The following is a 72,089-nucleotide window of genomic DNA, read 5'->3' on the forward strand; positions in this document are numbered from 1 at the left end:
CCGACTGGCTCCTCCCCCTGCCGCTGCCACAGCCACTACAGTTGCCGCGGCCGCTGTCTCATCCAGAGCTGCATAGCGCTCATCAAAATACTCAACCATGGCGGTCTTGATCGACCCAAATAGTTCCGGTAACTCGGCCCGGAACATAGCAGCAACCTCCCCATGCAGGATCTCCCGAATCCTAACATCCAACTCATCCGTCCTCATCTGACTAATAACCTCGGGTGGTGCTGATCCATCCTGACCACCCTCTCCCGATCCCGATCCCGATCCCGAACCGGATCCTGACTCGAAACGTCTCGCATCCGACATACTGAAACAAAGAACCTCAGATACCCCGCATAACCGTCGAGAACTAACCTCTAACCAACAACCTAGGGGTTGTGACTTCCTTGACACGCGTATGGGTCCTGTGCTTTCAGTAGTATGGGCCCATACTACCTTCCACACCTACCCATATTTGTCTCAAGTGTCATCACAACACCCTAACAACACAAATAAACATAGCGAGCGCTCAATCCTTACTCCTAGAGGAAAGCTAAATATCTCATACTGACCTATCGGTCCCACAACTCACCCAACCATGAAACTTCCACCAACCTTGCAGCACTAGTGTATGCTAGTCATACATAATGTTGGACCCTATAGACTTTCGAATATCAAATCCTTCCCTAAGCTCCCAATCAGACAAGAACAGAACATAAGGCCAAATCAAACATTCTCAGGCTATAAGATCTTAGTTATGTATAACCGCGATGCGTACACTAGATAACTATAGTAATGATGTCAATTTCATACAAAGAGAACCCTAGGCTAGCAGGCATCATATAATCAGGCAATTCTATTATGCAATTCCTGAAGATCCCTAGCCTAGTACTAGCATGGTGTTCTAACATATCACATAAACAAATAACCTGTATGGTATTTTGGGGTAACTAACTGGCTTCGGCTGATTGTACCCTTTGCGTCCTCCTTTACTTATTTTGAAAACCTTTTGAAAGCTATTTTTGAAAATCTCTCCTTGATTTGAGACTGGATTCACACGAATGTTCTTCCAATTCACTCAAACCAAGGCTCTGATACCAACTTGTAACGACCAAAAATTTCAACCAATTTAAAACATTTTATTTCATTCAAAAACCATTAAGTTCATACATCTTGTTTTCAAAATAGTTTAAACATCAGAGTATCCCCCAAAACCTTATCACATAGATCATAAAACATGAGGAGCGGTACGATCACGCCTTCACCTTTCCATGATCTCCTGAATCACCTGAAACAATAAACCACAACTATAAGCCTGAAAGCTTAGTGAGTTCCCCCAAAGTACCCATACACACATAAATATACGCATACAACAAAGAACATACTACGGGTCCAATCAACCTTCCGGTAGGAATACCCTAGGCCCCTCAACCATCGGGTTGGAATGCCAACCTACTATGAGTCCAATCATCCTATCGGGATGGAATACTCTCGGCCCAAAACCATCGGCTTGGAATGCCCATACACCTATACGTACAACAATAACTACTATCGGTCCAATTATCCCTCATGATGGAATACCCCAGGCCCCTCAACCATCGGTTTGGAATGCCAACATACTATGAGTCTAATCATCCTACCGGGATGGAATACTCCTGGCCCACAACCATCGGGTTGGAATGCCCCACTTCCTATACATACAGTAACTACTACTGCTATGGGTCCAATCATCCCTCAGGATGGAATACCCCAAGCCCCTCAACCATCGGGTTGGAATGTCAACCTACTATGAGTCCAATCATCCTACCGAGATGGAATACTCCTGGCCCACAACCATCGGGTTGGAATGTCGTTCAACACTAGCAAAAATGTATACATAACAAGAAACCACATAACACTCTATAGAATCAAAATACTAGGGCCCTATCATCATACTGGGATGGAATACCCTCTGCTACTGCTCAACATACATATACCACATGTAACCTCCTACCAGCATACATAAGGCAAGACCAACTATAGGTCTATACTCATAACCACTACTCAACTACCAGGGTGCTGACCCAACAGAACTAGCCATTAATAAACTATCCATTCCTCTAGGATACTAAGCTAACAAAGCATATCCTCATATCATCATCCTATCTACCAGGATACTACCAAGCATATCATCGCATAAACATAACAAGCTCTAAAAAACAATTCAAAGGGTCGGACTTGCTGCCTTAGACCCTTGAGTACAGTGAGGATAACTCACCTAAAATGAAGAACCGAACCACGAAAGCTCACACCCGAAACATTGCTCCAGACTCCAATAACTATTGCCATCAATGGACCATTGACATAAATAACCAATTACCATAACACCCTTGAAGGTCAAAGTCAAAGTCCAGGCCAAAGTCAAACGTCATGACTGACTCTACTCGACGAGTCAACACGTTGACTCGTCGAGTCCTTATACTTTGAAAACTCATAGAACACAACTCAACTCGCCGAGTCCCCCCAAGACTCGTCGAGTTCAACGATCTTCGAGTCCCATTCCACTCAACTCACAGAGTCACCTCCCGACTCACTGCTTTGAGGCTTAACCAGAAGAGATTGGGGTTCTGCAACCAGACTCGCCGAGTCCAAAACAGACTCGCCAAGTCCAAGGCAATCTTCAATAGACTCGTCGAGTTGTTCTTCAACTCGTCGAGTCCATGCACATGTTCATACAACTCGTCGAGTACACCCATGTGACTCGTCGAGTCTCTCTAGTTCTCAATCCATATAGTGGCTTTTCGAGCCATGCAGGGGCTCCAAACCATAGATCCATTCTTCTACAGTCTGACCCTCACATAAAGTTGCAAACTTTACGTTAAACCAAGGAGATATAGGCCCAAAACACTTTAGAGCTAGGGTTAAGGACAAGGGGGCTTCACAAACAACTCTTAGACAGAAGCTTTATGACATTTTGGACCATCACAAGCCTAGATCTGAGGTAGCAACCTCATATCTAAGCCTCTAACTCGAAATAGCTCTCAATCATACCCCAAAAATGCCCCAAATCTAAAATGATAATAGATCTAGATGCAAAAGAACCCCAAGAAACAAATTATTACCTCGAATATAAGCTCCAGTTGAAGTAGATCCCGGATCTACACCACCCCTTTGCAGCAAACCTCTTGAGCATCAAGCTCCTTTCCAGGATTTCTTCCTCCAAAACTCTATTCTCTCTATTAATGGAGGCTCACTCGATTCTAGGGTTTCTGGATCTCAAAAGAGTAGTAAAGAGGCTGAGGGTGGGTTATAATGTGCTTTATATAGGGCACAACCCCTAGGATTAGGGTTTTCTCTCTAGAGCACCAACTCGTCGAGTCCAAACCGCCGACTCGGCGAGTTGGCCACTTAAACCCGCAACAGAATCCCGCTCCAACTCGTCGAGTAAGCATGCCTACTCGTCGAGTCCCTTTCCTTAATTTACACTTTAAGTCCATCATTGGTACCTCTGGAATTTGGGGTGTTACAGGTCGTTTGAATCTTAGTTATATACTATGTGTGTATATATAGATATTAAAGTTCTACATTCAAGTTCAATACCTTTGGGTAGCAAAGGTGTACGAACATGTTCATTTATACAAACAACTTTACTAGTAAACTATAATAGGTATAGTTTAGGAAGTCACTACTCACTATTTCTAGTACAATGAAACATACAATAGTCAGTTCATTCATGAGTAAATACGAACATACTATGATGAGATAGTAGGAGAACATACAACACACTACACTATACAAGAGAACATAATATGATGAGAAACTAAGAGAACATACAATACACTACACTATACAGAAAGAACATACTATGATGAGAAACTAAGAGAACATACAATACACTAGACTATAACATACTATGATGAGAAACAAAGAGAACATACACTACACTAGTACAGAGAGAACACACAAACACTAGAACGCTATAACATTAATGTGAGCCACTACTTCATGACACGGCAAGCAATTGCGGTGTCACGTTTTGCAACCAGAGTCTCCTAGAGGGAGAGCGTGAGTTGGTCTAACTGTTGCAAGCATACTTGACATGGACGGCCTCGTAATACGACGTTCTTCAGGCGTCACTGTTAAATGACACTTGTCACCTTACACCTGCCGGTCTAGCTGTTGCAAGCAGCTCAGGTGTGGGTTTGTCAAACCCAATATAGATCTATACACAACTATCACGTTCTCCCTACAAGAGACTCTTGTTACAATTTATAGGACTTTTTGACTTGGTTACTTTGGAAGTAACCCGAAGCGAATGACTCACAAATTTATTCATTAACAAATTTACGTGAACTAAACTGAAAACCTTTGATAAATAAGTTTGAAAGTAAATGATACATAAACTATACCTATTATAGTTTATCCAAAACGTTTCTAATGTATAAGACTCTTTTATGAAAATACATTAGTGCTATGAATCCATAAACTACGCTTATTGTAGCTTCATATATGTGTTCTAAATGAATGAAGAATCTTATCATGAATGACTAAGTTTTAAGCTTATGATGATAAACTAACAAGGAAACACATTCAATATTTAGAGCTTATTGTTATACACTTTGCTCAAAATAATACAAAGTGTTATGAAAGTTATAAGTTGTTACCTAGATTTTAATCTTTCTGCGTTGTATTAGAAAAATCATAGAAAAATCATACAAGGTCGAAAACTGAATCTGTAAACTCTGAGAGTTCCAAAATTTTGTCTAGTTTATTCATAATTTTTATCATGATTTTTGGAAGTCTTAAACTTAGGTTAAAATGTTCATATTCACAAACTGGTCCGGATTTGTTCTTGAAATGATAGGCTATTTTGTAAAAATCACCATAAATCGTAGAAAAATCATATGGAGATGTACAAGTAGTCATTTTAAAGGTACAAACCTGAACTATTTTCATCAAATACAGTTTTGAAAACAAAAATATTTAAGTTGACCAAAACAGTCCGTGAATGGAGTTGAACTTTTCTGATGAAAGCTGTTAAATGAGTTTTGTTGTGTTCTTGGTGTTTTAACTTGTATTCCCCCCCCCCCCCTCCTTAAAACATAAGAAAAACATGAAAAGATAGGGGTATGAACTCACCTTGAGTGTTTTCAGTAGATGAGTGTTGGAGGTGAGAAGTGTTAAACTTAAGAACACTTGAAGATGCCTAGAGATTTTCGAAAATCAAGAGTGTAAGAAAACTTGATGATCAGCCTTGAATCTCGAATTTGAGGGAGAGATTTTGAGAGAAAAGGTGTTTGTTCCTTGGGTGGAAATGAGAGAAATGAAGAGTGAGAGGAGATTTTTCCAGCTCATTGGATATGGATTTGTTGGGGAAAAGAGTAGGAAAGTACCATAAGGTGACTAGGAGTGGTGGGGAGTACAATAGTTGGTCAAAGGAATGGGTATGGGGTGGTTGTTTGTGTCAAATATTATGGCAAGATTCACACTCCACCTCATGATCTCCCTTAATGGATTTTTTCTTAAATAAATATTTCCATAAAAATATGTTTATATTATGAATATTTAGGGTCTTATATGTTAAAATATGATTTTTGGATGAAAATCCCGCTTTAAAATGATGAAAAACGGGCTTAAAACGAAGTCGTGGTTGAAAACCGGGTGAAAAATGAGAAATTCTGAAGTTCTGGGCGAGGGTGCGGTCATCAGCAGCCTTGGAACCGGAGTGGCTCGGGTTCTGAGGCGGATCCGAGGAGAAGGGACTATGGTCCGAAGGCTCGATGCGGTCAGACGGCGAGGCTCGCTGCGACTGGACGGTTGCGGTCTCCTTGGCTATGGCTTCGGATGGCTGCGGTCTCGTTGGTTGCAGCTTTGGATGGCTACCTCGGCCTGACCCCTTTGACCTCGGTTCAAGAAGGACATGGCCCCTATAGAGAGGCTTCGGCCCTAAGGGGCTATTTTCCTATGTATCACTCCTCCTTGAGTGATTTTTCACCAAGATAAGTGTCGGGATGCCCCAAATGATTATAAAACTCGAAAGAGGTTTTTTAGAGAGATTTGGGAGAGATTTGACATACTTGGAGAAATTTCTCATACGGAGAGAGCTTTGGGAGAGATTGAGTGAAAGAGGTTGAGAGAGACTTCTTTCGAGACCTTTTTGAGTGTTTGGATCTGTATTTTAAGGTTCGTAAACCTCGTTAAGTCTTGTTAAGACTGTCATATGCCCCCGAGGGTTAAGGAATAATGTGTTATCGAGTAGTTTCATCACTTGCCCTGATTAGGGTTTAGAGTTTCCGAACACGTGAAAACTCTAAGTGATACTTTGCATTAAGAATGCGAGTTGTTTAATAAGAAACATAATGAAAAACCCTAGTACACAAGGGTTAGATGAGTTGACCGGTTTGACTTGTTGACTTTAGTTGACTTTGACTTGACCGAGAATTGACGGTTGTCACATTATCCCCCCATTAGAGGGAATTTCATCCCGAAATTAGCACTTTGACTGGGACTTCAAGAATTTGGAGAAAAGATGGGGAAACTTTTCGTAGTAAAAGAAATTGATATGGCGGGGACCAATCCGCCTGATGTTAAATGACGACCTTGGAATTTCTTACCATAGCTTGAGCTAGGTCGATTTAAAAGGAGTTTATTGTTTCCGTATGATAGTGTATTCTACGCATGCCTTTATTCTCTCCATTTTATTCTCGTTATTCCCACTATGAATATTTCAGGTTGTAGTTAGTGAGTACTGGTATTACGAAAGCTTTAACAATTTGTGATGAATTTTGTATTATAAGTCCTACCGGCTCTTTTATAATCGCTTGGCGTAAACTAGTCGTATATCATTAAAATTGCAAGGGCATTCGGATGGGTGACCCCGCCTTAAGCCCACAACCAAACAAGGAATAGGAAATGATGCGGAATCACACATTCTAAGTCCATAGAATCTTAATAATATATGACCATAATGTTTACACTAGCCATCATAGATTCACTAGTAAAAACCCGGTGTTTTTATATAGCTGGTAAGACTTATTCGAGTTTTGTTGTGCTCTCGAGATATATGGTCGATAAACCCTAAGTCGACACTAGTCTCAGCAAGGGTTTAAAACCTACATGTGGTGGTTAGAAGCATGTACCGCTATTCACGGGTGGTTTCGGGGGAGTTTCTCCTGCGGTGATCATGAGCACCCTTCCACCGTCACCAGCATTCCTTGTCCTTGGACAGTCTCTCTTAAAGTGTCCTGCTTCACTGCACTCGTAACAAGTTGGGTTGGCTCCAATGCCTAGGACCTGGTTGATGGGTTGTGTCGGTGCTCTACAAAAACGGATAGTGTGCCCCTTCCTATTGCAATTTTTGCAATGCATCTCCCGGCAAACCCTAGTATGATGGAAGTTACACTTGTTGCATTTCGGGAGGGTTCCAACGTATCGATTCATGGGTGCTGGAGTGGCAGGAGTTGTGGCAGCATGAACAGAAACAGTCTATCGCTTCTTGGTGGAGTCCTGGGCTGATTGGTCCTTCTTGTTATTCCAGGAATTCCTTTTGTTGTTTCTCCCACCATCTTGCTTAGGGGTGGTTGCTACAGTGACATGGCTGGCCCTATGGTCGATGAGTTGTTGTGCCAACTCCTTGGCACTGTCAAAGGTAGTTGGTCTTGAGGCCAACATGTTGTCTTGAATTTGGGGAGACAATCCCCAGAGGTATCGTTCCATCTTCTTTTCCTCAGGAGTGACCATCGTGGGACAAAGGAGTGCTAGATCACAAAATTGATCGGTGTAAGTGGCAAGGTCAGAGTCTGTCATTTTGAGATTCCATAGTTCTTGCTCCAGTTTTTGTACTTCGCTCCTTGGTCAGTACTCTTTCAGCATCATCGTCTTCAAGTCTTCCCAGCTTAACGAGTTAGCCACTGCAAGCGTCAGTGACTTAACGTGGCTGTTCCACCAAGTAAGGGCTCGGCCAGAGAAAGTGCAAGCTGCAAATTTGACCTTGCTTGCTTCGGGACATGCATAAATTTCGAAGACCGATTCGGTCTTCTCGAACCATTGCATCAGTGCGATGACTCCCCCACTTCCATTGAAAGAATCGGGTTTGCCATTGGTGAAATCCTTAAAGGAACACTCTCTCGATTGCCCTTGGCTTTCTCCTTGAGTGGAGTTATTAATGCCACTCCCTGTCCTTCTGGTGCCGTCAGGGCTAATTTGGGACATAGCAGCTACCACTGCGGTCGTGACCGCAGCTTGGAACATGACAGGATCATATTGGGGAGGCGGCGGTGGCGGATTTGTTTGCGTTCTGCCAGTGCATCTAGCAGACCTACGAGGCGGCACGTTTCTGCAATAGAATTTAAGAGACGAAATAAGTATAAGTCTTTTAGTAATGGTTATTAGTCGTGCGTCGTAAAACTAGGATATTATTTTTCAAGTATAGCATTTCCATGTTGTTCGAAAGTGGCAATCAATTCATAGTAGAGGTCTATATAAACAAACTTATGAATTTAGTAGTAATGGCTCGAATGAAATCTTGTAATTTGTTCCATGCCTGATCCACTCCTAAGATCACCCGATGTATTCCGGTTGCGTATAATTAAGGTCCAATAGGCCGTTGAACTTAATGAGTCTGCCCTAGGCCCACAACCAAACAAGGAACATGACCCAAGGCGGACTCATCATTTCTAAGTCGATCGTCTCTTAATTATATCTAACCTAGGGGTATACATTAAGCCATCTTAGAGGCACCATAAACGAATCGTCTGTAATACCCAGTTATAAAATATTTGGTAAACTCTCAATGAAATAAAGTGTATGCTAATTTCATTTATATAGTTTAGTACATGAAGTTTTGGAAATTTTGACCTTATAGAAGGTCCACATCACACTATGGTACGGAAAATTTTTGACATTGACACGACTCTCTTGAACGGTGTAGTCTCTAAATTTGAAGGGTCAAATTCATGCATGTGAGGGGTAGTGTTTTAACGTATTCTAGTAGCCTGAGTCTTTATCGATTCGTCAGTAATGTACACACTACTCGCGGTGGGTGATGTTTCGTGGGCTATAGAATGAAGGTATGATAGTCTGCATTGGCCTAATTCCTGCCCTAGTTTCTGTCATTTGGTGTTCTGTCTTAACCACACGTTCTCTCCAACGTTGTTGACGTTCCTCATACCCTTTAGTCTCGGCTCGGGCTGCGATCCCTTTCCTCCGAAAGGTTTGACGTGGTTTCTGATCTCGTTCATGGCCTCTATCTGGATGACAAAGGCGTATTGCGGTGCTCTTGGTGGTAGCGCCGATCTCCATTATTCTGCTTGCCGATGCTTGTGTTGGTACTTTCTCATGAGTGATGTGGCATGCTATGACAAGGAGAATTCTGCCAGCTACTCTTCCCCCGTTGAGGTTGTAAAAACCCCATCCATGCCATAGGGAAGGTGTCGACCTAGTTCCTAACTCCGTTTCTATAAATCTACGGCTCATCGAGGTGTCGGACCATGGAAGTCTCGTCGGGCTCTTCCTTTATTATTTCTTCAGGATCCTCTTCGAGATCCTCTTCGTCGGGGTCTCTTGGTAGTTGAGATAATTAATAGATGTCTAATCCTATAATTACTTATAGGGGTGACCCTTATCAGTCACGTCTATAATCACATAGTGCATACCAATTATACATAATCTGAGATAGAATAGACCTTCGAATAAATGACTCTACTCTAAGTCCACAACCAAACAAGGAACAGGAAGTAGAGCAATAGTCATAGATTCTGAGTCTATAATATCTTTGATTATGTATAACCTTAACGTATGCACTTAGTCATTATAGGCCTACTAATAGGGGTCTTTAGTTTTCACATAAGTTAGTTATAGTATCACCAAATACTCCTATAGTATTTTAATGTTTGACTTATGGTTTCCAATGTTTCCTGGTAAGTTTTTAGACTTGTTGCAACACCACAACCATTCCTGGGCATATGCTAATCACTTCTGGGTCAGACATAGTTGATCAGGATATGTCATTCCCAGACCTGACTATACATCCCCAAGCCTACTTGTGCCATTCAACAATCATTACTTTTGTTTTGTTCTAGTATGATGCTGACCTTAGTATGTGTGCATACATGTATACTTTTAACAAGAAACTATTTATTTCTAAATGTATAGTTGTTTGGAAATGTTTAATCAAAGACTTTAGCCCGAATGTATTTATAGTTTGTGTATCTTATGTGGTTCGATATACTTAGTTCACTATAAACAATGCTCTGATACCAATTTGCCACACCCCCAAACCAAGGATGGCGGAAACGTCCGGGGGTGGAGGACTTCATGTGTAGTATCACAACAACGAGTATAATAGTGCTCAAAGTAAATACAACCATCATAAATATAATTTGAAAAAGTTACACTAAGGTATATGTTTACATGTTTCAAATCAATTACATTATGATGACAAAATGAACTGTTTGACGATTTAACGTCCCATCCTCAAAACGTTGTTGGTTTTCCTATTTCACTAATTTCCTGAGAATACAAGTAGTTTTTGAAAAAGTGTCAACAATTAAGTTGGTGAGTTCATAAGAGTTTTCTTTGAGAAAGAGACCGTTTTCCTTGAAAAAACGACAAAGTATGTTTCCAGAAAATTCAATATTTTCTTTATCACGTGTAAAATGAATGTTTCTATGATATGCGACAATGAACTCTAGAAGAAACCAAAGATTCCTTCTATAATCACTCAGCGTATATAAGTTATATAAAAATTTAGTTAAATAAACCGTTGAATATAATGGGTCCGCCCTAGGTCCACAACCAAACAAGGAACAGGAGATAAGGCAGGCCCACCAATTCTAAGTCGATTATGACTAAATTCTTATATAACTCTAGCATATACACTTAACAATTATAGCTGAAGTCTAACAATTCTAGATGAAATATACTTTTAACAGAGATATGATTCCAAAGAAAATCCTATATTTTCCTTACAAAAGTTATGTGGTCCTAAATCCCAAGACCGAAAGTAAACAAGTATTTGCCATACTCAAAGGTATAAAAGTGGTTTTAAATCGGCATAAAACCCTTTTTGATATGAAAATGTACAAGTGTTTTCCATACTTAAAGTAATTCATGTGAGCTAAATCGACATAACTCGCTAATTTAAAAGTAGAACCCGTAAATCTTATGATTTGTTAATACCACATGTGAGCTATTATAACCATACTTGACATGGACGGCCTCGTAATACGACGTTCTTCAGGCATCTCCGTTAAATGACACTTGTCACCTCATACCTGCCGGTCTAGATGTTGCAAGCAACTCAGGTGTGGGTTTGTCAAACCCAATATAGATCTATAAACAACTATCACGTTCTCCCTACAAGAGACTCTGGTTATAGTTTACTGGACTTTTGACTTGATTACTTTGGAAGTAACTCTGAAAACAAAAATGTTTAAGTTTACCAAAACAGTCCGTGAATGGAGTTGAACTTTTCTGATGAAGGTTGTTAAATGAGTTTAGTTGTGTTCTTGGTGTTGTAACTTGTATTCCCCTCCCCCCCCCCCCCCCCCGGTCCCTTAAAACTTAAGAAAAACATGAAAAGATAGGGGTAAGAACTCACCTTGAGTGGTTTCAGTAGATGAGTGTTGGAGGTGAGAAGTGTTCAACTCAAGAACACTTGAAGATGCCTAGAGATTTTCGAGAATCAAGAGTGTAAGAAAACTTGATGATCAGCCTTGAATCTCGAATTTGAGAGAGATAGAGTTTGAGAGAAAAGGTGTTTGTTCCTTGGGTGGAAATGAGAGAAATGAAGAGTGAGAGGAGATTTTTCCAACTCTTTGGATATGGATTTGCTGGGGAAAAGAGTAGGAAAGTACCATAAGGTGACTAGGAGGGATGGGGAGTACAATAGTTGGTCAAAGGAATGGGTATGGGGTGGTTGTTTGTGTTAAATATTATGGCAAGATTCACACTCCACCTCATGATCTCCCTAAATGGATTTTTTTCTTAAATAAATATTTCTATAAAAATATATTTATATTATGAATATTTATGGTCTTATATGTTAGAAATATGATTTTTGGATGAAAATCCCGCTATAAAATGATGAAAAACGGGCTTAAAACGGAGTCGTGGTTGAAAACCGGGTGGAAAATGAGAAATTCCGAAGTTCTGGGCGAGGGTGCGGTCATCAGCAGCCTTGGAACCGGAGTGGCTCGGGTTCTGAGGCGGATCCGAGGAGAAGGGACTGCGGTCAGAAGGCGAGGCTCGCTGCGGCTGGACGGCTGCAGTCTCCTTGGCTGCGGCTTCGGATGGTTGCAGTCTCCTTGGCTGCGGCTTTGGATGGCTACCTCGGCCTGACCCCTTTGACCTCGGTTCAAGAGGACATGGCCCCTATGGAGAGGCTTCGGCCCTAAGGTGCTATTTTCCTATGTATCACTCCTCCTTGAGTGATTTTTCACCAAGATAAGTGTCGGGATGCCCCAAATGATTATAAAACTCGAAAGAGGTTTTTGAGAGAGATCTGGGAGATATTTGACATACTTGGAGAGATTTCTCATACAGAGAGAGCTTTGGGAGAGATTGAGTGAAAGAGGTTGAGAGAGACTTCTTTCGAGACCTTTTTGAGTTTTTGGCTCTATATTTTAAGGTTCGTAAACCTCGTTAAGTCTTGCTAAGACTGTCATGCGCCCCCGAGGGTTAAGGAATAATGTTTTATCGAGTAGTTTCATCACTTGCCCTGATTAGGGTTTAGAGTTTCCGAACACGTGAAAACTCTAAGTGATACTTTGCATTAAGAATGCGAGTTGTTTAATAAGAAACATAATGAAAACCCTAGTACACAAGGGTTAGATAAGTTGACCGGTTTGACTTGTTGACTTTAGTTGACTTTGACTTGACTGAGAATTGACGGTTGTCAAATTCAAGACTTATCTCTTATTTTGGATTCATATTTTTGGTGTCTTATAAACTATACATAACACACTTGTATTAAATTATACTATTAGTGCAATGGATGATGTTGTTGCTTGTTTTACTATTATGCATTGTTGTGATACTGTACATGACGTCCTCCGCCCCCGAACGTTTCCGCCGTTCAGGTTTTGGGGTGTGACAAAGACCAGATGAACACTACCCGAAATTCTAGCAAAACTAATAACCTTAGCCGCTCTTAATGATATAATACCCAAATCTTGAAGCCTTCCTAACTGATGCTCAAACCAAAACCTCAACAATAGACCACTTCCCTTGGCACCCCCAAGAGCCAACCAAGCACAATTGTTAAAACCATTGAATTCTGACGATACTGGAGAACTATATCGCTGAATCCTGACCATAGACCTTCCACACAATACCCTTGAACCGATATCGACCAAAAAACAGAATAAAAACCGAACACTTTGGTATCTGCTACATGAGATATAACCCCTTACTAACCCACTAACGATTCATGGCATGCAAATTGCATATAACAATTCTTGAAGATATAACCCAAACATAAACGATGAGTTAAACCAAATATACGCTTACCCAAACTGATGCAAGATTTAAATCAACATAAATACCGATAAAAACCGAAAAGAAAGCAAAAGATAACATACCTATAATGTCGCTTGTTGGAGTCCTGACCTCCCCTGTCTGACACTGCAATGCCTGACTCCTCTCGGTTGGGGATCCTGCCTTACCCTCACGTCTATCGGTGATCCTCAAAGTAGCCAGAGCAGGCACACTCACTGCTCCTCCCCTCAACATTGGACAGTCGGCCTTCTTGTGGACCACCTGGTTGTAGTGATACCATAATGGGCTTACCCCCTGAGGACAATACCTATTGACGTGACCAACCCTGCCACACTTGAAGCAGCCCATACCCCTGGAATGACAAATCCATCGTGCAGTTTCCTACACGTGTTGCACTGACTCCGGCCCTACTGGCCTCTCAAATGCTGATCAAAAGTCATGGGTCTCTTCCCAGGACCGTCCACTATATGCACCTGATCTGGCCCTTCTTCCCAAGGTGCTCAAAATCGATCTCCCTATACCACCCAGAATCAGAAAGACCAAGAAAAGAAAGGAAAAGATCTAAGTCAAGAGTCAACTCGTCGAGTCCAGGGAGGAACTCGACGAGTCAGAGCGGGATCCAGGGCATAGAGTAAGTGACCGACTCGGCGAGTCGGCTAGTGGACTCGGTGAGTCTAGTCTGGATGAGAAAAACCCTAATCCCGGGGGTTGTGCCCTATTTAAAGAACATTACATCCCTTCCCCTTCCTCTTTACTCCCCTTTTGAGATCCAAAAACCCTAAACCGTGAGTGAGAGCCCTTGGAAGCAATTTGGAGTTTAGATAAGGGGGTTTTATGAAGAGATATTGAAGATCACGAAGCTTGGAGCAAGGGGCTTTGTAGAGAGTTGGATTATTCTTCAGTGGGAGGTCATCCTTGAGGTAGTAAGATGTTGCTTTGGCTTTAGTGCAATTTGATCTATCTTATGTTTGATATTTGGAGCATTTTCGGCATGATTGAGATCTATTTCGGGTTTAGGGCTTCGATCTGAGGTTGCTACTTCAGATCTAGGATTGTGATGGTCTTGAATGTCTTAAAGCAGCAGTCAAAGAGTTATTCGTGAAGCACCTTTGTCTTAAACCTTAGCCCTAGAGTGTTTTGGGCCTTTAGCTCCTTGGTTTCACGTAAAGTTTGTCACTTTATGTGAGGGATAGATTGTGGAAGAGTGGATCTATGGATTGGAGCCCCTGCATGGCTCGAAAAGCCACTGTATGGATTGAGATCTGAATAGACTCGGCGAGTCACATAGGTGTACTCGGTGAGTTTTATGAACATGTAACGCCCGTAGATCAGGGCTAGTCAATTTAGAGACAATAAGCGTCAAAAATGACTTTTTGAAGGAAGATTATCTAGAAGTATTAATCTCAACCAAGTTGTAGTATATGTCACAAGGTTTCCGTGCATATAAAGAACGCCAAGATCCGAGTTATAACGAAGAAGTTATGACCTGTCGAAGTTTCGCGACAGAACCGGCACGACACAGCGCAACGTAAAAAGTGAATTTACGTTAGAGCAATATTTAGCCTTAGTGATCTAAACAAGAATCGAAGATCTTGTTGTTAGTAGCGAAACGACGAAAAGTTAGGCAAGAACGGACGTCAAACGAAGAAGTTATGAATTTATAACGAAGTTTTTCTGTCGCGGCCTATTAAAAATAAATGATAAAAATAACGTCGAAATTAGCCGACAGAGTCTAAACGAAAGTCGTAGAGCGTAGTCTCACCTTCGCGTGGACATAAAGAACGTCGAAAATGGAGTTCGTATGAAGAAGATATGAATTTCCGAAGTTTATTAAATAATATGTATTTTAATCTTTAATTCGGAAGCATTATCCGAAGGAGTCACCGGTCTGATCCGAGGTACGCGCCGCGTACTCGTGCACTCCCCGCGTACTCCGAAGGTGTCGACATCGCAGAAAGTGGCTTCGGATACGTAAGCAGTGACGTTTCTCGGACCAGTACGCCCCGCGTACGTGCGAGAGTCAGCCCCTATAAAAGGCTTGCGAGGGCAGCCGAGAGTTTTGTTCATTTCTTCTCTTCTTTCTCCCGTTTTGCATCGGTTTGCGTGCCAGAAATACCCCGAAGCCCCGGTATTGTTCTCGAGCCCCGAAGCAAGTCCCGAGATCCCGAAGATCCCGAGAAGTGCGGTTCCCGAGTCGAAGCTCTTCCCGCGAGAAGTTCGATTTTTGTAGAGATCTTCCAGATCTGCTGAGGATTACTACTTCTGCAAGTCGTAGTGTTGTCCGATCATCTTCTGATCAAGTGAGTGTATACTACCTTTCACAAACACGATAATAATACAAGTATGGTTCGAGTGTATTTAGTATATTGCTGTTTATACATGTGAGTGTGTAGTTACTTTCTTCTGACACATAAATATATTAAGTATTTTCTATAAAATACATGCTATGTGTATGAGATAAAGTTGTTTATATGTGTGGGTGTATAGTCCCTTTCATAAACACGGGTATAATATAAGTATTGTTTGAATGTATCACGTATATGTTTAGGAGAGTGAGTGGTTACTTCCTTCCAACACATAAATATGAAGTATTTGTGATAAAATACGTGCTATGTGTTTATATATTGTTGTTTATTTGAGATGAGTATGAAATGAATGTCTTATATAGTTTTTAAATGAGTTAAACTGTATATGTATTCCATATCTACAAATATGTTGGGTAGAACATGGGTAGATGAGATAGTTGGTATGTGATAAAATGATGATGCATGTAAGATGATCAAGAATGATATTGGCAGATGCACCAATTAGAGAATGTCATAATACTAGCAGATGCGCTCAAGCATAGTATTGGTAGATGCACCAAAGAGAAAGTGACATAATACTAGTAGATGTACTTAAGTATAGTATTGGTAGATGCACCAAGTAGTGAATGTCGTGATCTTGGCAGATGCGCCAAATAGAGATTGTCATAACAATAGCAGATGCGCTTATAGGATAATCTTGGCAGATGCGCTTATAAGATAATGTCGGCAGATGTGCCTAAAAGAGAATGTCATAAACCTGGCAGTCGCGCCTCACAGTGTATGACGTAATCCTGGCAGAGGCGCTTAAAGGATAATGTTGGCAGATGCGCCTTATGTAGCAATGGAAGTTTGTGTAAATTCCTTAGGTCAATCCTTAGGAATGAAGGAATGATGAGTAGTTGAATTCCTAGGGTAAACTCCTAAGAAACATAATAGGGATGAGTAATTGAGTTGATTGTTTGATGGTTGAATATAATAATTGTATTATTGTGGGTTGAAAACCCTATATGCTCACCAGGCTCCCAAGCCTGACCCACTCAGTTTTCTTTGCATTACAGGTAATGGCACAAGAGTATAAGTTGGTGGACTTGACGAGAGATTTTGGATTATAGGCCAACAGTTATGAATAACTGTTGTAAGGTCTATTTATTATTGTTTATGCTTTTGGTCTGTATCGGAACATGACATCCCGAGGTTTTATTATATAATGAAAATACATTCTCTTTGAGAAACGTTTTGATAAATGGTTATCATATTTTATTTTGGGAACAAATTCCGCAACCGTTTTCTTTAAACGATCACTCTGATTTATAAAACAAAGCATAAACAAATCGGTCTTTTCTGGCCATGAAAATGGGGATGTCACAGTTGGTATCAGAGCATTAGTTTAAGCGAACTAGGAATTTGTAGGAAATTTCTAGACTTAAACTTAGAATGCTAAGTAATGATTGTGAGGAGTGTGTCTAAAATATGTTAGGTAGTACACCTAAATTGACACAAGCACTAGTTTATTTTAGGAGTGATGCCTAAAAAGCTTTTATGTGCTAAATGTTTTGTGTGATAGCTATATTGATGCTATTATTTGTTCGGATCTATGGTCTGTTGCCGACCGGATCTGGAAACCTTATGTGTTTAGGATTCTAAGCGTTTGATACGATATTAGAACTAGCATGTAAACGTTTCGGGGGTGATAAGGAGATTTATACGTTTATCGTAATTAAAGCTTTCTTATCTTAAAATTCTCGCTTGGTACACCGAATGTCTGCTTGGATGTACAAGGGGTCATGGTGAAGACTCATAGAGAAATTGAGCAAATGGAAGAAATAAAGATGGCTTATGATAGTGAATGACACCTATCGGAAGATATCGTAAGAGTGGTATATCGCCTTTAGAGTATGTCTTATGAAATAAAAGTACGTTTAGAGAAGTACGGTACGTCAAAAGTACACCTTCAATTGGCAGGATGATGGAACAATTGGTGAAATTCTTGAAGTTGTCTCATCGTCTGATATTTTCGTCACTAATCGAGTTGAAGTAGAGTTGATGATTGAAGATTGAGCAATGAAGAAGTCCTAGTAGAGTCTAGGGAAATTGTTTATGATTATTTGGACACATTCTTATGTGTTAAATTGTTTTGTGATTTTCTTGTATGGTGACTTGGTCGACTGTGGGACAATACTTGGGACGAGTATGAGTAGGTGTGAAAGGTAGTAGATGCATATACTACCGGAAGCACAGGACTCACACTTGGATCAGGGAAAGTCACAAGGTTACCAAGAAGCTAGTGATCGATTCCATTTTATTCTGGTATGTCATTACCATTGTTTCGGTAATGACTAGTAAGATGGTTCTTGTTCCGATCCTAGTGGTCATGTTTAAATTGAGTCCGACTACGAGGAGTTTGTTACGTGGTTCATGGAACCAAGTTTGATGTAACATCTGAATTAAGTCAGAAGGTTGAAGTTAATGCGATTGATAGTGTCGCGCTCGTTGTTAAAAGGAGTTTGTAGGTAGAAATGCTACATGCTGAAATGTGATTAAATCACGTTAGAATATGAAGGAAGGTATATTCCATTCTGGAATTTAACTTTATTAAAAACCGAGTCTAAGCGTCGCATCGTGCGATGAGAGCTCAATAGAGCACAACCCATCGGTTTGTTACATTAGATAAAGGAAAGTATTTATCCTGAGAAGAAGAAGGAGTCCACAATGAGGACTTATTTGGTAACTTGAAGGTTACGATTGAAAGTACAACATAGTACGATAAGTAGATGCAAGATTGGGCATCATCTGCGGTCAAGAAAGCCATAGAGTTAAATACTCTTTCGAGGAAACATAGAATTTACGGTTATTACCTAGGATGAAGAGATAACGTGTAGAATCATTATGCAAGTCCTATTTCGTTGATGATTCCGGGACGTAATCATCCTAAGGGGGAGATAATTGTAACGCCCGTAGATCAGGGCTAGTCAATTTAGAGACAATAAGCGTCAAAAATGACTTTTTGAAGGAAGATTATCTAGAAGGATTAATCTCAACCAAGTTGTAGTATATGTCACAAGGTTTCCGTGCATATAAAGAACGCCAAGATCCGAGTTATAACGAAGAAGTTATGACCTGTCGAAGTTTCGCGACAGAACCGGCACGACACAGCGCAACGTAAAAAGTGAATTTACGTTAGAGCGATATTTAGCCTTAGCAATCTAAACAAGAATCGAAGATCTTGTTGTTAGTAGCGAAACGATGAAAAGTTAGGCAAGAACGGACGTCAAACGAAGAAGTTATGAATTTATAACGAAGTTTTTCTGTCGCGGCCTATTAAAAATAAATAATAAAAATAACGTCGAAATTAGCCGACAGAGTCTAAACGAAAGTCGTAGAGCGTAGTCTCACCTTCGCGTGGATATAAAGAACGTCGAAAATGGAGTTCGTATGAAGAAGATATGAATTTCCGAAGTTTATTAAATAATATGTATTTTAATCTTTAATTCGGAAGCATTATCCGAAGGAGTCACCGGTCTGATCCGAGGTACGCCCCGCGTACTCCGAAGGTGTCGACATCGCAGCAAGTGGCTTCGGATACGTAAGCAGTGACGTTTCTCGGACCAGTACGCCCCGCGTACGTGCGAGAGTCAGCCCCTATAAAAGGCTTGCGAGGGCAGCCGAGAGTTTTGTTCATTTCTTCTCTTCTTTCTCCCGTTTTGCATCGGTTTGCGTGCCAGAAATACCCCGAAGCCCCGGTATTGTTCTCGAGCCCCGAAGCAAGTCCCAAGATCCCGAAGATCCCGAGAAGTGCGGTTCCCGAGTCGAAGCTCTTCCCGCGAGAAGTTCGATTTTTGTAGAGATCTTCCAGATCTGCTGAGGATTACTACTTCTGCAAGTCGTAGTGCTGTCCGATCATCTTCTGATCAAGTGAGTGTATACTACCTTTCACAAACACGATAATAATACAAGTATGGTTCGAGTGTATTTAGTATATTGCTGTTTATACATGTGAGTGTGTAGTTACTTTCTTCTGACACATAAATATATTAAGTATTTTCTATAAAATACATGCTATGTGTATGAGATAAAGTTGTTTATATGTGTGGGTGTATAGTCCCTTTCATAAACACGGGTATAATATAAGTATTGTTTGAATGTATCACGTATATGTTTAGGAGAGTGAGTGGTTACTTCCTTCCAACACATAAATATGAAGTATTTGTGATAAAATACGTGCTATGTGTTTATATATTGTTGTTTATTTGAGATGAGTATGAAATGAATGTCTTATATAGTTTTTAAATGAGTTAAACTGTATATGTATTCCATATCTACAAATATGTTGGGTAGAACATGGGTAGATGAGATAGTTGGTATGTGATAAAATGATGATGCATGTAAGATGATCAAGAATGATATTGGCAGATGCACCAATTAGAGAATGTCATAATACTAGCAGATGCGCTCAAGCATAGTATTGGTAGATGCACCAAAGAGAAAGTGACATAATACTAGTAGATGTACTTAAGTATAGTATTGGTAAATGCACCAAGTAGTGAATGTCGTGATCTTGGTAGATGCGCCAAATAGAGATTGTCATAACAATAGCAGATGCGCTTATAGGATAATCTTGGCAGATGCGCTTATAAGATAATGTCGGCAGATGTGCCTAAAAGAGAATGTCATAAACCTGGCAGTCGCGCCTCACAGTGTATGACGTAATCCTGGCAGAGGCGCTTAAAGGATAATGTTGGCAGATGCGCCTTATGTAGCAATGGAAGTTTGTGTAAATTCCTTAGGTCAATCCTTAGGAATGAAGGAATGACGAGTAGTTGAATTCCTAGGGTAAAATCCTAAGAAACATAATAGGGATGAGTAATTGAGTTGATTGTTTGATGGTTGAATATAATAATTGTATTATTGTGGGTTGAAAACCCTATATGCTCACCAGGCTCCCAAGCCTGACCCACTCAGTTTTCTTTGCATTACAGGTAATGGCACAAGAGTATAAGTTGGTGGACTTGACGAGAGATTTTGGATTATAGGCCAGTAGTTATGAATAATTGTTGTAAGGTCTATTTATTATTGTTTATGCTTTTGGTCTGTATCGGAACATGACATCCCGAGGTTTTATTATTTAATGAAAATACATTCTCTTTGAGAAACGTTTTGATAAATGGTTATCATATTTTATTTTGGGAACAAATTCCGCAACCGTTTTCTTTAAACGATCACTCTGATTTATAAAACAAAGCATAAACAAATCGGTATTTTCTGGCCGTGAAAATGGGGATGTCACAGAACATGAGCATGGACTCGGCGAGTTGGAAGAACAACTCGACGAGTTTGTTAAAGATTGCCTTGGACTCGGCGAGTCTGTTCTTGGACTCGGCGAGTCTGGTCGCAGAATCTCAACCTTTTCTGGTTAAGATGTAGATCAGTGAGTTGAGTGGTGACTCAGTGAGTTGGACAGGATGGGACTCAGAGATCGTTGAATTCGATGAGTCTTGGGGTGACTCGACGAGTTGAGTCATATTTTGAGAGTTTCCGAGTTTAAGAACTCGGCGAGTCTATGAGTTGACTCAGCGAGTCGAGTCAACTAGAAGGTTGACTTTGACCAGGACTTTGACTTTAACCAGAGTTGACTTAGTTTGACTTCTAGAGTTCAGTTTGGAACTAAGTGTTATATTGATATTGGTAGCTCGGGGAGCTAGTGGAGCAGCGGTTTAGAAAGTTGTCGGGCAGCAGCCAGAGGGTTATTAGCAAAGTCAGCAGTGCAGGTGAGTTTCCCTTTGTGTGAATGGGTCTACAGCCACAATGCCGGCCCATGTAGTTATGAGTAGGAAGACCCGGGGATTAGCCCTAGGCACAGTATGCTAGTATGCCATTCGGGACTAAGGTCCAATGTTAGCGGGCGGGTGCCCAAGGAATGGTTTGTATGATAGTTATACTTGTTGTCTGTGTGATACATGTATGTGCCTGGTAGGGAGGTGAGTGTGGGCGAGGTCCCGTATCTCACCAATAGCAGAGTGTGGATGGTGTTCCATACCTCATTAGCAATAGAGCAAGGGCGAGGCCCAAGTGAGGAAAAGAGTGAGTGTGGTTTGGGCCGTATCTCACTTTCAGTAGGAGTGTGGACGGGGTTCCATGATTCATCAGTAGTAGGACAGGGGCGGGGCCCAAGATAGGCGAGGCCTTAGTATAGTAATCCATAGAGTATGTTAGCTATGTGTTGTGATATGATTGTATGCTAGCATATGTTAGCGGGCGGGGCCTAAGGAAAACAGATATGTACGCCGAGCGGGGCTTGAAGCCAGGCGGGGACTGGTGACGGATGGGTCCGATAGCGGGGGAGGCCCAATGCAGTGGGCGGGAGCCCAGTATGTGGTTATGCGCTCAGTGTTATGCATGACATGTATGGATCAGTAGACATGTATGGTATGCGGATCAAATTTGGTCCTTGGATCAAAGACAGATGCAATAAAAACCAACAAGTTAAACTTCTTAACTTCACCCCAATACTTGTCAAACTTGGTCTTCATTCTCTCCGACATATCTGTTAAATCATCATCTCCACTTGAATAACATTCTTGTAAAACATTATGAATGCAACTAATTGAATCCAAGTAAGTGTTTGAGGTGATATACTTTGTGCCCGAAACTCTTAAAGTTAATTGATAAAAATGTTGAAGGAAACCTACTAGTCTTTTCACATTGTCCCAATCGACAGAAGACGGTACACCAGGTCCCTCTAAAAGTTCCATCTTGTATGCAAGATCCTCATTGGCCAATCTATCAAAAGCTCTCTCATACATCACTGCTACACTCAACATGTCACCACCATTCATTTGTTCAGACACTGCTAAGTACACACCTGAGATCAGAAAATCACAACATAAATAACATAAACTCTCATCAAATATCAAGAAATTCAAACAAAAGAAACTCCAGCAAATATCGACATAAAATCTCATCCAAAATTGGAATTGTACAACGAAAGCAACCGAAAAAAGAAAAAAAAAACAAAAGTCTAGTATGGAATCCAAAACTAAAACCAACAGAAAAAGAAAAAAATAGAAGTCTAGTATGGAACAGGAACAACATGGTCGTGTATGAAATATCGAGTATGAAACTATCGAGTATTACCTGTTGCTGGAGTATGAAACTATCGATTGTAGGTGGTGTTGCACTATTGTTGGAGTAACGACTTCAAGGTATTGTTGCTGCTGGACTATCGACTTTGTTGCACTGGTGCGTCACTGTCGTCTCGTCGATTATGATTTACATGAGGGTGAAGCTTGAATGAACGAGCGGGAATGGAAATTTAGTAATCGAGTTTTGACTTTTGAGTATTGAACTATTGACGATTGGAATTTGGTAAGGGAAGCTGATAAGTTTAACCCTAAGTAAAATAGTAAATGGGCTAAAAGAATAAATGGGCTAAAATAATTTTTACTTTATAATTAATATTTTTATTTATTATATAAATATATAATATATTTTTAAATTAATTTAATATATGAAATTCGGTTTTTCGGTTTGGTTTGGTTTAAACTTCATGAGACTGAAACTTGAACCAAAAACCAAATTCATAATTCGGTTTGGTCTCAAACCAAACCTAAAACCAAATATTAATATGGTTTGGTCTGAAATCGATTTCGGTTCGATTTGGTTTTCGGGTTTTTTGGTTTCGAACCAAATAACTTCCACCCCTAGGTACTAGTGACGATCGCGGGAAGGTGCCGACATGATCCGTACACATAGACAGGGGATTTTATTTGTGATCTTGGGACATGTTTTGTTTAATGACAATTGTTGAACATGAGATTTGAAAATGTTGAATGAGTTTTTATATTGTTGAAAAATGAAAAATTGTTTTGAAAATTCACGTCGTTACAAGTTGGTATCAGAGCCTTGGTTTGAGGGATTCGGATGCTCCTTCGGGCGTACTCGAACTCAAACTAAGGATTTGAGAAATTTTTTCACAATAAAACAATTTTTTTAAAATAGTAAAAGGTTTTGAAACGAGCAGAACAAAGCAATGTGTACGATCAGCCAGCACCCGGCGGTGATTTCCTAAAATACCCTTACATTATGTGTTATAAGATACGATATGATATGTTATGCATGCTAGAGTAGGCTGGGTATTCATATTAGGACTAGAGTGGCCTGAATTGTGATGCCTTAGCCTAGGAGATTGCTGCTACTGTGAGATGCTTGAAAGTAAGTAGGTAGCAACGAGGAGATTACGAGAGGTCTGCTAGAGAGTAGCCTGTGCATAGCAAGATTAAAGTACTTGTGATCTGGGATCCTAGGAGGAGGACTTGGGGTGAATACTGATGTGGTGTGGTTAATAGTATAGGGCCCGTACTACTGAAGACACCGGATTAGTGCGTAGTCCAAGTAAGAATCCTTAGGGTACTAAGGAGCAAGTAGGGTTGAGTTATCGAGTGCGAGTACACTCGAGCGAGTCTCTGATATCTTTATGTTGTATTTCAGAGGCATCATGGTTGGGACACGCCACACACCTGAGAGCAGCGATGTCAGTGATTAGGAGATCCGCAGGTTAATTCATGAGGAGGTGGCTGCGGCCATCCGAGCTGAGATACCAGAGATGTTTGGGTCTACCAAGACCACGCTGGTCGAGACTTTTGATGAGCGGTACGCTGCTCTTACTGACGCTGTTGTTGCTGCGGCCACTGCATCCGTCGCTGCTGCCAGGCCGCAGGAGGGTGACTTGTTGCCGTTCCAAGAGTTCAGCAACACGAAGCCACCATAGTATGATGGGACACAGGATCCGATAGATGCAATGAGATGGATTTATGACATTAAGGGGTGCTTCTATACGTGTCCATATCCGGAGCATCCGAGGGTACGATTTGCACTGAACCAGCTTCGCTTGGGAGCGAAGGACTGGTGGAAGTTTGTGACAGCGCACTTCACTTCTGCAGAGGTTGCCGCGGTGACCTAGGAGAGGTTCACCGCTATGTTTCGAGATGAGTACGTTCCCCCAGTGGAAAAGGAATGGTTGGCCTAGGAGTTCTTGACCCTCAACAGGGTACTGAGTCTGTTACTACGATTACCAGGATGTTTCACGAGAGGGCGATGTTTTTCCCTGAGCATGTGTCTTCTGAGCAGGAACGCATGAGGCGATATCTGAGCATACTGAGGAGAGACATTCGCGAGTTCGTGGCGAACTCGACGTATCGAACATTCGTTGAGCTCCAGGCGAATGCTCGGAAAAGGGAGATTGAGCTCGAGACTCAGGCTAGGGAGGAGGCGAAGTCTTAGGGGATGGATCGACGACCGACATAGTCTCAGCCGGCATCCAAGCGGGCAAAGCCCGCCGATTCGGCATTAGGGAACTAGAAGAGCCGCACTTGTGGCAAGTGTGGCAAGAGCCACGAGGGGATTTGTCGAGCAGGGTGTTGCTACAAGTGTAGCAAGGAGGGGCACATGGCTAAGGATTGCCCCATGGAATTTGCAGTGTGTTTTCACTGCAACCAGACTGGCCATCGGAAGGCCGAGTGTCACCAGCTATGGGGGTCGGCACAGGGAGCACCACAGGCATCTGCCCCTGCTGCCGTATGGGCTACTGAGAGTCGGCCAGTGAAGGTCGAGGCGCCAAAGGCTCGTGGGAGAGCCTTCCAGTTGACAGCGGAGGAGGTCCGCGCAGTGCTCGATGTTGTGGCTGGTATGTATTCTTTCATCTATTTATTTTGAGTTTGAGATATTGTGCTTATATTATGATATGCGTAGGTACTTTTCTTGTTAGTTCTGTATGTGCTTTGGTGTTATTTGACTCGGGTGCGAGTCGATCTTTTGTCTCTTTAGCATTTAGTCAGCACATCAGTATCTGTCGAGAGGAGTTGAGTTGGCCGCATCGAGTTTCCATAGTTGACGAGCGAGCAGTATGCCACTGAGGTGATTCGAGGATGTGTACTCGAGATCTTCGGTGTCGAGTTCCCGATAGATCTGGTCCCGATTGCGATGAGGTATGTATGTGTCATCGCGGGCATGGACTGGTTGAGTAGATTCGGAGTGGTCATCGACTGCGAGCGACAGTTGGTGACCATACGAGACCCTAGTGGGGGAGTGCTTACGGTGTATGGCGAGGGTACCCATACTGGGTCAGCATTTTGTTCGGCTGCTAGAGCGAGGCAGAGTCTACATCGGGGTTGTAGTGGGTTTGTGGCCTGTGTGATGGACACACGAGTGGCTGCAGAGAGGGCAAGTTCGGTTGGTGATGTACCGATAGTGCGAGAGCTTCCGGACGTTTTCCTCGAGGAGTTGCCGGGTGTGCCTCCCGAGAGGCAGGTGGAGTTTCGTATCGATTTAGTTCCGGGAGCGGCGCCTATTGCCAAGGCACCTTATCGCCTTACGTCGCCAGAGATGCAGGAGTTATCCTTGCAACTTCAGGAGATGCTGGGAAAGGGGTTTATTCGGCCGAGTAGTTCGCCGTGAGGAGCACCGATCCTTTTTGTCAAGAACAAGGATGGTTCACACCAGATGTGCATTGATTACCGGGAGTTGAACATATTGACGGTCAAGAACTGTTACCCCTTACCGAGGAGAGGGTCCGAGCTGACTTGGGAGCTGGAGTCGGAGATGCGGGAGCAGCATCCGGAGCTGTTCGCAGCATGAGACTTCGAGGGCGAAGTCTGGTTCTAGTGGGGGAGAATTATAACATCCCAAATCAGGTATGCTTTATGGACCCTAATCTTTGGGCGATTGTCAATTTTTGGTCCCTAAAGGAAAAGAGTGGATGACGGGTACGGGGGGCGTACTGGGGTGTACGCTCAGCATACTCGTGCGCATATTAATCGCGGAGGATTGCCCGGTACGTGGGGCGTACCAATGTGTACGCGGGGCGTACCTGGCCCAGACATGAAACCCTAATCTTTTGAGAGCCACCTATTTAATGACCATTATGGCCTCTTTTATGGCCACCATTTCCAGAGACTTACCCCCCAAAAACCTAGATCTCGTTCATATAGCAAGAGAGTGACTTGGAGGGCTTGTTGGTGCATTCTTGGACTTTTGAGTGAAGAAAAAGTTTTGGGAAGAGGAGGAGTTAGAGCTCAAGCTTTTAGATCTGAGTTTAGCGGTAGCGAAGACATCTTTTGGAGGTAAAAAGCTCCAAGCTTTCTCTCTTTTCTGTTGTGTTTTGTATGGGGATGTTTTAGGGTTTTTGTCCCCCTGGTTGATAACTTTATGTGTTGATGAGCTACTAGAACCCGAGATCCGTCCCATGTTAGCTCATTAGGGGTTGCTATGTCACAAAAATCCAGTCTTGGTCACTAAGAGCCGACCATGCTTGAGTTATGGCCTTTAAGATGTTGGAAATAGAGTGATTTGGGTGTTGGTGACCTTTACAGCCATGCAAAGGCTTAAATTCACCGACTTTATGGAATAAGAGGCTTAGGGACAGTCAGATCTGAAACTTGGACATGTGTCTTAACCGTTTAAGACCCAAAATCAAAAGGAGTATGAAACTGGGATTTACGCGGGGCGTAATCCTAGTACGCGCAACGTAGGGGGTCGCGTTCCCCGATTCTGTGAAGTCGCCGGGTACGCCCACCGTACAGATTTGGTATGCGCAACATAACCTGGAGGGTTGACTTTTGTTGACTTTTAGGGTTTAGTCAATGATTGGATCTTTGAGCCATAAGAGGGGTAAAATGGTCTTTTACCCTTCTGAGAGAACTTAGAGAGGGATTAGTCTAGCCTTTGAGAGTTGTATTGATTAGAGTAATTATTCCATGTGATTAGGTGGAGGCTAGACTAGTATTACCGAGTTCGAGATTTACCGAGTTACCCGAGGTGAGTCTTCTCACTATACTTTACCTAGAGTGGTAATTAGAGTTATGTGACAGAGTATGTTATATGCTATTTATATGATGAGATATCTATGTGATTATATGTTGTGTTTGATTCAGAGTTTACAAAGTTAGGACCGAAAGGTCTACAGAGTTAGGACCAGAGGGTCCACAGAGTTATGGGATTGGAGGGTCTCACTAAGACACATTGACCAGAGGGTCATACAGAGTTATAGCCTCGAGTGGCTAATATGTGTTGTATGTGGTATTTTGGGGAAACTCACTAAGCATTTATGCTTACAGTGTTATGTATTATGTGTTTCAGGTACTAGTGATGATCGCGGGAAGGTGCCGACATGATCTGTACACACAGACAAAGGATTTTATTTGTGATCTTGGGACATGTTTTGTTTGATGACAATTGTTGAACATGAGATTTGAAAATGTTGAATGAGTTTTTATATTGTTGAAAAATGAATTTTTTTTTTGAAAGTTCACGTCGTTACAAATATAATGTTCTTAGGACTCAGAGAAATCATAAAGTTGCAACCTTTATCTCTTCTACTCATTCCAAATTCACTAATGAGACAAAATTCGACATAAAATCTAAATCCATGAAGCATACAACAATAATATGAGAGTTTGAGGACTTACAAGAAGTCTAAAAGTTGCACACAAGTATGACGAGGGATTGCTTGGAGAAACTAAGCACCGAAACTTCTTCTTCTTCCTTCAAAACCACCAAAATCTTGCAAAAATGGGATCGAAAGCTCCAAGAGGGTTAGGGTTTGGCTAAAGGGTCGTTTGGAGGTAATGGACGATGAGGGTGGAGGAAACCCTAGCCATCACTTCCTTTAAATAGGCCTAAAGCTCGAAAAATTAGGTTTTTGCCTCAAATCAGGTGTCACGTTGGGACACTTAAATGAGACCCCCAACTTTTGCGACCATGTCATGATGTGACGATGCTTCCCTCAAGCCGTGACCCACTTAAAACTCACATTTCATTCAAATTTCATACATCAGGATGTTACATAACACTTCTGATTATGGTTGGGAAAAAGGGTAAAAAGAGATAGGGTAAGGTGCTAGTGGGGGTTAGGCTTGGGATGGACCCATACTTTCATTTTGCTTTTTTTTTAATTATAAAATAATTATATTTAACATTAAAAATGAAAAAATAAATTAAAAGGGTAAAAATAGTATTTTTAGATTTTTAGGGACAAAACGGATCAAAATCACATGAATTTTATAATTTTGGATCTTCCATAGGTGAACTTTTTTAGACCCTATATATCGTTTTTGGTAAATTACGAGGACTAATTTTGCAGTTTTATCAATAATAAAAACTTTCAAAATTAAAAACTATAATATCATGTGTAACATTTAAAAAAAGGATAATGACTTAAAAGGGTAATATACTTTCCGATTTCTATATATCTGGTCATTGAGTTTTTTTTTCATCAACATTTACCCATTCAACTTGTTAAACTGTACACATTCAATCCTTATGACCGACTACTCCAGGTTAGCCATTAAAAATGACTTAATAGGATAATATAATTCTTACTTTGTACATATTTAGTTCTTAATATTTTTGTACACATTTAGTCCTTAATATTTTTTGGTTGCAAAATAAATTATTTTTGTTTTTGTACTCATTCAGTATTTATTAATGATTTCCTTATATTTTTCTCACGACATCTTACGTGGGACAATCATTAATGATGTGTTTGAGGCTTTTGATGCTTATGTCCATCGCGAGCTCGTCTACTTGGTTGCTTAGGTCATGTTTTTTGAACATCATAACTTCTTCATACGATCTTAGATTTTAATGATCTTTATATCAATGCGTTCGTATTTTAGTTTACTATAAGTTTCGTTTAGATTACTCCTGTTAAAAAGTAATATATTTTTACTTATGATATTTATATACATATGTTTTTTATGAATGCATGTATGGATTTTTTTTTTTATAAAATCGTAAGTAAAAATATATTACGTTTTAATGAGAGTAATCTTAATGAAAGTTGTAGTAGACTAAAAAAACCGAGCACATGGATATAAAGATCGTTGAAATTTGATATCATACGAAGAAGTTATGACGTTTAGAATACAAGACCTAAGCTATATTACAAGACCTATACAACCAAGTAGTCGAGGTCGCGATGAACATAAACATCAACAACCCTAAACACCTCATCAATGATTGTCCCACATAAGATGTCGTGAGAAAAAAAAAATCATTCATAAGTACTGAATGAGTAAAAACAAAAAAGACTTATTTTCTAACAAAAAAATATTAATAACTAAGGTAGTATTTGTTTTTTGTCTGCAGATCTGCGTGGCCTCTTCTGTCTGCGCCGCGCAGACATTAGCCTTCGTAGACCGTTTGTTTTTTTGAAGACTGCAGACCTAAAAATGTTTGCGCGTGTAACAACCCAAAATTTCATATCACTTCTTGTACCTCAACTTGTAATCCAATTTGATCAACCAAACGTCATTTTCAAATTTGTTTCCGATTTCGCCATTTTATTAAGTCATTAGTTTATATCAACCTAAAATGACTTAATGGGTGTCCTAATACATTTAGAAATCATTTTAACACCCCACTTTAGTGATCGGAATAATTATAGAGTCGACCATATCGAGTCACGACAATTTGGTCGGGTATGACCAAAAGCCCCACTTAACGTCGGTATCGGGTAGAATTCCGTCGTGTCCAATTCCTGAACACTATATAAAGCGTTTTAAGACTTCATTTGAAGCCTTTGGCCAATTTCCCATTAAACTCTCACAACCTCTCTCCTCAAGCTAGAATTAAGGTCCAAATCTCAAGTTTAAGGCTTCAAATCCTTGAGGTAACCTCCCTAGCATGTTATTCAACATCTTTAGCCTTCAATTTGATGAATTATTTGAGTTTTGGGACCAAGAACATGAGTTTACGGCCAAGGAGCAAGCTTGGGTCGTAAACTCCATTAAATGGGTTTTTTAAGCCAAATTACCCTTCCAAATCAAAGTTGAGACTTAGATATGACTATAAGGCTTGCAAATCTAGACTTAAATCAATTAAAACATGAATTATGAGGGACAAAAGAGAGTTTACGGCCAAGGTATGTTCTTGGGCCGTAAACTCCTCTTTAATGGGGATTTAGTGCTTTTAAACATGTCCAAATGCTTTGAAACTCAACCAATAGCCTTGTGGTAAATCCTAGATTCATCTAAAAATGATTTGGAGACCTTAAACACAACAAATGCCCTACATAAGTGAGTTTACGGCCAAAGAACTCCTCCTAGGCCGTAAACTCCTATAAGTGAGTCAAATGATGTCTTAAACCACCCTAAAGGCTTGGAAAAATTTCTAGAATTACATATGAATGTTTTAAGCATCAAAAACTAATTTTTCAAGAGCATAAGGAGAGTGTACGGCCATAGAACATGCCTCTAGGCCATAAACTCCTAAAAGTTTGTGAAATGGAAACCTAAATTCATAACAATGCTTAGAAAATTAGTTAGAATCACATGTGATTGTCCTTTGTAGTTCAAACTAATCATTCTTGGCCTTGGGTGAGTTTACGGCCGTAAACTCCAAGAGTGTGGCCGTAAACTCCCTTTTTTAAATGATGTTAATTCATTCCAAGTGTTCCAAGGCATTTTAGATATCCATTCTAGCAATCCCCATGTCCATTTAAGCCCTTAAACCCTCAAAATCACACCCACATGAGTTTACGGCCGTAAACTCATGTGTGGGTGTGTTTTGTGGTTGTAAACTCATTTAAATGTTTACTTATGGAGAGTAAACTCAAGTCCCAAGTCCCTAGTGCCATATTTCATCCGTAGATGTCACCCGGGTCACTCCAAACGCTCGTTTTGAGGTGTTTAACCTCGTTGGAGTGTAATGTCCTAAATAAGTAGTGATTGTAAATCTAATTAGTATTATATGGCAATATTACATTTTACATAGGGACATCGCGAGTAAACAATCCCCGAACCAACGTCTAGTATCCAAAACCGACACATTTCCGAGTCCGGTGAGTTCATACCCCTACCTTTTTCACTGTTTTTCACTGTTTTCAGGGGGGAGCACAAGCAAAGTACAAGGGTTTTCTTGTACTCAAAACTTATTTTCATGTGTATGTTTCACATTTCATATGCTTTTAATATTGATTACACAACTGATAACTAGTAGAATATACAGATCATTTAAACATTTATTTGTGAAATGGGTTTTATAAACTGTTATGTTTTATATATTTCACAAATGATTTCCACATTTTATCAGTTAAAAACATGACTTTATAACACATGAACAATATATTTCATACACTGTCTTGTCCTCGGTAACATTCCACAGAGATACGCGAATGGAGGATTATCCTATTATTACTAGTAAATTTGTTATTCCGTATGATTGGAGACACGTCCTCGGCGAACACTCTACAGAGATACGCGAGTGGAGGACTACACCCGTAACCAGAATCTCTGGAATTTAGAGAACGTGACTTGAGTGTATAGATCTATACGGGGCTGACTACCCCACACCTGGCTGCTAGCTACAGCCGAACCGAAATGGTTCAAGGGTGACGAAAGTCATAAGGATTGTGGACTACTTATTGCCACACGGTTGTGGACTACTTATTGCCACAGGTTCAGTCTTTAGTATGGTTATGGAACTCGCAACTAGGATAACAGAGATTTACTTATAATAATAATGAACCACTTACTGCATTTTTCAGATAACTAGGTTTCGGTTTACATCTTTTACATCCTTTACATCTTTTACATAAGATAACCAACATTCAGGAAGGTATGGGACCTTCCTGGGGAAAACTTTGTACATAACCAGGTTTAGCAGAATACATCTTTCACATTAAAAACCAACATATAGGAAAGCATGGGGCATTCCTGGGTAACATATACATAACCAAAAAAGTGTAACCAACTAAATAACATTACATCTTTTACAATAACTAACAATTCAGGAAAGTATGGGACTTTCCTGGGAATACACTGGTACATAAAAGGAATAGAACAATGAAGTGGATAATTAAACTATACTTTACTTTTGTGATACAATAACCAACTTTTAAGAAAATATGGGATTTTCTTGGCGTGTGTTTCATTTTCAGAAACAGAAAGGAAACATAAACATTTTCACAAAACAAAACTACTTATGAACTCACCAGCGTCATGCTGATTTTCAAACTGCTTGTGTTCTCAGGTCAACGATAATACAGGTACTCGAAGACTTACTTGGTTCAGGATTGTGTGCGTGCAAGGCTCGTTCATTTTGTTTATATCTATATTATGAATCACAACTGTATAAACTGTGTCTTTTGAAACAAATTGTAAAACTTTTAATATGTAATGTAATGTTTGTTTCACTTTACTTACTATGTACATTGGATTTGATACTCAACGTGGAGTCAACCCCGGAAATGTTTCCGCCTTCGGTTTTCGGGGTGTGACAGCGCGCCCTCTTCTTGGCGCAGATGTGGACCAGAGTCTTCTAACATCTTCAGACATCTTCTAGCCTAAAACAACATATATATATATATATATATATATATATATATATATATATATATATATATATATATCTTTATTTTTTAAAGTTTTTTTAATTTATATTTTTTCCAACTTTATAAATGATAAACAATTTGAAAAAAAATACAAAACTTAAAAAAAAACGTTTGACGATACAAACATGATATTTTTGACAAATTTATAAATAAAATTTTATTACATTAATAGTCGTTGAAGTTGTTTATATAAATATGAAAAAAATCATAATATATTCTTATTTTTTTTCCAAATTTTGTAAAACATTATTTAATATAGTATCGTCAATTTCTCGAGAAAATATTTATAGTACGTTTTTAATGGATTTATTTGAAAAAATCGAAGTTTATTTCCATCAATTTATGTATAAATTCTTTGATTACTAATTATAATGTTTAGTTATAACTTTGCAACCAAAGTTGTTGGTTTTTATCAAATATATATATATATATATATATATATATATATATATATATATATATATATATATTAATTCATACCATTTTTATTTTTATTTTTTATACAATAATACATAAAAGTTGATCTAGATTTGTTAATTATTTATAACAAAGTCATAAAAATATTAAAAAAATCACTTTGAAGTTTAAAAAAAAAAATCAGTTTATTTTAGTAGCCCGCAGATGTTAAAAAAAACAAACAATCTTCTTTTTTCAAACTGCAGACGTTTGATCCACCTCTTCTACTGCAGAGGTTTACAGATGTGGTCCGCAGACTGCAGACACTTTGTCTCAGAAAAAAAACAAACAACACCTAAATGTGTACACAAATATTAAGGACTAAATGTGTACAAATGAGAAATATATTACCTTATTAAGTCATTTTTCCTGACTAATCTGGAGTAACCGGTCATAAGTACTGAATGTATACAGTTTACAAATTGAATGGGTAAATGTGAAAAAAAAACTCAGTAACCAAATGTATACAAATCAAAATATAATATATTACCTGTAGGGTAAACGGCATAACCTTCGGGTAGCCACAGGAGGGCAAAGGCCTAACTCCAGAGCTTGTGATATTGGAGAAAGATGAGAAGAGACCCCCTACCCACCGATTAACCTATTGTGTAAATTAGCAATGTTATTGATGTGTGTGTGATTGTTGGTGACAAAGAAAACCTAATTATAGTCGTCAAAGATGGGGATCGTTTATATAGAGATACACGTGGGTGTACGTATATGTGGTGTGAGGATGACGCGATGGGGACACGACCACCCAATTAATTCAACCAATCCATCATGTTTGGCGCCTACAAGGCTACCATATCCCATTCCCAAACTCCAAAAATTATCTACATTTATTTAGGGTTTTTTTAGACAAAATTGCAAAAGTGGTCCCTGTGGTATGCAAAATTTTGGGGTTTTAGTTTAAACCTCGAGTTTTTTGGATTCATGGTCCTTTTGGAGTGGTTTGTATGTGAAAATAGTCCATTCGAAAATTGAAATGACTATAATACCCTTGGGGTATTTGTTTTTCATTTTTCTTTCATTTTTTAAAAGTTTAATATTAATTTATTTATTTTAACAATTAAAAAAATAATAAAGGACCCCCCCCCCCCTCTCTCTCTCTCTCTCTCTCTCTCCTGGATGCATTCTTCCTACATCATCACCCACTCAAAGAAAAACCCCAGAAGAAACTCTTAGCCCCCACCTCCATCGTGGTCCTCCTGCTCCGCCACTCCCTTTCTTGTTGAAACCCACCTCCAAAACCACTATCTTTTTAGCAACGCCGTCAATCTTCACCGCTATCTCCCTCATTCTCATCCTCAAACACAAACAACAACAAAGAAGAATCAGAGCAGTGAGTTCGATCAAACCCACCTCCAATGAGATGAATCAACTCGGTTTGGACACATACCCTTGTTCCAAGCGGAGCTTCGATTCTGATTTGGACACGAGCTTGAAAAATGATACCACTTGGGTTTAATTTAGGGTTTATTTTAAAAGATGAAATCTAGTGAAGAAAAAAGTGTGGAGTCTTGGCATGTTGTTAAATCAAAGGGGAAGAACAATCAACCTAAAAAAGCAATGGAAATGGAGGAGAGGACTACCGCCAGGTGTCGGAACAGGTGAAAGTTCATCATTCAACATCTAAAATCGATAATTCAATCAATGGCATCAGGAGGGTATCTTGATTTCAAAAGGGTTTGTTCTTTAAATATATAAACACACTCATCAAGAGGGCATCTCGATTTCTGATTTCATGTGTATGGAGATACAGGTGGGTGACGGTGGTGGTGGCTGGTGTGATTTTTGGATCTTGTGATGATTGGGGTTCTTTCGATTTGGGTTCCTTCATGTTGGAAAGAAGTATTTGGACATATTGCAGTGTTATAATTTAAAACAAAACAAGAAAATAGAATCACAATGTTGAATCATTAAGAAAAATATGTAGTTAATCTTCATAATTTGGTGTTCATGAGTGGGTGATGGTGTAGGAAGAATGCGTCCAGGAAAGAGAGAGAGAGAGAGAGAGAGAGAGAGAGAGAGAGAGAGAGAGAGAGAGAGAGAGAGAGGTCCTCTATTAGTTTTTTAATTGTTAAAATAAATAAATAAATGTTAAATTTTTAAAAAAATGAAAGAAAAATGACAAATAAATACCCCAAGGGTATTATAGTCATTTCAATTTTCAGAGGGACTATTTTCACATACAAACAACCCCAAAAGGACCATGAATCTAAAAAATTGTAGTTTGGACTAAAACCTCAAAATTTTACATACCACATGGACCACTTTTGCAATTTTGTCTAAAAAAAAACCTTAAATAAATGTAGATAATTTTTGGAGTTTGGGAATGGGATATGGTAGCCTTGTAGGCGCCAAACATGATGGATTGGTTGAATTAATTGGGTGGTCGTGTCCCCATCGCGTCATCCTCACACCACATATACGTACACCCACGTGTATCTCTATATAAACGATGCCCATCTTTGACGACTATAATTAGGTTTTCTTTGTCACCAACAGTCACACACACATCAATAACATTGCTAATTTACACAATAGGTTAATCGGTGGGTGGGGGGTCTCTTCTCATCTTTCTCCAATATCACAAGCTCTGGAGTTAGGCCTTTGCCCTCCTGTGGCTACCCGAAGGTTATGCCGTTTACCCTACAGGTATCTTCCACCGTTTTCCCCTTTTTTGGTTTTCATTTTCGATCGTTTCGCTTTGTTTTTAATTTGTGGAAACCAGATCTGGATTGTTTTTGGTTGCTTTTCAATCGGGTTGATTAGATCTGGCTTTAGGGTTTCGTTTGTTTAATCTATTGGCGTTTTTATGGATCTTTTAATGGGGGTTTCCGCATATATACATCATATTTAGCGAATTTTTTTTCTGAGTTTGATATCCGGAAATTAGGTATTTTGGTTTACAGCTGGATTCGTTAGGAACAATGGAAATAAAAAATCTATCTACAAACAGATCTCTAAGATGGTCTTATCGTCGAACAATTATTCATGTTTGTATATGATTAAGGGTCTATTAGGTTTATATTCATCAGATGTTTCTCCCTAGTTCCATTAGGTGTAATTCACTAGAATATTCGCGATTGGGAAGTTGCTTGTGATTCGGGGAGCCTGATCCTCATCTCGGATTTCTTGCAAGTGTTTGTGTTTTATCTCTTTTCTTTCTCATCTTTCTTTAATCTTTGCACCCACTTGATCATCTTCTATATTCTTAAAATATACTTTACGTTGCTACCTTTATTCTCTACCTTTACAATAATACATCATATATATTATACACACATAAGCATATAATATGATTCAATAATGCAACTTTTGGTATTTATTCAAATTACAAGTTGCTTTCCACAACCAGATTACCAATAATGGGAAATCATGATTCTCTATTTTAGGTTAGAATCTTTAGGATGATTATTCAGGTTTCTATTAAAATGATAATCCTGAGATTACTTTATAGTCTCCATCCTCATGATGAAACTGATAAATCTCATCTGCTGCATGATATGATTGATATCTCACTTACATTAAGCTAATATCATTTTTTTTTCAGTTTGAAAAGGTTTTAATTTCCTCTGAGACATGGAGCAAACATGCCCTTGGTCAGATTGTTTCAAGAATCAGGCTTTCTCATTCCAAAAAGTGCTCGATTGGCGTTCTCTCATCCCTAGATGTTTTCTTCTTGTTTCCTTTGTTAACTGCACCTAGTGAGCATCCTCCTGTCTACAGGCGTAATGCAAGTTTGTTATGAGATAGGTGTTGGATCTTTAGTCAACATTGACAAGTAAGCTGGTCAACGTTTTGACAAATTGCACTTTATAAAAAAGTTTTCATCTTGTTTGTACTCATATCCTTTTCTGAACAAAACCAGTGCACTTCCAATACAGTAATCACTTTTAAATCTTCCAAGATCATCTACTGAGGTAAAGCTTCAATTAGAGCATCTACAATGTATGCTTATTAAATTACCATTTTACCCCTGTGTGGTAGTTTCTAACACTTGTTCATTCCATCCACTCTCAATGCAGGGCTGAACTTTGTATGTACATGATGAATTTTGCATTCACTGTTAATTACTAGATGAGATACTCTTTAGCAACACTCCTCTTTTCTAATGGGTACCAACTAGATTTACAAAAACATTGGCTGAAGATTTTGCAACAGAATCCATAGGGGTAAAAAAGTCATCGTCAAGATTTCTTTTTTGGGTACGAATATAAGCTTAAGCATATCAAGATGCCCTTCACTTCCCACTTCTTATTGCTTTCTATGCCTTTAGAAAATCTGGGCATCATCGATCCGGTGTCCATAAATAAAACTTTCCATCAGAAGCTTTTCACTCTTCTTTTGCTCATGCATCAAGAAAGTTGATGCTGGAAAGTTTATTATTATATTATTATCTAGTTTCTTCTTCTTCTTGTTCTTCTTCTATAGTTGTCTAGAGATTAAGTCCATTGTTCCTTCTTCTTGTTCTTCTTCTATGTTTGTGTCTGTTCTTCGTAAATAAAGGTGCTTCTAGCAGTTGCATACCCAAAAATGGAAAGGTGAGTTCATTTCTTGATTTCTTGATTGGGATTTTAGGGTTTAAATGATGTGAAATTGTAACTAATATGTTGGATTTGTTGCTGTTTAGGTACAAGGTAATCAAGGAAGTTGGTAATGGATCTTTTGGGGTTGTTTGGAGGGCGTTGAATAAACAAAATGGTGAAGTGGTGAGTCCTTTGTATAAATTTTTGTTAATTATAATGAAAGTAAGACAAAATTACATAAATGGTCCCTGTGGTTTACCAAAAGTCGCAAACTCAGTCCTTGCTAATTTTTTTGATGAAAATGTCCAAAACTTGCATGAATGGTCCTTCTTTTGCTAACACCATTACTGTTCATCCGTTAGTGTGAGGGCAATTTGGTCTTTTCAAGTGGCAGAGACCGAGTGTGTAACCATGGATAAACCATAGGGACTATTTATGTACTTTTGTCTATATTAATGTTTATGAGTTTGTGGCTTTTCCACCCCTTTACTTTTTAAAATATCACTTTGAACCCTTCACTTTGAACTTTTTACCTTTTTACTTCTAAAATTACTTCTAAAATTTATAAGTAATGATGTTATTATTAAAGTTTACTTATTATCTACACAGGTTGCGATTAAAAAAATGAAGAGGAAGTATTATTCATGGGAAGAATGCATAAATCTGAGAGAAGTAAAGGTAACAATTAACAGATCATGTAATTAACGAAAAAAATAACAAATCTTGTATTGCATTTTAATATAAACTTAATTTTTTTTTTGTAGTCACTTCGTAAAATGAATCATCCAAATATTGTGAAGCTGAAGGAAGTAATCAGAGAAAATGACATCTTATACTTTGTGTTTGAGTACATGGTATGAAGAACAGAAGAAGATTTCTTGTTATATCTTTTGTTGACTTTTCAACTCTTATATAATAATATAATTTTATTTATTTATCTCTTTGTAGGAATGCAGTCTTTATCAACTTATGAAAGATAGACTGAAGCTTTTTTCAGAAACTGATATTAGAAATTGGTGCTTCCAAGTTTTTCAAGGTCTTGCTTATATGCATCAACGTGGTTTCTTCCATCGTGATCTTAAGCCTGGTGAGATTTTTTCATTCTTTTTTTTGGGAAAATGACTTAAAAGCCCTTAAGTTTTCACAAAAATGTTGGTTTTACCCTTGGACGTGTTTTAGGTCCAGTAAGTCCGAAGTTTTGTTTAATTTGTTCATTTTTATCCTTGTAGCCGGTTTCCAGGTAACCTACCGGTTACCTAATGCCAGTAAAGCCCTTGAATTTTCAAAATGTTCAGATTTACCCTTAAGTTTTTAAAAAATGTTCGGATTTACCCTTACCGTGATTTTTATTTTGATTATTCTGATTATTATTATTATTATTATTATTATTATTACGTATTTTTAATAAATTTTAATGTATAAAAATATTTTATACATACATTTTTAAATGTATACAAATATTTTTATTAATATAAATATATTTTTAATAATATATATACTTGTATTTGGTATTTATATACATTTGAATTACCATGTATTCCATTAAAAACGTATTTATATATTAAAAAAGTATTTATTTATACAAATATTTTTATTAATATAAATATGTTTTTAATAATATATATACTTGTATTTGGTATTTATATACATTTGAATTACCATGTATTCCATTAAAAACGTATTTATATATTAAAAAAGTATTTATTTATACAAATATTTTTATTAATATAAATATATTTTTAATAATATATATACTTGTATTTGGTATTTATATACATTTGAATTACCATGTATTCCATTAAAAATGTATTTATATATTAAAAAAGTATTTATTTATACAAATATTTTTATTAATATAAATATATTTTTAATAATATATATACTTGTATTTTGGTATTTATATACATTTGAAGTACCATGTATTCCATTAAAAACGTATTTATATATTAAAAAAGTATTTATTTGTATATAGTAGGTATAAATATATATTTATTTCATATAAAAATATATTTATATTAATAAAAATATTTACATACATTTAAAAATGTATGTATAAAATATTTTTATACATTTAAAAATGTATTAAAAAAAAATAATAATGATAATAATAATAATAATAATAATAATAATAATAATAATAATAATAATAATAATCAATGTAAGGGTAAATTCGAACATTTTTGAAAAACTTAAAGGGTAAATCCGAACATTTTTGAAAATTCAAGGGCTTTACTGGGATTAGGTAACCGGTAGGTTACCTGGAAACCGGCTATAAGGGTAAAAATGAACAAATTAAACAAAACTTCGGGCTTTACTGGACCTAAAACACGTTCAAGGGTAAAACCGACATTTTTGTGAAAACTTAAGGGCTTTTATGTCATTTTCCCCTTTTTTTTTAAAGTTTAGTTAAAATTACAATAGTGCCCCTGAATTGAAAGTTAATTCTTTTTATGTTGTAGAAAACTTTCTTGTTTCTAAGGATGTAATAAAGATAGCTGATTTTGGTCTTGCTCGTGAGATTGTCTCCCAACCACCATACACCGAGTATGTTTCAACCCGCTGGTGAGTCGAGAGGGTATTTTGGTCTTTTTGCATCAAACATGGAATTTGGTTTTTAGTTTTCAAATTTTGCTGAAATGTGGATGTTACAGGTATCGTGCCCCTGAGGTTCTTCTTCAGTCACCAACATATGGTTCTGCAGTTGGTGAGTAAAAACTTTATATAAAATACGAAAGTTTAAATTTTATAAAAGTTTTCATAAAACTTATATAAAAATACATTCTTGGAAATCATAATAATAGATATGTGGGCGATGGGAGCAATCATGGCTGAACTATTTACTCTCAGACCACTTTTCCCAGGTTCAAGGTCTGTGGTGTCCACTTCTCTCCTATTAAATAAAATTATTTTTTTTGCATAATGAGTTTATGAAATTTATAAAAAATGTAAAATTTTCAGTGAAGCAGATGAAATTTATAAAATTTGCAAAGTGATAGGAAGCCCAACAGAAAGCTCATGGGCTGAAGGACTTGAGCTTGCAACTACTGTCAATTATCAATTTCCAGAGGTTAGTTACTTTTTTTTAATACCTTTTATATTTTTTTTTATAAAAAAGTTAACTTTTTTATTTTTGTTAGCAGCTTGCAGGCGTAAATCTCTCTGCACTCGTACCATCTGCAAGCAAAGATGGAGTCAATCTGATTTCAGTAAGATTTGTTCCATAATTTTTTTAAATTTTAAATTTTTAAAAAAATGTGAATTAAAATTTATTTTTCCCTTATTGTTATGCTATTCAGTCACTTTGTTCTTGGGATCCATGTAAGAGGCCAACAGCCATGGAAGCTCTTCAGCATCCTTTCTTTCAGGTAAAAACTCCCAATTTTTTTTTAAAAAAAATATCAAGAACAATTATATTATTATTATTATTATTATGGGCAAAATTGTAATTTCTTAAAAATCTGCAGAATTGTTACTATGTTCCTCCTTCTCTTCGCCCTAAATCCACCATTGCTAAAACACCTCCATCTGGTTTGTTCTCCCCTCGCAACTCACAATTCTTGAAGTTTAATGAGATTTTATTACTTTTGAGTAAATAAAAGAAGGGCAAATTTGTAATTAGTCAAGTATTTTTTTTTTTTGCAGCTGGCTTAACTACAAAAAGAGCTGTGGAACAGAAATGTGCCAAGAAATATCCTCTACCCAATTCAAAGCCAAATATCACTCCATCCGCCAAAATGCATTCATCTCTAAATTCAGGTAATAATAATAATATATTATTTAATTAATCTAATTTGTTTTTGTACATATTTTTTTATGTTGTGATTAATTTAAAAGAAAAAACAGGTGTGCAACGAAGACTGGAATTGAATCGACAAGATGGAGTAAATGAAAAGACAAATAAGATCTCATCTTCCACCAAGCAACAACCAAAATATCAGCCACCCATTAAAAACAATATTAATAATCCAAGTAAGAAACCTATTTATTTACTTACATCTTTTTGCTATATAAGATTAATTAATTGATAATAATTTCAGGAGTAGGGGGGGTATATATGGGAAAAGGAAGAGTTGGTGAAACAGGTGAAAAATTTGGAAATATGACGATTGGAAGTGGAAGAGGGAAACCTTCACCACCAGCAATGAAGGCTGGAATGGCAAATGGTAGTAGATCCGATTTGTTTTCTGGAAGGTCACAGGGGTATAGTAGCAAGGTGGCAGGATAGCCATATTGACATATTTACCCCTTTGGTCTTGTAATGTGTTTGGGGTTCAAAGGTCATCTCTGGAAATAAGTGGTTTGGTTTTTATGTTTTAGAACTGTCGTGTCGTGTGTCTTGTTGGTTCTGTATTTTCTATATGAAATTATGTTTGAATATGGTTTCAAAACAAGAGAATTTAAAGGTTTAGAAAATATTATATTATATGAAGGGAATAATAATAATTAATCTTCACTCTTTACCAAATAAGTGAAGAAAGAGATTTATATGTTTGTCTACATTTCCTCCTATACAATGTTCTAATAATTTTCATGGTCATCTCTTACTATTTTGCCACTATATTTGGTCAACCATCCTTTGCTCCTCACAACAGACCTGTGTTTGCTGTGTATACATGTCAGACATGAATTTGACAAACACGAACACTATATGAATTATAAAATGTGTCTTTGGCATCAAACATAGACATGAATTTGACAGAAACGAACACAATGAATTGTAAAATGTGTCTATGGCATCAAACATGTAATTAATTAATCCAATATGATATATGACATGACATAAATAAACCTGTATTTTAAACATAAACTTACATGAATTTAATGTCTATATTTTTTTACTTACAAATTTAATTTGTGTCTATATGTGTTTAAATTGATAAATTTGTGTTTTGACACACATACAAATTTAATTTATGTCTATATGTGTTTAAATTGATAAGTTTGTGTTTTGATTGATAAATTTGTGTTTTGACACACATACAAATTTAATTTATGTCTATATGTGTTTAAATTGATAAGTTTGTGTTTTGACACACGTAAAACACGAACCATGAATTTAAAATTTGTGTTGATAGACACGAATTTTTAAATCCCATACATAAAACTTGTGTTTGTCATATCAATTGTGATGTGTATCAAATTATTGGGTCTATCTCATTATAAAACTTGTGCATCAACTACTTACATAGTTGTGGGTTGACTTGCTTGACATCTCCAATCTATACCAATCTCCTTTCTAGTATTTTTTTTTAATGATCGACATAACCTCTAATATATTATTAAATATCATTTTTGATATCATATCCAACGATGATCGACATAACCTCTAATATATTATTAAACAAGCTGAGCTCGACCTTAATATTAGACTTGTTTATTAAATGAGCTCAAATTGATGGGGGTTGGTAGTAACCATTTTCAACCCACACATCTTTTCTCTCAACTTGTACTACATGCATTAGTACCTGTATATTAGGATTTAAGTTATTGTTTTACGATTTCAGCTATCGATTTAGTAAATGTTTTAATAGTAAAAAAAAAAATACTTTGTAGGTGGGTGGTTTAAAAAAGATAGATTCCTTATATTACTGTTTGATGGTTGGTAAAAATGGAAGTGAAAGGATATAAAAATGTTCATGTGGCGCATAGGTGGCAAGAGGGATGGAAAAGATGCACTCCTCCCACCACTAAACGACTACGACTGCTATTAGTTAGTTTAGACTAATCTTTTGTATTTATAATTGATTGTGGTAAATCTGTTTGAACTAATCATTAGGCTTTAGTCGGTTTTAGCATTTGGTTAGCTTGTAGTATGTTTGACTTAAATATTTTTTTTTGAATTTAATAAAATAAAATAGACTTGCATGGATATCCAATGCTTCATGGATTCACTTGATATTATCCATATTGGGTCAATCGTTCGGTTGGAAACTAATACACTGAAGTGCAACTTCTTTAAACGTATGTAAAGAACAACTATCAATGTTAGTTCTTATATATATATATATATATATATATATATATATATATATATATATATATATATATATATATATATATATATATATATATATAATTAATGTGCATATATGTGAATTTGAATATTCACAAATGTACGTATATACAGAGTGTACATTTATAGTTTTCATCATATATTTTTTACCTATAACTGGATTAACGTTGTTTGTTAAGTTATTTTTGGACAAATCAATGTTTCTTAATACATTTGAATTGTTGATTTTTGTTATTCATATTTAACTGAGAAGCAAACAAAATAACCTAAAAACCGATTTACGTAAACCTTATTTGGTGTGGTATTGTGTTTATTTATACATTAGTTTTTTATTTATAAAGTTCTATATAATCTCAATTAGTCTTAAATACAAATACACAGTGTACCTAGTCTTGAAATAAGAATGGTTTAGATCAAATAATTCAAATGTTAATTAATAATAGAAAAGTAAAAGGTGGTTTTGTGTAAACAAAATTAAACTAACTTTAACGCTTAATTAAACAACGAAACTAAAGAACTAATTGGAAACAATAAATAAGAAGTACTTCCACTAGAATACGAATCCACCATGTTTTTATGTTTTATTTATTAGAAGTATAATGAATTAATGAATTGATTACCGAATTGTATATGACTTGTTATCTTGATCGGATTTCCTTGTACTAATAATTAATGAACAATTAACACAATGATCATGCAATTAGTAAACACATAATTACTTAACTATATTCGACCTATGAACGATATGATCTAGTGATTTCGTGTCAATGATCATGACAATCAATCTAAGCATAGCATGAATACCTAATGCTCTCTAACACAATCAAAGTCACCGATTAATATTATCTAACCATAGGCTTATGATTAAAGTCCTAGTCATACAAACCTAATCATCATAGATTCATATGATTCAAGTACATCAAGATAAAATAATCATCTAATCGTAATAATACTTAGTAATAAACAATAAAATCATAACTTTAACATGCTAGGTAAAGCAATCAATCTAACACAAGTAATAACCAAATTCAATTAATCCTATTAAAGAAATCAAAGCATATCAACAAGGGTTCATCAATATCTAGTGAAAGATAAGTTTTATACCATATTCAGTAAACTAAAGCAGAAAAACATCACCAGAAGAATGCAAGACGTGATCATCAAGCAAAGCCGAAGTGCAATATTGATATAATGGCGCTTGAATCTTCAAATCCTTGCTCCAATTGAATCTCTAACTTTAAAATCGACCCTTGGAGGGTTCTTCCTCACGAATAATCACAACTATAAGGTCTCCACCTCCTGGACATGACCTAATGTACGAAATATATATACTTGCCAAATTCTGGCCACCACAACGTGGTTAAGAGGCACCACGTCGCGGTCTTCATGGATATCTAGTATTCTCCAAGTCAGCTTAACGATCTCGAAGTTTCCATTTACCACGTCGTGGTAGTTGGATTTCACATTTTCGCACAAACACAAAAGTCGTCCAAAATTTTGTCTAATTTTCAGATCATTTTGAATTGCCTTAATTGGAGTTATGATTCATGCGATATGGACAAAAATACTGACGAGAGGGCAAACTATCCAACAACATCCTTTCTTTGTTTTTTCTTTTAGCTTCGTGTTCCTCATTTTGCATTCCAGCTTCCATTTTAATTGTAATTGAACATTATCAAACATATTAAATATCATATCTAAAAATATAACATTTTAATCAAATATATTAATATAATGGCCTAAAGTATATAATTACATAAGATCATCTCAAAATATCCCTCAATTATCTTTTGGTTGTTCTGAAGCAAACTAGATTGTTATGATGCTATATCAAAACTTTGCCCACCAACATCACATAGAATAATCCAATTTGAATTCGCAAATTATGTCTCACCTCAATGCATATATTTATGTCTAGACCCTAATTACTTCCCATGTCCTAAATACTCACAATCCTCATAAACTTTCCCCACTTATTTTGAGCAACATTCATTTTGCATCCCTCTGAATACATCCTCATAAAACTTTCTTAACCTCAAGGTAATTTTTGTTAAGTTCCCAAGCACACATATGATAAAATAACCTAGAAAAAAAATTTACAAACCAAATAATCCCTTGACAATTTGCCTTATTCTTCACTTTTCAAGATCTTCATATTTTGCAAACTTTTATTTACTCAACAACTTTTGACAACCTTTTTTTTTCTTTTCTTTTTGCACAACTATTTTCACTTTTTTTTTTTTTTTTTTTTTTTTTTTTTTTTTTTTCATATCTCATTTTTTTCTCTCAAACTAAAACCTAAAAGAAAAACATATGCTTACGAAAGGGAACTTAATCTGAACCCTTATTAGGTAAAGGTATTAGTCTAAATTGAAATGATCACATAAGCTTTCCTGGATACATGTCAAGTACACGATGCAAAACATATTATGTCCCTCAAACTACACAAATTCACGCTTTTGTCTCATGATTTCACTAGAACTAGAAAGCCACAAATATATTATAACATATTTGTTATAGAAAACCTTTAAATTCACATCAAATTATCCCACACAATACTAACAAACTTAGTTATAACACAAGCATGATTTTAAATAGTCTTTATTTTTCAAATTTAGATATATTTTTTTCAAGTCTATGTTTTGTCAGTTTTATTAAATCTAGCATATATATTTTTATTTTAATCTAGCATGCTATTTTCCTTTAATTCGATCCCCTACCCCACACTTACATTATACAAATCCATCATTGTATAAAGACAATTAAAACATATAAAATAAAAGAGGGAGAAAACGAACTAACTCGCCTTGGTTATGTAGTCGCGATATCGGATGACTGTTATTTATCGATACTAAACTTGACTTCGTCTGCAGGAACACTTCTGAACATCCTTGTTGAAATTGGTGGACTCTTGGAAACAAAATAAGAAGTGTACATCTAAACTTCTCAACTCGAAAATCTGCCTGGGGCGTTGTCGGGTCGTGGAAAGTTGTTGGATAGGGTGTGGTCACTATAAAATCTAGAACTTGTGTGAAAATCATTGACACGACGTGCAGTAAGAATTGGCACGTTGCGGTCTTCAAATGTCAGGAACTTAGTCGCGATGCAATAAAATGTCGAGTCTCGAGGTAGCTAGAATCATGCAGCGTCTTCATGAAAATCTAAATTTTTCATCGCTAAATAAATCGACCAATCTGAAAGTAGCTAATTTGTCGACCGGTCCCTCGTATCTATTTATTCCCATATATAGCATTGATAACATGAAAGACTCCTTGGTTTTATCTCCATATCGATTGTATACCCTACACTTGTTTGTGTGTCACGCTTCTTGCCTTCTTCTCGTAATACTCCACCTACTCATGAACTTTTGCCCATCATCAATTTCTAAGCTGAATATCTCTTCCAATAAAAATAAGAATCATCAAAAGCACTTTTATTCAAAATAAAATTAAAAATGAAAACTAAAAGGAAAAGAAAATGAAAACTAATTTAAAAGTCGGGTTACCTCCCGATAAGCGCTTAATTTCGTGCGAGTATTGAGCTGGACTCTCAGCTTAATAAAATTCTAATAAAATCGATGCCAGTCCATCCGTTGCAATTAATTTTCTTTTGGTCCGATTTGTAAGATTTGAATTTTTGTTTTGAAAATCCACTGGCCAAGCTTGAATCCATAAAATCCAAGAATGTTGACAAGGGTTGGAATTGGTTGGACACTCATCAGAAATGGATCGTACATTAGAACTTTCTATAAGTTGGAATTGTCACCCCATGCTTTAAAACACAAACCGGAAAAGTAGCGGTCGATGTCGTGGTAACGATCACACCACAATGTGGTTCCTGCTTTCCAACTTGTTCTTAGTACCGGTCTTTAGCTAGCAACCTCTCTACCTCCTCCAAATCTTTTTCTGGATCGAATAGATCATCAGTTGCTTGCAACTCACGCTCAAGAATAGCAACGATCATATACATTTAAATAAAAACTAAAAACGAAACTATAAACAAAATTTAATCAACAAATAAATAATACAAAATAAACGCATCCGTTCCCCGACATCGATGCCAAAAACTTGATGTGTTTATTTAAATACTTGTTTTCTATTTATAAAGTCATGTCTAATCTCAACTAGTTTTAAACAAAAATAGGCAATGTACTTAGTCGTGAAGTAACATAGTTTAAGATAAGAAAGAGTGTCGCACACAAGGAACGAGAATGATTTAGATCAAATAATTCAAATGTTAATTAAATTAATAACAAAAAAGTAATGTTGGTTTTGTGTAAACTAAATTAAACTAACTTTAACGCTTAATTAATTAACAAACTAAAGAACTACATGGAAACACTTAATAAGAAATACTTCCACTAGAATACAAATCCCCCAAGTTTTTATGTTTGATTTATTAGAAGTGCAATGGATTAAGGAATTTATTACAAAATTGTAATATGGCTAGTTATCTTGATTGTATTCCCTAGCACTAATAGTTAATGAACAATTAACACAATGATCATGCAATTAGTGAACACATAATTAATTAAATATATTCGAACTATAACGATATGATCTAGTGATTTCGTGCCAATGATCATGACAATCAATCTAAGCATAGCATGGATACATATTGCTCTCTAACACAATCAAAGTCACCGATTAATATTATCTAACCCTAGGCTTATGATCAAAGTCCCAGTCATACAAAACTAATGATCATAGATTCATATGATTCAAGTATATCAAGATAGAATGATCATCTAATCATAATAATACTCAGTAATAAACAATAAAAATCATAACTTTAACATTCTAGGTAAAACAATCAATCGAACACAAGTAAAAACCAAATTCAATTAATCCTACTAATGAAATCAAAGCATATCAACAATGGTCATTAATATCTAGTGAAAATAAAGGTTTTTACACCATTTTCAATAAATTAAAGTAGAATAACATCACCAAAAAAAATGCAAGATGCGATCATCAAGCAAACCCGAAGTTAAATCTTGATATAATATTGCTTGAATCTTTAAATCCTTGCTCCAATTGAATCTCTAACTTTAAAATCGACTCTTGGAGGGCTTTTCCTCGTAAATAATAGCAACCGTAAGGTCTCCACCTCCTAAAAGCGACCTAATGTCCGGAATATATATACTTGCATAATTTTGGCCACCACGACGTGGTTAAGAGGTAGGACGTTGCGGTATTCATGGATATCCTGTATTCTCCAAGTCAGCTCAATGATCACGAAGTTTTCATTTACCACGTCGTGGTGGTGATCACAACGTGGTGGTGGTTGGATTTCACATTTTGGCACAAACACAAAAGTCGTCCGAAATTTTGTATAATTTTCAGATTATTTTGAATTGCCTTAATCGGAGTTACGATTCATGAGATATGACCAAAATACTGATGAGGGGTCAAGCTATCCAACAACATATTTTCTTTGTTTTTTTCAACTCTATTTTCCTCATTCTGCATTCCAGCTCCCATTTTAACTATAAATGAACGTTTTCAAGCATATTAAGTATCATATATATTCAAATATAACATTTTAATCAAATATATTAAGACAATGGCCTAAAATATATAGTTAAATAATGATATATCAACGATTTAGTTAATATTTTAGAAGTAAAAGAATTGATTAAGGGCATGTTTGGGTTAGCTTTTTTAGCACAAAAGTGATTATTAAGAAAAATGCTTATTAGCTTATGGCTTTTAGGAAAAGCTGATTTTAAAAAGTGTTTGGATAAGAAAAACTGTTTTTAGAAGTAAAATGGCTTAAAAAGCTAAAAGCTAGGATTTTCCAGCTTTTTGAAAGTTTTACTTTTTTCTATCCAAAAAGCTGTTTTAAAAAACGCTTTTTAAATACAAAAACACTTTTTTAGCTTATTAGCTTTTTGAAAAGCTAAAAAACTAATAAGCTATTTTAAAAAGTTATCCCAAACACCCACTAAATCGAATTCAATAAACGGCTACAGATTAACATTGATAACCTAGTCTAACAGTATGAAAATGAGCCCCAACTATAAATATACATATATACAAATTACAAAAAACGAATGCCATTTTTTTTTATTATGGTGCAACTTGTTTAGACGATGCACTCAAGATGGTATGGTCGTCTTGGTTTTGAAAAAAATTGGTGGAAAAAAATCTCAAGTTCTCATGCAAATATTGATTCCCAAAAGACCTTTAAATTTTGGTAAATTTAGTCTTTTTTTTATATACACCACATACCAACTAACTTATTGTAACAGTTTATATTTTTACTGTTGGTAACCTACAACAACATGTTATAATGGTAAAATGTGAATAATTTCATCAAGTTTGATGTTATATGATATACAAAAAAAGAATATAAATGTAAACAAAATCAATAGTTTGTTATGCCCTGAATCATTTTTTTAGTTTCAATTTTGTCTGATAATTTAATAAATGGTAGATATCCCTTTATCAAAACTTGAATGAAAGAGCACAAATGTATGGTTCACAATACCTACACGACTATAGCAACTTCTCAATTAAATGGATACAACTTCTTAACAATCTATGTCGACATTTTTTTTTTGGAAACGGCAAATGATTCTGCGGTAACCTACTCGCATATTTCAACGAGCACCCTGAGTTTGAGCTTATTTACAAGACAAACCTAGCCTCGACAGGGGTTTCTAAGGAAAATTTCCCCAAATGAGGCACAAGTTTAAGAGGCACCGATTTTTGGGTTTTGTAGGGATTGCTTCTTGACAATCTACGTCGCCAATTTTTTTTTTGGAATCGACAATGATTCTACTCGCATATTTCAACGAGCACCGCGAGTTCAAGCTCATTTACAAGGCAAACCCAACCATCATAGGGGTTTAAAAGAAAATTTCCCCACATTTGGCACAAGTTTAAGAAGCACCCATTTTTGGGTTTCATAGGGATTGAACTCCACACATCTAACCTTATGTGGGTATTAATTATTAAACCCGGTACCTCTTCCTAGCTAGGCTGGAAGTCATTGATATGTCGACAATTAAATGGATACAGAATTTGTCCCCTTCTTTCACCGAAAGATGGCTTCCAAACTCGTTCATCCATCTCTTAGTTTCTTTAATTTCTACCCAACCACGCATAAAGAAATCAAAAGTAAACTATCTTGTTAATTTTGAGATGAGCTTGACTTTCCTGATGAATACTTATCAAACAAATCATCTGATTTGTATATTTTTATTATTGAGTCTAAAGATAATTATTTTGTATAATACATATCATGAAATAATATTAGAGGAAGTTATCCCGTTTTATAATCCATCCTGCTTTTCATTCTTTTGTTTGAAAGCATAAGATTGATACCTTTAAAATATTTAAATAAGACGACTTACTTGAACATCGATTGCATCCTCAATCCTCTCGATGACGGTTTCCATCGTAGGGCGTTCCTTGAAATTGTAGCTAATGCATTGGAATGCAAGTTCTTTAAATATATGAAAACACCGACTATCAATTTGATCTCTAATAAGGGGATCAATTAATTCCTCAAGTCCGTTGTTATAGTAGCGTCGTACAAGATTTATTAGAGGTTGTGGGTTACCATCTCCAAAACTCCTTCGATGGTAAGCCAACATCCCACTCAAGATTTCAAACAATACCACACCAAACGAGTACACATCTGACTCTTTATGGAGGATTCCACTTTCTTGGTAAATGGGATCCAAGTAAAAAACAGTACCAGCAGCTTTTGTATAGATTTCCGTACCTTGTGTATCTCTAGGGGATTGTTTTGATAAACCAAAATCACAAATTTTGGCTTCCATATTTTCATCAAGCAATATGTTTCCACTCTTGATGTCTCTGTGAATGACTCTAATTTCTTCACCTAGACTTGAGTGGATGTAGTTGAGTCCTCTTGCTACCCCTAAACAAATCTTGAGGCGTTGTGACCATGTTAGACGACCCCTCTTCTTTGAGTCTTGGAGATGATGATCAAGGCTATGATTGCTTGCATACTCGTAAACTAAGATCATCTCATTGTCTTCATCACAGTAACCAACAAAAGAGATGATGTTGTCATGATGAAAACTGGAAATGAACTTTAGCTCGGTAAGGAATTCATCTTTTCCTTGGTGACTTTTGAGATCAAGGCGTTTGATAGCCACTACGCAATTTTTCCAGAGTTTAGAGAGCTGTCCTCTATAGACCACACCAAATCCACCATCTCCAATCTGAGTTTCAGCACTAAAGTCTCTGGTTGCCAATTTGATTTCCTCCAGTGGAATTATAAAACTTTCTAGGTTTTGACATTGGTGGCTTGGTGTAGCAATGGTGGAAGGTACTCCAAGGTTCTGTTAAGATAAATCCATTACTAAGATGTTACATTTATTGTTTATATTTTTTTAAATAGGCGTCAACGTGATGCACGAATAGAAATTCATTTCACACTTTTCATTTTTAAATAACAAAATAACAACTTACTTGAATATATTGTGCTTCTTCAATCCTCTTGATGATCCTGTTCATAGTAGGGCGATCTCTTAACTTCAAACTAATGCATTGATATGCAAGTTCCTTGAATGCATGGAAAGAGTGAGTATTAATTTGATCTCTTATATGAGGATCAATTAAGTTTTCCAATCCGTCATGATAGTAACGTCGTACCAAATTTATGAGTGTTTGTGGCTCATCTTCACCAATGGTCCTTTGATCAGAAGCCAACATACCACCCAACATCTCAAATAATACCACCCCAAATGAGTAAATGTCTGATTCTGTGCTAACGATGCCACTTTCATTGTAAATTGGATCCATGTAAAATGGGGTACCCACAGCAGGTTCATAGACTTCTCGCTGATTTCCGTCGACTAATATTGCCAAAACAAAACAACAAAATTTTGCTTCAAGATTTCCATCTAACAATATGTTTGAACTTGAGACACCTCTATGTATTACTTTGTTCTGCTCCCCCAAACCCGAGTGAAGGTACTTGAGTCCTCTTGCTGCTCCTAGGCAAATCTTAAGGCGTTGTTCCCATGTTAAGCATCGGATTTTATTAGGGTCTTTTAGATGTTGATCAAGACTTCCATTGATAGCATATTCAGAAACTATAATCCTCTCATTGCCCTCATCACAATAGCCAATAAAAGGGATGATATTTTCATGGTTGAAGCTTGACATCATCTCAACTTCATTTCGGAACTCTTGCTCTCTTCGTGAACGAGTGGGATATATGCATTTGAATGCAGCTGTGCGATTCTGCCAATGTTCAGAGAGTTGACCTTTGTAGACCACACCAGATCCACCGACTCCTACACGAGTTTCTTGACTCTTGTATCCTGTGGCCAAGTTGACCTCCTTCAGTGGGATTAGACACCTCTCCAGGTTTTCATATCGGTTCATTCCTATGGTAATGCTTAAAGCAGCTCCATGTTTCTGTGACTATATATACACACAAAAGAGTTTGCTTAGAAGCGCCAAACTATTATAGGCTTATAGCATTCAACTACAAAAATCCCTAAGAAATGAAATTTACTATTTAATGTTTATGTGTTTGACAATCAACTTAGCAAGTAAGAATTCATTTGAACTAAGTGGCCATAGATATGAGGCATTTATATCCCGTTCAAGGAAACAATACCTCTCGTCAAACTTAGTAACCGGAGCAATAGAATTAAGAGAAATTAAATTGCTTCCTACTTTTTATGTCTATAAATATTTCTACCCAATAGAATTATGACAAGTGTCAACATTCTAAATTTTTTTAACTCACTCATTAAAGCTATCTACCCTAATAAATGAAAATGTTATTGCCACTTGTCATTCTCTCATTTATTTGGCCACATGTCATTTTGTCATAATTTTGAAATATATTTATTTTCCACTTGTCAATTACTTCATTATTCATTTCCACTATATCATTAATTTAGTTTTCATAAATTAAACCTACTATAATAACTATTAATTTCAAATTTCAAATTTCAAATTTCAAATTTCAATTTCAATTTCAAATAAATTTACACTTTAAACATTTGTATTTAACATTTTATTATAATAAATCGTTTAGTACACGGGTCTAACAATTAAACACATAATTTTAATTAATTTATTTTTTGCATGTTTTTTATTTTCATAATTTTCACTTATTTCATATTTCAAATTCAAATAAACTCTTCATTTAATCGCTCCTGTTTAACATTATGTTTTAATTAACCCGTATAATATACGGGTTTCACAACTAGTATTATGAATATATCAAATAAAATTAAATTGAATGGTGATTTTTCATAATTTTAGTGGGTAGAATTAATTGTAAGCATAAAAAGTAGGGATGTCAAAAAGTCCCGTGGGGGTCCCGTCCCGTTTGGGGGATTTTTTTAAAAAAAATCGAGGGCGGGGACGGGGCGGGGGTAGGCAATCCCGTCCCCGAATCCCCATGGGGACCCCGTTAATAAATTACACATCTATTTACATATATTAATTATATAAATATAATAAACTATAACATGATTTTGAGTTTCCAAAATTCATCAAAAAACATGTTTTTAAGCTGTTAGTATAATTTTTTAAAATGCCATAACTTTTTTATTTTTAACATGTAAAATTTTGCTATAAATAATTATTTGTTACCTAAAAATAGCTTATTTTAGCCTAAATAACAATTTCTTTTAGCCCAAAAAAAAGTAGCCCAAAATCAATCGGGGGCGAGGGAACGGGGGCATGGGTGGGGGTAATAAAGGGGATTCGGGGGTGGGGGCGGGGGTAGGAACATTGAACATTCCGGGGGCGGGGGCGGGGGCGGGGAGACGGGGAAATTTCGAGGGCGGGGGCGGGATATGTACTCCCCGCCCCGTTTGCCCCCGTTGACATCCCTAATAAAAGGTAGGCGGTAATTTAATTTGTCATTAATTAATTAAAAAGACTTACTTGGATATCCAATGCTTCCTTGATCCTCTCGATGATGGTATCCATCTTAGGTCGATCCTTTGATTTGAAACTAATGCATTGATATGCAATTTTCTTAAACGTATTGAAAGAACGACTATCAATTTGACTTCTTATAAATGGATCAATTATCTGGTCCAACCCATCCTCATAGTGGCGCCGGACCAAATTCATGAGAGTTTGTGGCTTACGATCTTCAATGCTCCTTCTATCATTAGCCAGCATCCCACTCAGTGTTTCAAAAAGCAGCACGCCAAACGAGTATACGTCTGATTCTTTCGTGAGGTTTCCAATTTCAAAATAATTGGGGTCCATGTAAAAGCTGTTACCGACATAAGTTGTATGTACGGTAATTAGCCTTGATCTAAAACCAAAATCACATATTTTGGCTTCCAAATTATCATCCAACAATATGTTTGTTGCTTTGATGTTTTTGTGTATTATTCTTCGGCTCTCTCCAGCACCCGAGTGCAGGTACTCGAGCCCTTTTGCTGCCCCTATGCAGATCTTTAGGCGTTGTTCCCATGTTAGGCAACGTCTTTTATTGGGGTCTTGGAGATGATCTTGAAGGCTTCCATTAATAGCGTATCCAAAAGCTATAATCATCTCGTTATCTTCAACACAGTAGCCAATGAAAGGGATGATATTTTCATGGTTGAAGCTCGAAATCATCTCAAGGTCATTACGGAATCCATCATGTCCTTTGAAATTACTTGGATATAAGCGTCTGAAGGCAGCTGTTTGGTTTTGCCAGCGTTTAGAAAGTTGTCCTCTATAGACACTAGCAAATTCACCACGTCCGATCCGAGTTTTTGAACTAAAGTCTTGGGTGGCCAAGCGGATCTCCTTCAGTGGAATAAGTGACTTTGCTAGGTTTACACGTGAAGAAGACATTCTCTTCTGATAATGGTGAGTATGTTTATTGATTATGGTTTGAGAATATAAGAAGAAACGAGTTGCTTAGAGATAATTATATCCGCCCCTTGCGCGTCTTCATTTATATTGGTCTTTGGCGTAAAAAAAAATATATAAATAGTTGATTTATAGCTGGAATCAAGTTCATATGCTATCAATAGTTAGACTTCTTTTAATATGACAATATACATCCACCTAACCTCGAAAATAACAGGAAACCCACCTAATATGACAATAGTTGACTAGAAATCAGAGGCGTGCAATACCCTACCATGTTTCAATCTATGGAAAGGTCTACTATTTTGACCATTTCAATTTTTTTTTTTTGAGAAAATTACAAAAATGGTCTAACATAATAGCCACTATAATCTCACTTCATTAAAATGGACAAACTTGTTCCTTGTGTTATTTGGATATTATAAGGATCGTGATAGAGCCTATTAACTACAGTAAATTACCTTTTTACCCTTATTTCTTTATTTTTCATATATTTTTTTTACTAAAATGTACTATAGTTACATAAATGACCCTTCTCACCCACATCCACCCCACCCCACCGTGTATAGTTCAAATATTCGGCAACCACCATCATCACCGACACTCTAGCAACCACCATCATCTTGACCGGCTTAACTCATCTATTTATTGTTTATTATCATCTTGACCGGCTTAACTCGTCTGTTTATTGTTAATTATCAAATCTAAATCAAGCCCTTCTAATTCGAATTTTCAACATCTCTTTCTCTCTTGTAATCATGTCGACGATTAGAAACGGCAGGGTACGGGAAAGGGAAAAGGTAACATGGAACATGGCGACGATGGGGAGGATACATGAAGATGAATGCAGAGAGGGAGAACAAGTGTTAGATAAGACTTTCGGGTACCAGAGGAATTTTGAGTCAATATATGAGTTGGGGAAGGAGATCAGAAGAGGGCATTTTGGCCATACTTGTTAGGCAAAAGGATAAAGGGATCTTTTACAAGGATTATCCTAGATTCTCCGAGGCAGCTTTTGTCACCATTGATTCTAAATTTGTCGTTGAATATGTTGATAGGATCTATACCCTCTTCTTGTTCATCTCTTGCCAATCTCATAACTCTTGATTTATCATTAAATTTCTTATTTGGCCCGATCCCCATGAACTTTGGTTCATTTTCTCGTTTGCAATCATTACATCTTTTTAACAATAGTCTCGCTTCTTTTCTCCCTTTACAACTTGGAAACCTTTCTCAGTAAGTTGGCTTTGATCTTGGATCCAGTTCATTCAATCATTTCCAAGTGAACTAGCTCATTTAACCAATTTGAGGAGATTACTGGTTAAAAACACTAATTTGGGCAGTAATCTTTCTTCCAACTTCACATCGAATATCGTCCTTCTTGATGTATCAAGCAAAAACTTAATTGACAATCTCCCAGACCTTTCAACATTTCCAAACACTTTTGGTGTCAACTAAAACTTCTCAAACAATCAATTCTATGAAATCCTAAATTGCAATGTCTAAAATGTGGATTCCATCGATATATCTAACAACTATCTCCAAGGTTTAAATGTCAATGTAGAAAACACAACTTCCATATCAAGAAACTTCTTCTTTCGAATCCTAAACTAAAGAAGCTTAGATGATTACAGGACATTCTATCTTCTGAGAAGTCATTTCAAAAGCTAAGGCGCCTTTGATTCACATTCTTTAGTTCTTCACTCAATTCAATAATATGCACTTCTGTTTGTGTCTTTTCGGAGTGTCGTAGATGATGGTGGTTTCTGGACCGTCGGATATGATGGTGGATGTCAGATCTTAGAATTAGAGATGGTGGGGTGGATATGGGTAAGGGGACTGTTTATGTAACCATAGGACATTTTAATAAAAAAATATATGAAAAACAAGTTAAGGGTGAAAATGTAATTTTATTGTAGCTAATGAGCTCTTTTGTTAGATTTAATGACTTAGGGATGAACCTTATAATATTCAAATAACACACTGACCAAGTTTGTCCTGTAACATCCCAATTTTCAAGACCAAAAATTTATTTTTAATTAACTTATAAAGCAATTTACTTAAAAACATCATCGATATCATAACAAACCATAATCCCATAAGTCAAATATCATAAACACATTGTGGAATAATAATAATGTCAGAGTATAATCCCAAGAACATCATAGTGCGTAAATCATTTGTGTGCGATGTGCTGCTACCATGTCGGCTCCTTCCCCCTCGCTGAAGAGGTACCTGAAACAAAATTGAAAACTGTAAGCACAAAGCTTAGTGAGTTCCCCCATCATACCATATACCATACAATTTCTAGCCAGGCATATCTTGGTGCCGGCCTCCCCATTGGTCTATTTCAACCGGATAAGTGCCTAGCATATCTGGGTGCTGGCCTCCCTTTCAGTCTATTCCAACCGGATAACTGCCTAGCATATCTCGGTGTTGGCCTCTCCTTCGGCCTATTTCAACCGGATATCGGGGACTATTTCACCCCTACCACTACCACATAGAATCATAACATACTGACACTTAGAGCATACCAGATAGTGGCATACCAGAAAATTATCACACAGAAAATCATCTAACTACAAGCTCCTACTAGTGGGCCGACATTGTAGCCTTAGACCCACTTCTACTGGAAGGTAACTCACCTTAGTGTCGAGAGGTGTCTGAACTGTCCTCGCTGCCTAGATCAACTCCTCTCGATTCATACACATAACAATCTTCCTTAATTACCATTTCATGGTCAACTCATGTTGAAGTCAAAGTCAAGGTCAACACCTTGGTCAAAGTCAACTCTAGGTCAAAGTCAACATCTGGTTCACTCAACTCGTCGGGTTGACCCATCAACTTGCCGAGTTCTCCTTCATACAAGGGCGAGACTTTCTACCACTGACTTGCCGAGTTCATCCTTGAACTCTTCGAGTCTTTCCTCATACAAGGTCGGGACATTCTACCATTGACTCATCGAGTTCATCCTTGAACTCGTCGAGTCCTTCTTCATGCAAGAAGACACGTCTAGTCCTGGACTCGCCGAGTTCCTTATGAACTCATCGAGTTCGTCTTCATGCAGTTGGGATTTAGTCTTGAACTCGCCGAGTTCCACGATCTTCAGGTCCGTATTTACATCCATCTTGTTGAGTCCTCTTCTAGACTCAACCAGTTCGATCAGAAAAAGAAAAGTTTGGGGAACCATAGCCCGACTCGCCAAGTCCTATGAGCGACACGTCGAGTCCCCCAAAGTCCAAGTCTACCAAGTCGATTTTAGTCGGGCTCAATGCATCCAGAACATAGATCTGACCTCCTAGGATCGATATAGCACGTAAAGTTACAAACTTTATGTGCATGCATGGGTTAACTAGCTCATAAGGACCTAAAATGAAATCTACAAGATGCATGGGATTCTTGTAACAATAAAGTTGGCACCTTTATGCCATGAGAACCCTCCAAGGTTCAAGATCTGAAGTCAACACTCTATATTACTCTCTAAACCCGAAGGTGACTTAGAAATGCCCCAAAAATGACAAGATTCAAGCCCTAAAGGAGATCTAACAAATGGGAAGTCAAGTTTGAAGCTTTTTACCTCAAACAAGCTAGAAATGTAACCAAGACTCTGGATCTACGACCTTCTTCTTGAACCACCAAACCTTTCCTTCCTTTTCTATCTTCAAGTCACAAAAATGGCACCAAAATAGCTGAAGAACACTCAACTGATTAGGGTTTCGAGAATGGGGTCTGAGGGTGATGGAGGCTGGAGTGGAGGCCACTTAATGTGTTTAAATAGGGTGCAAACCCTCAAATTTAGGGTTTCCATCCAGACTGGTCTACTCGTCGAGTCGGGGCTTCGAACACGGCAAGCAGATTCTTCCACCTGCATCCAAATTTAGCCTCCACTCAATGAGTTGGGGCCTCTAACTCGCCGAGTCCCAAAGTAAATGTGCAAAAATTCTTATTTAAAATACATGCCAGGAACCGGGCATTACAAATCTCCCCCGCTTATTTTAGACTTCGTCCTCGAAGTCTACTGCTGCATCTGGAAAAAGCTCGGGGTAGTGCTCTCTCATCTCGTCCTTCGGATCCCAAGTCCATTCTGAGCCCTTGAGGTGCTGCCATTGCACCATCACCAACTTGACCCTCTTGCTCCTCAGATCCTTCGACTTCCTGTCGAGGATAGCTACTGGTTGCTTAATGTTGTTCAGGATGTCATCCACCTGAATATCGTCTAGAGGAACCACTGCAGAGTCGTCTACCAGACACTTCCGCAGCTGGGAGACATAAAAGGTACTGTGAATCTGGCTAAGCTTGGCTAGCAGATCTAGCCTATACGCCACCCTTCCCACCTGGGCTTCAACCCTGAAAGGTACAATGTACCTGGGGCCTAACTTGCCCCGCTTCCTGAATCGGATGACACCTTTCCAAGGTGACACCTTCAGGAGGACCATACTCCCGACCTGGAACTCCAAGTCCGAACGGCGATTCTCGGCATAACTTTTTTGCCGACCCGTCCGGGGTTATCTCTGCTCGGTTCTTTGAGCAGTCTGAAGTCTGCTCTGAACCTGTTGGATCCTCTCTGTCGTCTTGAGTACTACCTCAGTACTCCCCATGACCCTCTATCCAACCTCTCCCCAACATATCGGGGTCTTGCACTTCCTCCCGTATAACATATCGAAGGGAGGACGGTCAATACTCGTAGGATAACTCATCCAATGTAAGATAGGTATCCCAGCTACGACCAAAGTCTAAGACACATGCCCACAACATATCCTCCAAGGTCTAGATGGTTCGCTTGCTCTGACCATCCGTCTGTGGGTGAAAAGCGGTACTGAAATGCAGACGGGTAGCCAACTCGTCGTGAAACTTTTTCCAGAACCTGGAAGTGAACTGCACGTCTCTGCCAAAAATCACAAAGACTGTCACTCCATGTCGAGCTACTACCTCTCAGATGTAGATATCAACCAACTTATCGGCCGAGATGCTCTCTTGGATCGTTATGAAATGGGCACTCTTGGTCATCGATCCACGATGACCCAAATCGAATCTACTCCCCACGCGGTCCTGGGAAGCTTGGTCATGAAATCCATAGTAATATCTTCCCATTTCCACATGGGGATGTCTAACGGTTGCGTCTTGTCGTGAGGCCGCTGGTGCTCCGCCTTGACCTTCCTGCAGGTCAGGCACCTCTCAACGTACCAGGCTACATCCCGCTTCATGCAGGGCCACTAGTAATCAGGACGAAGGTCTTTGTACATCTTCGTCGCCCCGGGATGAATAGAAAAGTTGGATTTGTGTGCCTCCTCCATCAGTACCTGACACATACCTCCATGATACGGAACCCACACCCTACGGTGTAGTATCAACAACCCACGACTATCATAGTCGAAGGAGGAAACCTGCCCCACAATACGCTCGCTCTTCTGATGTTCCTCCTTCATAGCCTCCTGTTAGGCCTCTCGGATCTGCTCTAACAGTGGAGTCACTACTGTCATCTATAAGCAAATGTCTCTGATCGGGGCAGCCTTGCGGCTAAGAGCATCGACCAAAACATTGGCCTTCCCCGGGTGGTAGATGATCTCACAATCGTAATCCTTCACCACATCTAGCCACCGACGCTGCCTCATGTTTAGATTTGGATGATCCATGAGGTACCTCAAACTCTTGTGGTCCGTGTAAATGATACAGCGAACCCTATAGAGGTAGTTTTGCCAAATATTGAGGGTGAAGACAACCGCCCCCAACTCCAAATCGTGCGTCGGGTAGTTCACCTCATGAGGCTTCAGTTGCCTCGAGGCGTAGGCGATAACATGCCCTCTCTGCATCAATACCGTGCCCAACCCAGAGATGGACGCATCACAGTATACCACAAAATCCTATATGCCCTCTGGCAGGGCTAGAATCGGTGCCTCACATAATCCCTGTCTCAATGTCTCGAACACTGCCTGCTGCTCAGGCCCCCGGTGAAAGACCACAACTTTCTTCGTCAACTGGGTCAAGGGTATGACTATCTTGGAGAAGTCCTAAATGAATCTCCGGTAATAGCCTGCCAATCCTAGGAAACTCCGAATCTCAGATGGAGACTTTAGAACCTCCCATCTCATCACGACCTCTACTTTGGTCGGGTCGACCAGAATACCATTCTGGTTGACAAGGTGCCCAAGAAACTGCATCTTGCGCAACTAGAACTCACGCTTGGAGAACTTGTCGTGCAATCTCTCCCTCTTCAGGGTATCCAAAACCTCCCGCAAGTGCTCCTCATGCTGCTCCTGCGTCTTGGATTAAACTAAGATATCATCAATGAAAACTATCACAGACCGATCCAACATCGGTCTGCATACATGGTTTATGAGGTCCATGAACGCGGCTGTAACACCCATAAAATTTGAGCCAATTTAAAACATTTGATTTCATTCAAAAACCTTTAAGTTGATACATCTTGTTTTCAAAATAGTTTAAATATCAGAGTATCTACTAGAACCATATTACATAAATCATAAAACATGAGGAGCACTACGATCACGCCTTCGCCTTGCCACGATCTCCTGAATTACCTGAAACAATACACTGAACTGTAAGCCTGAAAGCTTAGTGAGTTACCCCTAAAATACCAACCACACATAAACATACTCATAACATAACACAAATATAACAGCCATGCACATCGGGTCTACTGTGTGACTGGTCCGCCTGCACCGGGCCTTCAGTCCACCTAGTCCACCCTCCGAGTCTATCCATATACATCGAGTCTACAATGTGATTGGTCCGCCCGCACCGGGCCTTCAATCTACCTGGTCCACTCTCTGAGTCCACAGTATGATTGGTCCGCCCACACCGGGCCTTCAGTCGGCCTGGTCCACTCTCTAAGCCTCGACATGTCTGGTCCGCCCTCTTGGGGCCTTCAGCCTATCTGGACCGCTCACTGGGCTTTCAGAATATCCTGTCCGCCCTGGGTATGTTGGCCTACAGCACAAAGCAGGACCCGCCTCAACCCAACCCCCGTCAAACAACCATGTGCACATAAAACAATTAATCACATAACAAATCCTTAACAAGACAAACAGTCTAACAGATCGCATAGCATATCAACATCCTAACTAGGATTCCGACCTAACCGGTTACTAGCATGACATTACCCCATATACGGGTACCGACCTTAACCAGGTCGCTAACATAACATTACCCTAAATACCGAGTACCGACCTTAACCAGGTCACTAACATAACACCATCCTAAATACCAGGATGCACATCTAGCAAAACAATAACATAACAAACAATACCCGGATTCCCATCCGATAAAGGGCCGACCTTGGTGCCGTAGACCTTGTCGATATAGTGAGGATAACTCACCTGCAATTGCCAACCGAAGAGATAAGACCAAGCTGCTCCGACCACTGACACGAACTACACTACAGAACACTACCAAAGAACCAATTCCAAAAATACCAAAATTACCAAAATACCCTTGGAAGTCAAACTGGTCAACTCTTGGTCAAAGTCAAAGTCCTCAGTTAAAGTCAACCTTCCTGGTTGACTCTACTCACTAAGTCAACCCATCGACTCGTCGAGTTCTTATACTCAGCAAACTCCCATAACACGACTTAACTCGTCGAGTCGCCCCAAGACTCGTCGTGTTCAACGATCTCGGAATTCCATCCTGTCCAACTCACTGAGTCGCCAACCGACTCACTAATCCAAAGCTTTAACCAAAAGAGGTTGGGTTCTGCGACCAGACTCGCCGAGTCCAAGGCAATCTTCAACAGACTCGCCGAGTTGTTCTTCCAACTCGCCGAGTCCATGCACATGTTCATACACCTCGTCGGGTACACCCATGTGACTCGCCGAGTCTCTCCAGTTCTCAATCCGTACAGAGGCTTTTCGAGCCATGCAGGGGCTCCAATCCATAGATCCACCCTTCTACAATCTAATCCTCACATAAAGTTGCAAACTGTACGTGAAATCAAGGAGATATAGGCCCAAGACACACTAGGGCTTGGGTTTTAGACAAAGGGGATTCACCAACAACTCAATGACTGAAAATTTATGACATTTTGGACCATCACAAGTCTAGATCTGAAGTAGCAACCTCAGATCTAAGCCTCTAACTCGAAATAGCTCTCAATCATACCAAAAATCCCCCAAATCTCAAATGATAATAGATCTAGATGCAAAAGAGGGAAGGTAACAACTTATTACCTCCAAGATGTGCCCAAACTGAAGTAAATCGCAGATCTACACAATCCCCTTGATGTTAGCCTCTAATTTCTCAAGCTCCTTCCACCAAATTCCTCTTCCAAGCTTTAATCTCCTCAACAATGGAGTCTCACACGAAAATTAGGGTTTCTGGAACTCTCAGTGGGATTAGGAGGCTGGGAGAAGGACATAAAGTTCTCTAAATGGGGTTCAACCCTTGGGATTAGGATTTTCTCTCTTCAGCACCAACTCGTCGAGTCCAAGCCGCCAACTCGGCAAGTTGGCCACTTAAACCGCGACAGAATCCCGCTCCGACTCGGCGAGTAAGCATGCCTACTCGTCGAGTCCCTTTCCTTAATTTACACTTTAAGTCCTTCAATAGCACCTCTGGAATTTGGGGTGTTACAGCGGCAAGAGCATTAGTGAGCCCGGAGGGCATGACCACGAACTCGTTGTGGCCATAGCGAGTCCGAAAAGCAGTCTTCTATACTTCCTTGTCTCTATCTCTCATCTGATGGTAGCCTGACCATAAATCTATCTTGGAAAACCAAGATGCCCCCTGAAGCTGGTCGAATAGATCATCAATCCTTGGGAGTGGGTAACGGTTCTTCACCGTTACCTTGTTCAGCTCCTGGTAGTCTATACACATTCGATGTGACCCGTCCGTCTTCTTCACAAACAGGATCGACGCTTCCCAGGTTGAACTGCTCGGTCTAATGAATCCCTTGTCTAACAGCTCCAACAGTTGTGCATACAACTCCTGCCTCTCGGGAGGAGCCAACCGATATGGTGCCTTGGCTATCAGAGCCGCACCAGGGAACAGGTCGATCCTGAACTCTACGTGTCTCTCCGGAGGTATCCCATGCAGATCCTCCGGGAATATATCTGCGTACTCTCGCACCACTGGTACGTCACTCACCGCCGCCCTACCCGTCTCCCGGGTATCGATAACATAGGCGACATACCCTGCGCAATCCTGCTGAAGGTAGCGCCTATCCCTCGCTTCTGAGTATAAAGCTGGTCGACGCTATGGCCTCTCGCCTTGAATCACCAGCTCTCCCCCACTTGGGGTCCTGACCCGTACCAACTGTTGTGTGCAGTCTATCACAACCCCATTAAGGCTCAACCAGTCCATTACGATGATGACCTTGTTCCCACACAATTGTATGGGAACTAAGTCTACCAGGTAGCGCTCCTCGAACAGCCTCAAAACACAATCTATGAAAACCTTTAAAGCTCGAACTGACCGGTTATCAGCAATCTCGACCTATAAAGGGCAATCCAACATGCCCGAAGACTCAGGGAACCTCTTGCTAAGTGCAAAGGAGACAAATGATCGGGTAGCACTCGAATCGAACAACACCTGAACTGGAATACAGTTTACATGGAATGATCCTAAACAAAACACATAACATGGCACATAAATATCATAATCAACATATAATAAAAGCTACGGAGAAGAAATCATACCCGTCACCACATCGGGTGCGGTGCGTGCCTCCTCGGTAGTCAACTGGAAGGCTCGACTCCTCACCACCAGAGCCTCTGTCTTGCCCTGCCGGTCATCAGTGATCCGCAGGGTCGCTAGAGCTGGCGCCACCACTGGCACTGCTGCTGCTGTCAATCTCGGGCAATCGGCCTTCTTGTGGCCCTTAGTGAATTAGTTTTGATCTAACGCTCCACTTTTGGTTCTTGGGTTCTCGGGAAACTATGAGTTCTCAACCGATCTCACCCCTATATATATATATGTATATATATATAGATATATATATATATATATATATATATATACACACTAAAATGTCCTATAGTTACATAAATGGCCCCTCTTAGCTACATCCACCCCACCATCTCTAGTTCAAATATTTGATAACCACCATCATCTTGGACACTCTGGCAACCACCATCATCTTGACTGGCTTAACTCGGCTGCTTACTGTTAATTATCAAATCTAAATCAAGCCCTTCTAATTTGAATTTTCTGCATCTCTTTGTCTCTCGTAATCATGTCAGCGAAGTCGATCATATCGACGATTATGAAACAACAAGGGTATGGGAAAGGGAAACGGGAACATAGCGATGAAAGGGAGGATACATGAAGATGAATGCAGAGAGGGAGAAAAAGTGTTGATAAGAGTTTTGGGTACTAGAGGAACTTTGAGTCAAAGTATGAGGTGGGGAAGGAGATCGGAAGAGGGCACTTTAGCAATAATTGTTGGGCAAAGGGATGGTGCCTCTAACATAGCGAAGAATTTGTTTAACAGATTGAAAATGATCAACAGTTGGGGCTTGGAGAAATTGAGAAACTTGATTAACCGCATAAGACATATCGGGTCACATGATTGTCAAATATTGAAGAGCCCCGACTAAAGATCGATAGAGAGTTGGATCCTTAAAAGGCATACCATATGTTTTAAAGGATGCATTGGGAAGTAGAGGCGTGTTGACGGGTTTAGAATCATAAAGATCAGCCCTTGTGAGGATGTCGCTAGCATACTTTGATTGAGTGAGAAAAAGATCGTTGTCCAGGTAAGCAACTTCAAGGCCCAAGAAATAACTAAGATCACCAAGGTCTTTGATGGAAAACTCATGAGACATTTGTAACAATAAGATCATCCATATATATGAGTAAGTACATGATGCATGAGACATTTGTGAACACAAAGAGGGAAGTGTTAGCACGACTGCAACTAAAGCCATATGAAAGAAGAAAAGTGCTCAAGTGTTGGAACCAACTTCATGGAGATTGTTTTAATCCTTAATGTGACAACCCGAAATTTCCATCCAGTTCAGTCTAACACTTCTTGAAAGTCAAACTCATTTTTGTTATCTTTTAGCACAATTAGAAGTTTATTTGAGCATTATGAGCCTTGAACACTTAAGGAATAAGTGTCGGGGTTTATCGGCTGAAGTTTTAGCTCAAAGAAATGACCCTAAGCACTCATGCAAGGAGTTCACGGCCAACACATCGGAGTTTACGGCCGTAAACTCCATGTGGGCCGTAAACTCTTGCTTATATGATGAAGAAGTGGTCATTTGTTCATTCCTCCCTTCCATTTGGCCCAGATCCTCTCAAGTATCGTCCCGATCTTCAAAACTCATCTTCAAGTTTCACCAAGAACACCAAGAACACACACTAGTGTTCTTGGCCAAAACCAACCATTCAAGCTCCTAGATCGTAAGTACTCTTGATTTAACTCATTGTACACCAGGTTTATCATACTTAGAGCTTAGAAAACATAAGAAATCATGGGATTCAAGGAGTTTACGGCCAAGGCATGTTCTTGGGCCGTAAACCCCTTTTAAGGGTGCAAATGACACCCTAACACTTTAGTGAGCCTTGGATATTAGCATAGAAACTTACACCATTGAGTTAAGGACTTTGTTTCACGAAATGGTACTCCTTACCATGAGTTTACGGCCGTAAACTCATGTGGGAGTGGTCCCAGGGCCGTAAACACCATACAAGGTCATTTTAGGACCTTAAACCCACCCAAACACTTGTTTAAAACTTTGGAGCCCTTAACCACTTAATCCCTTAGAGTTTTAAGCCCCTTTTGGTGACCAATTGAGAGTTTACGGCCAGGAGAAACTCCCCTGGGCCGTAAACTCCAGCAAGCATGGTCATTAGACCATAAACTCCCGTATGAGGCCTTGCACTCCTTTGTTGCAACCCGATAGCCTCCTAGCACTTGACCAAAGTGTTTTCCTCGCATTAGGAAGTTTATACATGTTTAATTAGTGTTATAATCACTAATTGTTTATATACATATGCCTTTATATGTAATTGGGATCATTGTGTGTGTTTATGTCTTCACTTGACACCAAGCACTTGTCCGACACTTCCTTCCGATCCGCTCACTGCAGGTGAGTTCATACCCCTTGAATTAACCTTTTAAATGTTTCTAAATGATTTTAAATGCTTTATGGGGGGGGGGGGGGAATACAGGTTGAATCATGCTAGTTATTATATCAATCACATGTGATTAATAACTAACATGCAAATGGATTTACTATACGTTAACTGTTTTACCAAACAGATTTCTTCAAATGTTTATCTTAAACGTTTTTATGTGTTTAAAACTCTTTATTAAACTGTTTATTATACACTGTATGTTTCATTTCAAACCCTTTTACAATTGTGTTTCAAACAAAGGTTTCTTTATACTTAAACTGTTTTATCAAACAAATACTTTCAAACCGTTTTATAAATTGACATCAAGTCGATCTTTTCTTAGATATAAATCTTTTTCAAAGGTTTTACAAAACTTCTTTTATGCTTTTATATTATCAAATGCATGCCCATATATGTATAGTTATATAAGTAATGCTTGAAGGACTTAGGAAGGCTAGCTCGCCTTATTTCCTTTTCCTTGTTGGGATGTGGCTTTAGGTTATCGGTTATCCGTCCGAAGGTCGTTCAACTATTAGTTATATATCATGTATACATATATAGACATAAAAGTACCTTCAGTCAGTTTAGTACCTTTGGGTAGTAAAGGTATACCTTCATTATACTTGTACCTTACTATTAACTATTATATGTATAGTTAGGAGATACTACTTACCATTCCAAGTACAAGGAATCATCACAAGAGTCAGTTCATTTATGAGTCTATACTAATATATTACATGTTACATGAGTACGTTTACATAGATTCGCTTACATTAGTACGTTTGCATAGATTCACTTACATGGATACACTTACTTGAATACCATTACATAGATACTTTGTTAAAAGCATGCCTGTATATGTATAGTTATATAAGTAATGTTTAAAGGACTTAGGAAGGCTAACCCGCTTTATTTCCTTTTCATCGTTGGGATGTGGTCTGGTAGGGTATCGGGTATCTGTCTGGAGGTCGTCTAAATATTATTTGTATACCATGTGTACATATACGGACATAATAGTTCTGTTCAGTCGGTTCAGTACCTTTGGGTAGCAAAGGTATACGTTCATATATCCCTAGTAAGCTATTATAGGTATAGTTTGGGCTTATATATGATTTGGCAATAAATATGGATTTCGACCTAGCGATTCGTTGCGGAAGTCACCTTTAGTTCCAAATGTAGAATAGGGACTACGAATCATATTATTACTTACTTACAACGGGTCTCGTGAGAAGACTACTTACTTACTAGACGGGACTAACCATTCCGGCACTCAGCTATTAGCAACAGAGGTAATGAACATCTACGGATGTCTTCCTTTTCATCGTTGGAATGTGGTCTGGTAGGGTATCGGGTATCTGTCTGGAGGTCGTCTAAATATTATTTGTATACCATGTTTACATATACGGACATAATAGTTCTGTTCAATCGGTTCAGTACCTTTGGGTAGCAAAGGTATACGTTCATATATCCCTAGTAAGCTATTATAGGTATAGTTTGGGCTTATATATGATTTGGCAATAAATATGGATTTCGACCTAGCGATTCGTTACGGAAGTCACCTTTAGTTCCAAATGTAGAATAGGGACTACCAATCATATTATTACTTACTTACAATGGGTCTCGTGAGAAGACTACTTACTTACTAGACGGGACTAACCATTCCGGCACTCAGCTATTAGCAACAGAGGTAATGAACATCTACGGATGTCTTCGGTTGATACCATTATAGGTATACTTTAAGAGACTAACTATTCCTACACCCAAATGTTAGCAACAGAGGTAAATGTACATCTACGGATGTCTTTAGTTTACACTGTTAGTTATCCTAGTACAAAAGGATAATAATTGAGTTATTTATATTATTATTACCTTTATCTTGTGAGTCATTCACATAACCTATGAGGTGAATTATATTTGAGTATCCTAGTACCAAAGGATATAATGTCTTATATTAATAATAATAGTACAGTCGGGTCTTGGTAGAGGGCTACTTTCAAAACAGTCGAGTCTTGGTAGAAGGCTACTTTCAAAACAGTTAGGTCTTGTTAGAAGATTTCATCTATACTAATAGGAATCATAGGGATTTCTAGGGTTTTTCAAACGCTTTCAATTACTTACAAACATTTCCACACTTATACGAACTTTCTTTCAAAACAATGTCAAGTCTTTCATTACAAGTTTTACAAATCAAAGACACATTAATACTTATGAATTCACCAGCTTTTTGGTTGATACTCGCTTTCAAAATAACTTGTATTCTTAGGTCACAAATAAAAAGGTACGACGACCAGGTTTTGTGAAGACGGAGCTGTCCAGACTCGTCTTATATTTTGATTATTCATTTTATTGTTGTATATTATGAAAGAACACACTTATAATTAAAATTATACTATTAATGCAATGGATGATGTTGCTTGTTTACTACTTACATTGTTGTCATACATTACATGACGTCCTCTGCCCCAGAACGTTTCCGTCGTTCTCGGTTTTGGGGGTGTGACAGATTGGTATCAGAGCATTGTTTATAGTGAATTAAGTATATCAACCCATAAAAGATATACTAACTATAAATACAATGGGATTAAAAATACTCTGAGCAAGAGTTTATACTTTAAATAATAAAATATTTGATTAAGTATACGTGCCTGCATTCATACTAAAATCCGTGTCACAATGACAAGAATAAAAGTATTACGATTGTTGAATATCACAGGTAAGCTCGGGGATGTATAGTCAGTCTTGGGAGTGGCATAGCCTGATCAACTATGCTGGTCCGAGGAGTGATTAGCATATGCCCGAGAATGGTTGTGATATGGCAACAAGTCTAAAAACTTACCAACACTACTACAACGAGAACATTATAACATAACATAAGTCTAAAATACCATAGGGGTGTTTTGTGTTACTATAATTACTTACTTGAGAACTAAAAAGGATCTTCATTACTAAGTTTATAGTTGCTAAGTGGATACACTAAGGCTATATGTAACTAGGATGTTATAGACTTAGAATCGGTGAAATTTTTACTTTACCCCTATTCCTTGTGAATTTGGAGTTAAGGTCACTTATTCGAAGGCCTATCCTGTGTTGATTACATATAACTGGTATGCACTTTACAAATAGTGATGTAACTAATGAAGATTTTCTTATAATTATCTAGTTAATTAGTCTAATAACTACTTCTTGGCCCCAATTCTCGCGAAGATAACATGGCTGGACTCCATCCCCACGGCAACCCGTATCTGCCGAACGAAGTCATTGCTGGATGGTTTGGAGTAGAACCAGAGAATGATCATCCGATCCCTTTGAATGATCACCATGATGAAGACCTTTTGGATGGTGCTAACTCCGAACCCGAAGTTGAGAACCTGCCCCAGGTAGCTCCCATTCCGAATTCTAACCCTCGTCCGGCTTTTCATGGTCCGACGCCTCCTTGGGTAGAATGCTTGGCAACATGGAGCGAAGATCAAGATCAGCCTATGACGTTTAATGGAGACCGAAGCTTCTACAACGTAAACGAAGGGAGCTCACCAGACAAAGTTCTAACAATCATGATCTGTAGAGTTGCCCGAAACAAAATTCAGGGCATGATGACTCTCCAACGTATCGCAGAGGTTGATACCAACGTAGGAACGCATACCATTCACACCGATTACCTTGAACACACTCACGAGAGATCTGAGAGAAACCATGAAACCCTGTTGCAAGCCCTAGGTGAAACTCGAGCCGAAGTCATAGAGCTCCGAGTACGTCAGAGGGTGTACGAAAGACACCTACTTGATATGGAACGTCAACTAGCTGGACTAAGGGTTCACCATAGGGGTGACCGTCGCCATCAGGAGATACTTTACTTTCCTTCTCTGTTTTAAAGAACCGTGTTCCTGCCTATGTTCTATGTAGCACTTTCCTATGTGACTACCTATTATTGTAAGTACTTTTAGTTAGACCTTTATGCTATCAAGGACTTTTTCTACTTCAGATGTGATGTAAGACCCTCTGCAAGGTCAATGTTCCCAAACTTGTTACATCTTAAACGTC

The 72,089-nt window shown here is 38.2% G+C and overlaps 2 protein-coding genes across 5 annotated transcripts; one reads left to right on the forward strand and one right to left on the reverse strand.

Moving 5' to 3' along the window:
• Window positions 1–36,078: 36,078 nt before the first annotated feature.
• LOC145053050 (cyclin-dependent kinase F-4-like) lies at window positions 36,079–42,635 on the forward strand. Of its 3 annotated transcripts, XM_079001018.1 has the most exons (18): window positions 36,079–36,264; window positions 37,163–37,393; window positions 37,481–37,532; window positions 37,638–38,153; window positions 38,243–38,321; window positions 38,748–38,816; window positions 38,903–38,992; window positions 39,087–39,225; window positions 40,598–40,700; window positions 40,790–40,842; window positions 40,940–41,006; window positions 41,097–41,205; window positions 41,276–41,344; window positions 41,435–41,503; window positions 41,603–41,666; window positions 41,781–41,894; window positions 41,973–42,107; window positions 42,176–42,635. In XM_079001018.1, the coding sequence occupies exons 4-18, from the start codon at window positions 38,146–38,148 to the stop codon at window positions 42,361–42,363; spliced, it is 1,356 nt and encodes a 451-aa protein (XP_078857144.1). In that variant the 5' UTR covers window positions 36,079–36,264; window positions 37,163–37,393; window positions 37,481–37,532; window positions 37,638–38,145; the 3' UTR covers window positions 42,364–42,635. The 3 variants fall into 3 exon arrangements, with proteins under 3 accessions (XP_078857144.1, XP_078857143.1, XP_078857142.1); XM_079001017.1 differs by lacking the exons at window positions 36,079–36,264; window positions 37,163–37,393; window positions 37,481–37,532; window positions 37,638–38,153 and having other exon boundaries at window positions 38,225–38,321; window positions 41,982–42,107; XM_079001016.1 differs by lacking the exons at window positions 36,079–36,264; window positions 37,163–37,393; window positions 37,481–37,532; window positions 37,638–38,153 and having other exon boundaries at window positions 38,225–38,321; window positions 41,279–41,344.
• A 2,619-nt stretch (window positions 42,636–45,254) lies between these two features.
• LOC145053051 (uncharacterized) lies at window positions 45,255–56,056 on the reverse strand. 2 transcript variants are annotated; one of them, XM_079001020.1, is made up of 4 exons: window positions 55,047–56,056; window positions 52,602–53,561; window positions 51,512–52,471; window positions 45,255–48,056 (listed from the first exon to the last, which is right to left on the reverse strand). In XM_079001020.1, exons 1-4 carry the CDS (start codon window positions 55,956–55,958, stop codon window positions 48,036–48,038), a joined length of 2,853 nt encoding a protein of 950 aa, XP_078857146.1. In that variant the 5' UTR covers window positions 55,959–56,056; the 3' UTR covers window positions 45,255–48,035. The 2 variants fall into 2 exon arrangements, with proteins under 2 accessions (XP_078857146.1, XP_078857145.1); XM_079001019.1 differs by lacking the exon at window positions 45,255–48,056 and adding an exon at window positions 48,979–49,639.
• Between the last annotated feature and the right edge of the window lie 16,033 nt (window positions 56,057–72,089).

Source organism: Lactuca serriola, chromosome 5, assembly GCF_051521515.1.
Source record: "Lactuca serriola cultivar US96UC23 chromosome 5, Lser_US96UC23_V15, whole genome shotgun sequence".
NCBI classification, from domain to species: domain Eukaryota; kingdom Viridiplantae; phylum Streptophyta; class Magnoliopsida; order Asterales; family Asteraceae; genus Lactuca; species Lactuca serriola.

What these genes read in the sequence shown, in the direction of transcription:
- LOC145053050 (XM_079001018.1), top strand. An exon ending in ACTTTGTGTTTGAGTACATG is followed by an intron (nt 38,993 to 39,086) that starts GTATGAAGAACA and finishes ATCTCTTTGTAG; the next exon opens with GAATGCAGTCTTTATCAACT. An exon ending in TGCTAAAACACCTCCATCTG is followed by an intron (nt 41,667 to 41,780) that starts GTTTGTTCTCCC and finishes TTTTTTTTGCAG; the next exon opens with CTGGCTTAACTACAAAAAGA.
- LOC145053051 (XM_079001019.1), bottom strand. Translation starts at nt 55,958, where the DNA reads ATGTCTTCTTCACGTGTAAACCTAGCAAAGTCACTTATTCCACTGAAG. An exon ending in AGGAAGCATTGGATATCCAA is followed by an intron (nt 53,562 to 55,046) that starts GTAAGTCTTTTT and finishes GTGTATATATAG; the next exon opens with TCACAGAAACATGGAGCTGC. An exon ending in AGGATGCAATCGATGTTCAA is followed by an intron (nt 49,640 to 51,511) that starts GTAAGTCGTCTT and finishes GTTCATTTATAG; the next exon opens with TTAAAATGGGAGCTGGAATG.